Source organism: Capsicum annuum, chromosome 6 (genome assembly GCF_002878395.1).
Source record: "Capsicum annuum cultivar UCD-10X-F1 chromosome 6, UCD10Xv1.1, whole genome shotgun sequence".
Lineage (NCBI taxonomy): Eukaryota > Viridiplantae > Streptophyta > Magnoliopsida > Solanales > Solanaceae > Capsicum > Capsicum annuum.
In genome coordinates, this window is record NC_061116.1 from 73,016,240 (window position 1) to 73,088,328 (window position 72,089).

Here is a 72,089-nt window from a genome sequence, read left to right on the forward strand (position 1 = left end):
TTACAATCACCATTTTACCTAGGTTTTTAGTGTTCCAATCAACCTTAAATAAAATTGTCCTTTTCTTAAGTTATTGACTCTAAATGGATTAGCAAACAAATATTTTAGTTAAGAAATTATATTAATTGAGGGGAAGGGGTGAGGAACCCCTTTATCCCATGGTTTTAGAATGGTCTCGTTGATGATTTGTATCAACTTTAATTGAAATTATATAGAGTGGACTCAAAAATAATCAATTATGCACACAAAAAGGTTTTAAAGAGAGAATAATATCCAGTATAAATTATATAGACCAAAGGAAAAAGTAGTACAAAAAATAGACCTAAATTATTCTGTTATATCATATGCTTAACATCACTTATATCTCAGGTCTTGTCCATGAACGATTACCATGTAAAAACTACCTTAGTGAATTCCCCTATGGAATCTATAAAATTGGTTGAGGTTGTCTGTATATGATTTGTGTATGGAGAGGGGATGAGTAAATGTGTATGCAAGTTAAATTCTATATGTAAATAGAGGAGAAAAAACTACTGCGATGTGGTGTTAAAATGGAATAGGGGTATTTATACGGTGGTAGTGGTGTGATTTATTTGTTTGTGAGTAGATGTTGATGGTGGTGAATAGTGGAGGTGTCAGTGGCATAGAATAGAAGTGTGGTATATGGGTATTGCATGTAGAAATGCTTGGTGGGAAAGAAAATATAAAATTGCAATAAAAAATCATACGTTATTTTGGATAAAGAAGAATCTTTCCAAATGGAACCTTATGATTAGTCTATATTTTAGAATTTTTTTTATGTATTATTAGAAAGGTAAGTAAAACTATCAAAAAGATTTAAATACAAACTATTCACTTAGCAGTTATACAAAAGAAGAAAAATAAAATTGAATACAATCAGGCCCTAGTATTGGACATCTCATATATCTATAGTTATAAGAAAATCAAGTCAAGTATTGTTCAAGGTTTGAATGTAGATGGAATATACTTTGATGGAGAGTTGACTGAGGTTCTATCGAGGCTCTATTTCATGACTCCTGTCATTGTATCAAAAAATAAAATACACAAATACAAGATTTTATCTTTCTAGCTTCTTATGAATCATGTCTTGAATCGTCACTTGACTTTTTATCTTTTAATATCATCTTGATTTGTTGTATGATTTGGGACTTGAGCTTGAGTAATAGTTTGATAGTACTAATTGATAGCTTAGGAATATTCTTAAATTCTTAATTATTTGATAAGTAGTTGAATAGAAGCAGATGTCAGAATTCTACACCGCTATATGATAACTCTTGATGTCATTGAGATTGAATGTCCTACAAATACAGGAACGTTGTTATGATTTTATCAAACTATACTTTGTGGGTAAAGCCTACAAGAGCATAACAAACAAGGGATTGAATCAAAAAATTTTCCTTAGTTTCACTAATTTTTTTTTTTGTGTGGAATATTACCAATTATATACTTCAAATACTAACTCAGATTAGAAAGTGTTTACCTTAGGAGGAAAAATAAAGACTGCAAACTAGAAAGTGTTTATTCTAGAAAAATTAAAGAATGATCTTAGACTAGGAAAATTTATCCTATCAAAAAATTGAAAAATAATTATCTCCGAGTAGGAAATATTTATCGTAAGAGAAAAATGAAAATAACTCTCTCAAAAAAGAAAATATTTATTCCCGAAGAAATGCAAAGTAAATGTCTTAAGACTATGAAATACTGATCCTTGAATAGAATGCAAAATAAGTATCACATACTAGGAAATTTTAATCCTAGGTGATGATGTAAAATAACGGTTTTAGACTATGATTTATTTATCTTAGGAGAAAAATTAAAATAACTACCTCAAACTAAGGGATGTTTATCATTCTTGATAATGAAAAATAAATATCTCAAGATCAGAAAGTGTTTTCCCTAAGAGAAAATATAAAATAATTATCTTAGACTAGAAAATTTTGATCCTATGAGAAAATGAAGAATAATTGTCTTCGACTCAAAAATGTTAATCCTAAAAGAAAATGAAAAATATTTGTTGTCGACTAGGAAATGTTCATCCTTGGATAAAAATAATCTATAATTGTCTTAGAGTAGAAAATATATATCCTAAGAGAAAATATAAAATAACTATTTATCCTCTGAGAAAAATAAAATATAATTGTCTCCGGGTAGAAAATATTTATCCTAGGAAAAATATAAAATAACTATCTCACACTAGGAATGTTTATCCTACCAAAAAATACAAAAAAAATGTCTCACACAAGAAAATGATTATCGTAGGAGAACATGTAGAAAAACTATCCACAACTAGAAAATATTTATCGTAGGTGAAACTGTGTCAGACAAAAAAATGTGAATCTTAGGAGCAAATGAAGAATAATTTTGTTTTACTAGGTAATGCTTATCTTGGGAGACGATGATAAAAACTTTTTTTGACTAGAAAATATTTCTCGAAGTTAAAATGAAAAATAACTATCTTCGACTAGGAAATTTTTATCCTAGGTGAAAATGAGGAATAACCGTCTTCAATTAGGAAATGATTATCTTAGGAGTAAATGAAAAGAACTTTATTTGACAAGGAAATGTTTATCCTAGGAAAGAATGAAAAACAATTATCTTCGACAAGAAAATATTTATTCTAGGCGATAATGAGTTTTTTTCTTTGACTAGAAAATGTTTATCCCTGGATTAAATAAAAAATAATTATCATTGCAAAGGAAATATTTATCCTAGGAGATAATAAAAAAACACTCTTCAGCTAGGAGCTGTTTAAATTTTGTAGATAATGCAATGAAACTGTCTTTGACTAGAATGTGTTTATCTTGGGAGACAACGAAAGAAAACTCATATATCCATGAAAAGTAAAAAGAGTGAATGGTTTTACTTTAGTCAAGTTTGGAAGCTTGAACTCATAACATTTTCTTCTTGTAAGAAAAATTTCCCCAATTTTATAAAAAGAAAAATTGAGTGTTTCAAAATAGTGGTTGTTTTATGGCTTTGGATTTGAGCGTAACAACTTCTATTGACACCATGTTAAATATTGACTTAAAATTAGGTAAATTCATCATGTTTCCATGACAACAACACTGAAGAACATTGAACTAAAAATTTTAAACCCCCTATATCAATCATATTAGTTTCATTTGCCAAAGATTGAATCATATACTCATTTCGAAACCTATTCAACAAATTATGATGCGCATAATTTATTTTTGAATAACGTCATCTTTGTTGTGCTGTCCAGATCAAATGAGAAAAATATAATGTAAAAAATAAAGGATACAAATAAAAAAAATTGTATTTGACAAGAGATGTTTGATTTGGAAAAAGAATGAAAGAAAGGACCTCATTGTATGTGCTTATTCGCATTAATGATCATGATATGCCTTTTGGATTAAATGACCTGATTTGTCAAACCAATTTATGTTCAATTCTTTTAAGACATTCCAACTTTAAAGTAATCTAAGTTTCACATTTGTGTAAACTCACAACCTTCAATTAACTAGTAGTTCCTGAAAGGGTTTACAACAACAAGTCTCTCAATTTCATTTTTCATTATTTTTGCACATCACCGCCTTATGATTTTCATAAGGTCTTCACAAATAAGACTCATATTTTTCATTTTTTTCTCAACTCAGTAATGCTTTTTGTGCTTGTGTGGAGTTCTTCTCATGAGACTCTCTTATGCTAGTGACATGACACGACTCCTACATGATAAATAACACTGAAAGCATGCTTCACTTATCATTCTTAAATATTGATCAAAAGGTCTTTCTTTTGACTATAAAATGTATATTGGGTAGGGTTAAAAATAAAAGTGTGTCATGAAGGATGAATGATAGCATATATCAAGTTTAGGATTTAGTACTTTTGAAATCATCTTTCTAAGGAAAGCATTAAAATGTTCTTTGTGCTAAGGTCTTGTGACTAGGAATTTTCTAGACTTTTTTGTGGTAGGACGAAACCCCAGGATAGGACTATCCATGTATCCCATTCGAAGAGGAAAATCACGTCAAATATAGTTTAGGAATCTTTTTCTATTATTTTTGTTTTTTACTCTAACTTTGACTTTTACATTTTTGGACTTTTCAAACTGTGCATTTCTTATGCCTTTTCATTTATTTTCTTCCTTTTTGACTCTATTTGGATTCCAAAAGAGGACTATAAAAAATAATTTAAGAATCAAAAGGGATATTTTTCATAATTTGATTTCTAAGGTCATGATGACACCTGCTATAATTTACCAGTAGGTAATACAACCTAGTCTAGAAAATCTAGTAACAGTCTAATAAGAAAGGCGAAAAACAAGACTAAATAAAAAGTTAAAGACGACAACAAGACAATAAATATTCCCCAATTGGTGAGTTCAGTACAAGAGACACCATCATACCAAAATATAAGGAAACACATATAGATATACACAGAACTGTCTCTGAGATACAGGATAATGATCAGTTCAGCAAATGAGGAAGAGTAGGAACAACTTAAGCTATTAGGAGCTCACCCCAAATATCTGATCCATAGTAGCTCTACAAGATGCACACGTCAGCGATGAGAACTTGTACTATGATCTATTAGGTGTAGAAGTGAAGTATGAGTATCAAACGCAAGGTATTTAGTAGGCAGCGTCTGATTGAGCTCTAAAGAATATACAAGCATAAACAACATTTATAGAAGCAATATAAATTACATACAATTTTCTATGGATAAAAACAAAAAAATACTACGAGATAGGTAAGGATAAAGTATCATGTACTATATAAGTAATCAAAGACAAAAGTGTGGTACCATAAGTAGCTACCTATATTCAATAGTAAAGTGAAGAAAAGTATAAAAATATATGCTAGTAGGAACGAAAGAAATAATATAAAATAATAGCTAGAGAATAATTGATACATAATAGTGCCAAATATATAGCTAACTATAAGTGTACTATCCAGGGAGAGCTAATCTAGCAACCTAGATATCTTGAGGGTCACAAATAGGAATGAAGCTAGCCCTAACAGTCTGAATATATAAACCTAATAATCTATAACCATAAAGTAGTCTGACAAAAGTAAAGATTACCATAATAAGAAGTAAAGGGACTTAAGAGCATAATGATAACCTAAAGTACTAATCCATAACCAGCCTTCCTTGAACCGTACAAAAATATCTAAATAATAATATAACCATCTAGATTGAATAAACAATTATCTAAATAGTCTCCCATAAGCTTAGAGGGTATAATAAATCACTCACCAAAGAGAAATCAAAACTTATACTTACCAATCCCCCATTAAAACTAACAGATATAATTATCTAATAATTATACTTAACATAGGCGATGCATATGAATTATGGAATGCAACAAAAGGCCAATAATAAATAAATTATATCATTTCCATAATGTACCAACTATATAAAGCTCTTTCGGCACACCAGCTCGCAATGCAAGACCCTTGGTATCACTGCAACATCCTAAATTTTCAAGCTAGAAATCAATCCACTCATCAAATATGTATAGCTCTGAAGCTAATGATTATTAATTTTACTTAGGTGTTAATATCAACTCTGTAGTGCATGAAGAGCCTTAGAAATGAATTGTGGTCATGAGTAACTTCTAGATAATAGAAAAGTTAAAAGTTTTCTTATTGATTGAATCCTAATATAGAATCTATCTATAGTCAACTTCAAACTTGTATAAATCTGAAGTGCTAAAGAATTATGGAGATAAATATCCACCAAATGAGAGTTATTTTAGGTAACTTCCCATGTTTTTGGCCCTCAAAAGCTTTCCCAGTTTTGAGCTCTCTACCCTTAAAATGACAAGCATGAAGAGTCATATTGTGTCTTTATGAGTCAGATCACCCTAGTCATAAAGTGTATACAGAATGGTGATTGAGTTACTATACTAAGTATGACTTGGGGTTACAGGTCATTTGGAGTCTTAACGGGTCATATGGACCTAATCATAATCAAATATGAAATTAAGTGGCGAAGCTCTGCTCTAAGTAAAAGTATATAACTATAATTCATAAGGACTTTTTATGAGTCATTGGGGACAAATTATAGGATCTCTAGTGTTTACCCAATTAGTGTTTTTGTTGACAACGACTGGACCCTATGATTCGTAAAGTCTCATTATGAGTGGTACCAGTCCAGTCCTAAGGTAAAAAATATATAGGGGCCTACAGACTATCTTAGTTATGAATTATTGTAACGTGTCATCAATTGACCCATAGTCAATAGCGACACTTTTCCAGCTTTTAAGTTAAGGGCATTACAGACATTTCTCCTCCTACCTAAATTGAAACCCACATCTTATAAACCCTTTAGGTTTTCAATAGAACTCAAAAAATATTCTAAGTAACTTTCCAAGCACTCCAAAAGGATCTCTAAATTCCCTTAAGAAAGTCAAGATAGGGTATCATCAAGTTGGTCATCTAAGGGCTTAAGGGTTAATTTTTCTCCAAATTTTATGATGTTTAAGGTATGTTACTCTTCACTCATTTTTATTTATTAAAATCATATGTCATAAAGTATTGTTCGTGAGATATTCATGTTTTTTTTATAACACAGGTTAAGGGATTTGAATTCTTATTGCTGAATAATGTTTTTTCATGGTTTAAATATGATTTTTCATGCTTTATCTATTATTTTGAATGTGTGGGTTCATGGGTATGGTAAATGTACTAGAGAATTGAGATTTACCCAAACTTGTTACTTTTGAAGTTGTTATGGCCCCAACCCCATAATGTGAACTTTTGGTTTTCTATTATGAGATATATGGGAATTTGTAAAATTAAACCAAGGGATTGTGGATTTCCCCAAGTGATGTAATTGTTTGTGCATGTATTTTTACCTTGAAAGTATATTTGGTATGATGATACCAATAATCTATGCCTAAATTTGTATTGTGGTTCAATGAATGAGATTGTGTGGTAAATATTTTAACTAGTTCTTAGTGGGGTTTGTGTAGCTGAGTTGTGAAAGTGGATGTCTAAGTGAATGATACTGGAAACCACATTTTCCAATGTGGGGGTCAAAGTTAAAAGGGAGAAACGTGTCCACTTATTAATATTACATAATTCGGGAGTGTTGAGTCCCTCATAAATTATTACATGATCGGGTGCTTAAGTGACCTTAGTATATGATTGGGAGGTTTGAGTCCCCTTTTCATATATATAAGATTATTCTCTGGTCCATATGGCTACATGCACTAGGGCCCGACCATGCATTAAGAGTTAGGGCCCATATAGCTCATGGTTACATGTTATGAAGGTTGAGCTACATAATCAAGGCTAAAGTATTAAAGCACTTGTTTATCCTTGTTCCCTATCCTGATATGTAAAATATATGTATATTAATTTGATTATGTCCATTATTTTTGAATTATTTTGAACTATTGACCATGTCATTATGTTATGCTTATCGTTGAGTTTCATAGTAGTTCTATAATTGCTAACCATCTTCTAACATTGTATCCTCAAACGGTGCAGGAATTGGTCATACTTTTACTCATTCTACTAAGTGTTTAGGATTTTGCATTGGGTCGTGAGTTGACATTGAAGTGATGATCTTCCATTCATCAAAAGTCTATATTTCCTGTTTTGGTCTCGTATGTCTTGGAATATTTAGATTTTTTCTTTGCTATAGTTGGGGGCATATCCTAACACTTCATTGATATTTAGTTTTGGTTCTTTGTTTAGAATACTTTTTTTTGATTAAAATGGTTATTAGGCGGGTTTGGTCGGTTATAAACATGTGTCAAATTTTCTTAAGCTTATTACACGGTAACTTATGATTTGTTTAGAATTCATCCAACCTTAGGGGATGTTGCGTTTTATTTGGGTAGGTCACTTGGTGATCTTCAGTCCACCTGGGACTTGAGATACTTTTCACAGCCAGGCCTAGTTCAAGTCATGATAAAGATGGTATCAAATCCTAAGTTTTGTATCATTGGGTTTCCCATAAGCCCATATCAAGTAGAGTGTTGTTTATGGGTATGTAGTGCACCATACTTATAAAGGAGAGGCTACAAGGTATTTGGGAATGTTTCCCTTTCTTGTTGTTCTAGTCTAAGGTCTTGAATCTCCTTTAATTCTTGTATGTTTGCTTGTACGATCATGCCTCCCAGAAGATCTGAGGGTTGTTGTTTCTAATTTCCCTAAGTGAGCTCAACGGATTCCCCTATCCCTCCTAGAAGGAGTTTGTGAATGTAAAGCAAGGAAGGATTTTCATTAAGGAGTATGCCTTAAAGTTTTATCAGCTGATGTGTTACCCTCCTGAAGTAATGTCTAGCTTGAGGGATTGAAGGAGGATGTTTGCTTTGGGGTTGTCCTATGAGTTTATCATGGAGAGCAATGCTGCCTTGTTGAACAAGGATATGGACATCTCTAGAATTGGTGTATATCTAATAGGTTGAGAAAGACAAGAAAAGCAAGTGGAGATAAGTGAAAGGTAGAATAATAAGTTGTTCTATTCGTATTAGGATGGAGTTCAACAACCAAGTGGTTGAGGCGATGGGGAGTGGTCTAAGAAGAAGTGTGGAAACTTTTGTTCCTACTCTATGCTAGTGCTTCTTATCAAAAGCCATTGGGTGATCGTCTTTCTCAGTATGATAGAAGGTTTAGAGCACAAGGATCCCAGTCGCAAGCTAGTGAAGCTTAGTCAGCTCCATCGTATCCTTCTTCTATATTTTGTGGTCGGGTTCATCATGGTTTCTGTGAGGAAAAGAGGAGTAAGATTTTTAAATGTGGTAAGACTAGACATCTACATAGGTATTGTCCTTCTAAGCTTGTTTATGGGAAAAAAAGATTCCTGTTACAACTTCATCTACTCCTGCCCCAAAGGGTTCTATTTCTTCTTCTGGATCAGCAATAGTCGAAACTGTCTGTATGCTCTTGCCACTCGCTAGGATTTTAAAGCGTCCCTTGATGTTGTCACTAGTACATTTAAAATCTTTTCTCGTATTGTATATTATCTACTTGAACCCGAGTCTACTCTCTCTTTTCTGACCCCTTATATGTAAATCTATTTTTATTGATCTTGAGTGTATTTTGGACTCTTTTTTGGTATCCACCTAGGTGGGTGATTCCATTATGGCTAGAACAGTTTATAGGGGTTGTGTGATGTCAGCGGATAGTAGGGTGACCTTGGCTGATCTAATAGAGTTAGATATGTTGGACTTTGATGTGATATTTGGGATGGATTGGTTCCATTCATTTTATGCGTCTCTTGATTTTTGGACCTGAAGGGTCAGTTTACATTTCCAAAATGAGCTGGTAATCAAATAGGAACATAGTTCCCTCATACTTAAGGAAAGGTCCATCTCTTATCTTAGAGCCAGAAAATTGGTTTCTAAAGGGTGCCTTTATCACTTGGTACATGATAAAGATTCAAGTTCCGAAGGACCTTCTTTTTAGACTATCCCTATGGTCTGTGAATTCTCCTAGGTGTTCCCTGATGATCTTCCTAGTGTACCTCTTGATAGGGAAAGCAAACAAACCAATATTAGAGAAGCTTCAAGGACTTAGACTCCGAGCTTGAAAACAGAATACCAACAAAGTGAAACATTCCTAAATGACTTATAGCCTTTGCCTTATGAGTGTTGCACACTACACACCCTTAAAAAAAGACTCTACTCGACATAGCTTTATGGACTCTTAATTTACCAAAAACCTAAAGCTCTAATGCCAACTCTACACAACTCCAACTAGGGCCTTGTCATAATGGGCATCCCAAGTCCATGAATGACCAAGGAACACCCTCATTACCTAACCCGACCTCCAAATATGCATAACCTAAGTTGGATGAATTCTAAACATAAAACAAATTCCAAACATAAAACAAAATAGTGTTTATTACGATTCTAGAAACCGGGTTGTAACCGACCCAAACAAGTCCAACCATCAATTAAAAACCATCAACGATAACCAAACCAATACAAAAAGAAAGTTCCCGTCCATAATATAACATAAAGGGATGGAACAATAATAAATTTAGACCAACGGTATCATCCTCAATACGAATGTCAATACTAAAGCTAACAACACTACCCACACCACCCATTGCAACTCATAGTAGTCACACAAAGCCTCTAACTAATAGAAAATAATAATATCTGGTTGGGACATGTCCTTAATCATAGTAAAAACCGATATCCATAAAATAACCAAAGTATGTAAAGATATACATGATATGAAATAGAGAATTTCAGAATGTGGAAGCTAACTTTATCAATCAAATAGTTGATCCCAAATCGATCACTAAGTAGGAAGAATAGAACGGCCAGTTCCTGTATTGTGTGGGGATACAGTCGCCCGAAGATAGGTTAGTGGGCGAACGCTAGCATGAATTCATGATAAGGATAAAACAAGACCACCTAGTAAGACAAAGTAAGCCAACCATATGCACACAACCATACACACACACATACACATATATAGATATATATATTTACAACTATGTCAAGAAAGGGAGCCAGGTTTAGCATGTCTTTAAAAATAGTAACCTGGGTATGTGTAGCTTAATCATCATAGAATAATCCATGCGCTGCATGGGTCAATTTTAACCTCTTGAATATTCCCTGATGTGTCTAGCCGCATAAAATAGAGATACCATAAGAGTATGGGATTCTCAAGTACCCTTAGCTCTCCATGATACATATTTACTGCGTACTTAGAGGATTCCCATGTACCTTATTGATCTTGGGTGTATTTATATGACAAAGCACCATAATTTATCCATATTTTAGCTATGTTTAGATAATAAAGTGCCTAGTTTCATATATTCTTACTCTACTTTTATGTAACTGAATTAACCGATGTGATTAGCATGATTTCAAGTATTAATGAGGTAGATGAAAACATTATGGGACTATGGAATACAGATGGAATATGAAACAAGAGAGAGTGAGAGAGGTACTAATGAGGAAGATCATGGCACTTTAGGGACCTATGGATAGCAGAGGAAACTTCACATAAAAGGAAAGCAACTTTTGGATTGAATGTGATATATGGGAACTCTTTCCAGGGCAAACTCAATATTTTTTAATAGTTAAGGACTCAGTAGAAATTTATTAGAGAAGGATGTTATTAAAAGACTTATGGATAAATTTTTAGAGGATTCATTATTCTGTATTTTTTTTTGGAGAGAGCAGAGAAGGGCGGCTTAGCTTGAGAGAGAGAGAAAACCGTTTTTTGCTCTTGCTCTCAGTATTCGGACACCAAGATCGTCTTCTAGTTTTTGGTATGATGAATATTTCTAATGTGATTTTTATTTTATTCATGAGTAGCTAAGTTTATTAGTTAGGGTTATGGAAGCCTTGTACCATACAATCTATTACATTGGGTTTTAAATTCATTATGCATTGATTTGTTTACATCATACTCTCTTCGTTTATCTTGAATTCTTGTGGTTGCAAACATAAAGGATATGCCGAAAATGTAACTTATTCAAAAGAAAGGTTGTTGTTCATAAAGGAGAGTAGTGACAACAAAATAGGATTACCAACCCCTAATTCATATGTTAATGCCTTAGAAGGATTAACTACTTGGAGATTTCGTATTATTTTTGGTAAACGCTTGTGATTCAAGAGAACTAAAGTGAATTAGTCCTTGATGGTTGAGAAACACTAGGATTATGTTATTAAATACAATACATTTCTCTTTAAGCATGATGCATGTATGAACTCATAAAGCATAGAGTTAGAAAGTATTGAAAACTACAAGGTGGATATAACCCTCGCTTGCTCTTTCTCTGAATTTGAATACTGCTACAGTTATTTCATCTTGTTAAACTGAAACCATTATTTTGTGAACTGAATCAAATCCCCCCTATTTATTTTATGAAAATGAATGATTAAAAGTCCACTAATCTGCATACAACTTAAGTAGCACCATATGTACTGTGGGATTCGACCCCAACCTAGTTGGGTTATATATTTGACAACGACCACTTAATCTCTCGTAAGAGAAGTGTAATTTGGGCTTATCACTTATAGTATAATAAATGGTCTATATGACAAACCCTCGTGTCGGTAAACATGAGTTTTTAGAGTCCGTTAATTGGACTCGCACCTTTATGGTTATTTATCACAACCCACCATTAGTGCCGAATTAAACCATTACCATCCAACCAAACCATTATACAATTATTATTAACTAAGGCTATGAGTAGTGGAATTATCATAATGACTATAGCATGTAGGAAATATCCTTAGCCAACATTCTTATGTAAAGATATTCCCATGTACCCATAGATTACATTATCAAGTTAACTTGGGGGAATCCCGTGTAGCCCACCAGTGTTCCTTTATTAAGTTTGCTCTGGGGAATCCCATGTACCCCACAAGAAAGTTTAATTAACCAAACCTTAACATTTTAACCATTCCAAACTATTTATACTATTTAGGGTTCCATTACCAAATCATACCATGCAATAGTTCCATTAAAAGTCCAATAATATAGTAGAAGCATTCTCATAGGGATTTTATCAAACATATTGGGGGCATAGTATTTTCAAAACCAAATCCAATTATTAACTAACTATTCCCATGCAACCGATTGTCCAAACATCCATTAAAGTGTGTATTTACATAACTAGAACATAGGAAAACCATAGCAAAGCATTAATAAGCAAAACCCCAACATATATTTGAAAACACCAAAACCATACAGTAACCATGCCATTAAAACATTGTATAAAACATGCCTTTAGTTGGACCTAACAATGAGGGAGGAGTACATGCCTTAGATTATGAAGATAATGGAGAGAAATCACTCGTAGAAGCCCTAAATTGATGGAGAAAAATCACCCAAAAGGCTTAGAGAGAATTAGAGAGAGTTTGTACGTGGTTTAGATTAGAATAATAGGTTAAATAATGTCTCAATAGTGATATAAATCATGCGGTCTTAAGTTTTTAACTAGGGAAATATCAAAATTACCCCCAACTTAAGCTGCTTAAAATTCTCGTCGGATGGAATGACTACCCCAATACTAGTCGTACCCTTCAATACAAGTGGTACCCATGAATCGTACCCTACTCCCCTTTAAACCCAATACAATCCACCATATGAATTATCCAAACCAAGTCGTACCTAAACCATATGATCAATACCCCTGAACCTTATCCCTAGCAGAATAGAACCAAAGGATTTTTGAACATTGTCTACTATACGAGTCAATGTAAAGACTAATACCCTAACTTTTGGATCATGGTAAGCCACTTGTAATCAGATCCAAGATATGTTAATAAGTCTCAAATTAAGTGAAGGAAAAACTTAAACCATATAACCCGACACCAACCATACGAATTGAACCCACAAAGTCATACCCATTCTAAAACCAATCCAACCCACCAACAAAGATTGGTTAGCATAGGACCAAGATCACAAAAATAGTACCCCATCATAGGATTGGTACCCACAAGTCATATAATCTCCAGAATTGAAAAATCTAGTAAATTTTTCTAAGGGTCCAAACCTAAGGTGTTTCACACCTATTCGAGGCTTCGAGTACATTCTAATCCTTTATGGCCATGGATAAAAGTTCCTTTAGGAGTGGATATTATAATGACCCTCCTAGTCATATTTTACATTTTCACTCATTTTTGTCATTTAGAGATTTTCTATAGCTCATATATGACATGTTAGAACTTACAGTTTGGATACTTAGAAGTTCATTTGGTTTTTAAATCAAATTCCATATTTTGAAATTATTGCTGGTTCAAAATTAGCTATTGTGCAAAATAATCGGTAAAATGACCTTGTATGCAAATTCAAATAGTTCCAATAGCTCCGAATACTCATCTTAGGCTAGCTAGACCCTTGGTTTTATCTCGAGTCTTCAACACTCATTTTGAGCTATTGGTCAAAAGTTGAGAAAAATGGCTCATGGGAGTAGGACGAACTTTTCATCAAACCAACCTCGGATGGGAATTTCCACGGTTCCCTAGGTTGCATAATTTGTTTGCATTTATGAGATTCTTGATTAATCCAAAGGGTTTTATGTAGACTTGAGAAATTCCAAGTCTTAACTGATGTCTATGCACGCTTGAGCTCCACATGGGTTTCTTAAGATAATAACACACAAGTGGCATGCCAGTCACTTAAGAGACCTTGTTAAGCTGAGAAGGTATATTCACAAGTGATGCCTTTGGTGCTTAAGTGAAAGTTGGCATAAGTGACCAGTGTAGCTTGACAAACACTAGATTACTTAAGTGATGACCGCTTAAAAGACCTAGTGTCTGCTTAATGACATGTGTGTTCCTTAGAAGCCTATTAAAATCCCACTTAGTCTGATTTTTCCCTTTTTCATCCATTCTCTAGTATATAGAGCCCTAAAAAGTATAAAAAATTCAAAAAAAATATTGGTGGGCTAATTCTTTCACCATTTGTACTCCAAATTGACCTATTTTATATTGTTAATATTTCTTAAGCATAGAGAGACATTCTGTCACATTTAAAAGTGTGATTCCGTAAATGGGCCTCACTTTGTATTTTTAGGTAATTTTGGATCCAAATTACCATATTGCAATTTGGGTATCATTATTCTCATTATGATAAGTAAATTGTGATTTTAATAGCGTGGAATATTGAGAAAGATTCATTAAAGGGGAAATTATTGTTTAGCTGATTCTTCGGGCATTTCTTTAGCATCCAAGTAGGCTAGGTTTACCCTCTTTATAGATTGAGCTATATCATAGTATGATCATGATATAATGTTATATATAGGATGAGATTTAGGTGTTCGAGGCATGATTGTCAATATTTGTATTATTTGGACTGTTTAGGTTTTCTTGAAATTGTAATTTAGTCGTAATTTACTTTGTTACTCAGCTTTAGATAAAATTTCTAGCTTAAGGCAATTTATTTCTTATTTAACACCATTAAGTGCATTTAGATACCTCATCCTAGTATGGGGTAGAGATTTCCTAAAATTGTATTTTGGGGATTTGAAGTCGGCTCCTCTGACCCATCTCAGGATAGGCATTGTGTTAGCTTATGAAGAATTATGTATGCATGTTATACCCTTTTTAATTATTATTATGGGAATTAAAGTAGATTGAATACTTGACTATGCTAGTTTGGTATTTAGAGGTTAGTGTTAAATTTGAAAAACTGATATGGGTTATCGTTATAAGGTTCGATTCAAGTCCAACAATTTGATAATGATAATGATGATGGGAGTTTGGGTTTAAGACCTAAAATAATTTTTTGATGACGATGCTATTGACTTTTCTATTCGAGTTTGGCATTGAGAGTTACTAATGATATGATATGATACGATACGCTTGGATTCATCGTTACGCTTGTTGTAGGTTATTTATGGTTCTTTGGATATTTACGTTCCTTGATTGCACCATTAAGTTTTATAAGGACCCATGTTAGCTTATTTACATTTTTATACTTTTTGTCTTATGGAGGATAATTTAGTAGTTATAATTTTATGATCCTTACATTACAATTCAGGATTTATTTATTTATTCATGCACAATAACGTTGATGTGTATTTCCTGGTTTGCCCTTTTACCTTGACTAACCTTATTTATCTCATATTTTTTCATATTTTTATCATGATTTAGCTTAGTTGGCTTATGATGCCTATTGAGTACTAGTGTTTGGGCACTCAAACTACACTTATATTCTTTTATGGTACAAATTCGACTACTAGTAGCCATCACTGATTGACAATGATGCTGAGTTGATTTTGGTGATATGGTGAGCTCTCAGAGTAGGATTTTCCCTTTTTTTACTTCTATTATCTATTTCTTGTCACATTTTCTGAGACGGGTTGTATTTGACTATTTAAGTACATATATTCCATGTGTAGTAGCTCTTGTACCAACACTACTAGGATATAGGATAGTTGTTTATACTTTATCTATATACTTGGTCATGGGATGGTTGTTTATACTTTATCTATGTCTTAGACTTATTTATTCTCTTATTATTATTATTATAAGTATTTGATCATTGATTTTTTGGCTTTTAGTACACTTTCCATAAAGTTAACCCATAGCTTATAGCGATGATCTAATATTTAGCTTACCTACTGGTAGGATAAAGTAGGTGACATCATTACTCATACATCAGGTCATGACAGTTTACTATTATACTCGATAGATTGCGATGGTTTCTTATCTATTATATGGTTATATTGTATATATTCACGCGTGCACACACACACACACACACACACAGATATAAATATATTTTTATGTGCAAGGTTGTGATTATGATATTGGTTGGAGTAGGGGAAGTATTTTATCCTTGTAAAGGACGTGGCCACAGTTTATAGATGTTTTAAGGCTTATAGCTGTATTTTTTGAATATTGGTGATGCCATGCATAGATATGTACATTCATGCTCATTAAAAATGTAAATGGTATGATTCAAACTAAAAATATGGTTTTACTACTATTTTACCTATAAAGCAATTTATTAGTCTAACTTTTCACCTTTAAAATCGATTCTTTCATAAAAAATTATAACTTCTTAATAATAACATATGAGACTTTGAGAAAATAAATGTTGTTTTAGTAATTCGAACGGCATAGATTCCGGTTCACAATCTTATTACTATTATTTATCTTAGTCAAGAGAGATTTCAACACTTTTTATACTTTTATGATGATTTTATCCAAAAGATTACCTCGTAGAATAGATTTACAGACTAACCATAATTTCTAGTTTGTTCATTTATATATGTATCTCTTGTATTGGGTAGAGTAGTTTGATGGTCATGATGGCTATTCGAAATCTTAGTTCAGGATTAGGCTGGGTATACAGGTACTCCTAAGCCCCCTAAGGGCCCCTTGGTCATGAGTCATAGTATTGGATAAGAGAGATCACAATAGGTCCTTTCTTTATAAGTCATTGAGCTGGAAGAGGTGTATACACTAGGTTGTATTATGGTACTTGGATCAGTTATAGTAGTATGGATTATATTTTGCATTCATCCTTGTAATCGTATGCCTATCACTAGAATGTGTCTATATTTATCATCCTTAAGGATGGTACATAGGTATAGGTAAAGAGTATTTCTTGCAATGTGTTATGTGTTGATTGGTCCATCTAGGTTATAAATCACAATTTAGTTATTGTTTTTTGTGGGCTAACAATTTATAGTACTATTCAATTATTATGATTAGTTTGTTATAGGTATATTATTGGATTGGTACTGAGATTTGAGATATGGTTCTTATTTCATTCATTACAGTTGCTTTATTATGATTAATAATATGATGTTTAGACTATAGTTTAGAGACCCTGATTATGTGAGCACTTGTTCCAACTATGTGTAGGAGGCCTTAAAATGCTAGTATAACTACTGTAGGTTGTACCTTAGGGTTATCCTTGTTTATGTACATAGTTTTATATATGTAGTTATGGTATTACTATGTATCCCACCATTAATTCATCCATTCAAGTTATATATCAAATCTTTGGCCTTTTATACTATTATATTTCCTTTATTTACTATTTATTTATATGTGGGCTACATTCTAGAGCTTAGGTTCCTAAGTATTGCTAGAATTTAATAGTTTATCCTCACTGCCTCATTATATTTACTATGTTAGTTCCCTAGATATTTGAGCATAGTTTACATTGTTTCTTACACGTTATGTATATTTGCATTATCTTTGGAGCTTAGTCGGCAATTACCAATTGAGTACAATGTGTTTGGTACTCATACTACACTTCAACCTGCATATCATAGTATGGGTTCTCGCCAATATGAGATTTCCAACTTATTTATTTGATTATGTACAAAAGGACGCTAGAGTTAATTCCAAGTCTGCCCTTCTTAAACTTATGTTAACTTGTATTTTATTGATCTACATCTAAAATACACCTCCAACTGAAGGATAAAATAGTTGTTATCAAGTAAAGCAACCCAACTAGGTTAGGGTCATACCCACATGGAAGACATGGATTTGTATCTCCAGCTTGCTGAACTCAATATGTAAAACTAAAATTAAATGAGGGGTTTTTAGTAACAATCTTAAACAAGTAACAAAATTCAACTTTGATTGTAATTAGTCGGAGACAAACACTATTATTGTGTTCCCAGTGGCTTCTCAACTAAGTAGGCTTATCGTGCTATATTGGATAAACCCAATACATTGCATGAAAAATCTAATAAGTTATGTACCACCAACTTTTTTATAGACTCATTGACAGATTTCATACTTTACCTTTTGAGTCTCAGGACATCGCATCACTAATCCTTATCTTAGATCTTTGTAAATTATTGCTTTTTCACTCTCAAGTTAGTAGACAATAGATAACCGTCTTACATAGATGATACTAGTTAACCTAGATCGACAATCAATCTTAAAATTACTATTGTTATTATCTTTTCCTAGTCACTACTTTTCTTATGGAGTAAGTAACGATATTCAAGGTGGGATCTTACCATTTAGAACCGCTAAGACATCTATTAAACTAAAGATAATACAATACATGCAAGAATACTGCTTCAAAATAACTTAGCACTTCCCCTACTTTGTCAATATTCCAGGGTTCACACAACCCTAGGTAAAGGGTTAATACAAGCCTAAAGTGCTTATGGATTTCAAGGACTTCTGAAAGGACCAAGTGATGGAATTGGTTAGTATTTAGAGAATTTGAAGCCTTATTCAAGAGAATAAAGGAGGAGAACTTATACACTCAATAGGCACCTCAATTGAAGAGAAATATAGAGTTTGCACACTCTAAAGTAACACTCAAGAGGCGACTTATTTAAGCTCTCATTAAGGACATTCTAGTCTTTTGTTATGCAATAATATAAATAGAAATTTTAGCTTCTATTCTCATTAGCTTTGATGAATCTTGAAAGAAAACTCTTTAGTTTGTAACTTAGTCTTCTAGTTTTAGCTTAGAATCCAAAAATTGAGTGTTTAATGAATTTGGAAGTTTTTTCACTTGTAATGAACATTTCACAAGAAAGGTGGAATTAAGGGAGTGTGAATTCCTTTGGTTCACCTAAGAGAGTGGTTTGATCTTACATTGGTGAGGTGTTTTTGAAGTTTTGAAAAACCTTCTAGTTCTAATCAATTATCGAAGTGAGGGTCTCTCTAATATCTTTACTTTATGCATCTCTTCTTCATCCCTTTTCTTCTAGGTGTGTTGTTTTTCTTTTTTTGTGGTTGCTGAATTTTGTTTCTTGATCCTTAATTTCATTTTTAGATAGACTATAGGCTATCATTTGTTATCAAATCCTAGGTTAGGTACAAATCACATCCCAACCCTTGGGTAATGATGTTTTAGGAGCCTTGATGGCTCGGTTTTATTCACTATCCCGAGAATTGAACGGTGGTTTGGACAATGCGAAAGGAGAGTTGGGTTCTTTGAAGAGTGAGATGACTTCTATGAAGGGTGAGTTTGGTTATTTGAAGGGTGAGCTTGATTATTTGAAGGGTGAGGTGACCACCATTATTTGGAGACTTGATTGGGTTGAAAGTAGGAGGAACTCATGACCTTCTACTCCTAATCCCTACCATGCATCTTCAAGTGTTCAAGCTAAAAGCTCATCCATGATTATACTCTCGAGACCCTCCACCAAATGCTTTACCCTCTAAGAGTTCCACAAAACCAGCCATTAAACCTATACCAACCTCTCCTAACTAAATCCTACAAAGACAACTACATACCTAAATGAACCAAGTCCGACAAGAAGGACTTGGAACTCAAACTCTACCACCAAATCCGAATGTCCTAGTACCAAATCCCTTTGACCAAACACCAAATCCTCCACATAACCAAATACCTCTACCAAATACTAATTACAAAATGCCAAATCCCATAGATCAAAGACCTTACCCTCCACCATACTCAATGTCACAAGTCCAAGCTCCAAATAACCAAAGGCCTCATAACCCTCCATAAAGACACCAAAACTGAAACTATCCAATCCAAATTAAAGATTATGGTAGAGGAAAACAAGAAGTTTATGAAGTTCCTCATGAAGACTATGGTAGTTTTCGAGGTCAAGAGGAAAGGCATGGGCATGGTGATCAACAAAGAATCTAAGACATTGGCATCAATTCTATAAAAGTTGGCATTCCGATCTTCAAGGGAGAAAGTGATCCCGACGTGTACTTAGCTTGGGAATCTTCTTATGAAAATTTGTTCCAAGCGTATGACTAAACTAAGGAGAAAAAGAGTTTCTATGCCATTGCACATTTTGAAGGCTATGCAAACGCATGGTGGGATTATACTAAAAGATTTGGCAATGTGTTGATTGATGGCCAACCCACCCCTTGGGAGGAGTTGAAGAGACTTATGAGAGAGAGGTATGTTTTGGAATAATATAGACACGAGCATCTTGCCAAACTTTAAAATTTGAGGCAAGGAACCAAGAGTGTCATAGCCTATTATGACGAGTTCCAACAACTCATCTTGACACTTAATCATAAAGGTAAAGAAGTCCATCACGATATTAGTCTTTTCAAGTGAGGTTGAACAAAGACATATCTTCTCATATAAATTTTCATAAGTTTGAAATCGTGGTTGAAGTCTTCCAAGCAACTATGGGAATTGAGAAAGAGAACAAGGAAAGATACAAGCCAAAGGCTCCCTACACCTCCTCAGATTGGTCCAAAGAAAAGGGCATAATCTAAGCATCCATGGATCCTCCTCTAGTCATGACCAAGGCTTCCCAACACCATTCTACAAATCTTGAAGGTAAACCAACTTCTATTTCTCATTCTAAGGGTCTAAAATGTTTCAAGTGTCGAGGGTGGTGTCATAGGGCAAGTGAGTGTCCTAACCGATGTAATGTGATCCTAATGGATGGGAAATTGTATTATCTTGGTGAAGAAGTCAAGTTGGAAACTGAGGAGAATGATGAAAACACTCAAGATAGAAAGTACATAGAATCCAAAACTCAAGGAGAGGGAAGTGATGAAGATATGTTGCCTTGTGAAGGAGAATATGATGTGCCTAGTTAAGTGGTTAGGAGAACTTTGTTTAGTGAGGTCTTTGATGATCAATGAGAGAATGTCTTTTATACAAAGTGCCTTATTAAAGGAAGTATAGGCTTAATGATCATATATAGTAGAAGTTGTGTGAATATTGTTAGTGTCACCTTGGTTGACCACTTGAAACTATCCACTATCTCTTACCCGAATCAAGACAAGCTTCAATGGCTAAACAAATGTGGTGAATTGAAGGTCAAATGACAATGTGTGAATACTTTAAAATTACGGAATTATCATGATAAAATTTCGTGTTATGTAATTCCCTTGAAAGCATGTCACATATTATTGGGATGACCTTGACAATTTAATAAGCACACTATACATGATAGAAGGTCTAATAGGTACACCTTTGAGCATGGTGGCCGAAAGTTCACTCTTCTCCATCCTCCACTATCTAGTGTGAGTTAAATCCAATATAAAACCAATAAGTTTTATACGAAAAGAAAGATGGAAAGGGGAGGGGAGTCCTCAGATTATGAGCTTTGAGAGGGAAAAACAATTTAGATTGTGGGACTTTCCCACAAATGTACCTTGTTACTTCCTAACCCAAAACCTAGAATTTTGTATATCTTTGATTCTTCTTATGTGTATGTACAATATGAAATGATAACCAAGAAGGATACAAAAAGAGTTCCACATGAAAGCATGATAAAGGAACTAGAGACTCTCTTAACCGAAAGCTCCAAAAAAGTGGACTGCCCAAGCCTTACCTGAGGTGACTTTGCTACTCTCAACACTTTCTTGAACTTAAAATGTTGTGATATAGTGTCTTGTGATGTGGTTTGGTGTTTTCAAGTGCATAACTCTTTCCTTAGTAACTCTTTTGTTGTTAATAATGATCAACTTGCTATTAAAACTAGTTCGCTACTTGAACATGAGAATGGTGTGTTTGATAATTTCCAAGTTAGTGATGATGCTTGTAATAATGATCTTGATATTTAACATGGTACTTTGAACTTGTGTAATGAAATTCATGATGTTAGTTTTTCTCATAGTGGCCTTGTGTATGTCAAAGTTGTGGTAATAATGCTAACCCTCCTCCCTAGAGGAATGTATTCTTATTTTCCCTCTTTTCAATTTTTCAAGGTGAAAATTTGAGGACAAATTTCTTTCAAGATGGAGAGGAAGATACAAGCCTAAAGTGCTTATGGATTTCAAGAACTTCTCAAAGGACCAAGCTATGGAATTAGTGAGTGTTTGGAGAATTTTGAAGCCTTATCCAGGAGAAGAAAGGAGAAGAACTTATACAATCAAGAGTCGCCTTAATTGAAGGGAAAGAAGGACTTTTTTACACTCCAAATTAATACTCAAGAGGCGTCTCCTTTAAGCTCTTATTAAGGGCATTCTACTCTTTTGTTATGTAATAATATAAATAGACATTTATAAAACAATCAACAAAATTCATAGCAAAAAGTATTAAACAATATCAATATGATCAACAAGTAAAACCCAAAGTTAGCAAATAAATTATCAACTAAAATAAGGAACTAAGTAATTCCAAGATCAAAATCAGATACTGGAATCAAATATATTTTTTAAGTGGCAAGAATACATAAACTAACTACAAAGATCAAAAGGGAATTCTAGGATACAAGGAAACCCTAATAATCCAAACCCGAATGAAAAAGAAAATTTGAGGTCGATGGCCTCTTAATTAGGCCACCTATGTACCTTAGGTGGTCCTTAGTAAGTGATATTGTTGAAGCTCTCTGTACTTGGCCATCTAGCACTTACTAAGGTTACCTACGAACCATTGGTGCATTTGGTAAGTGACAGAGTCCTCTTTTTCCTGCTTCTGAGCCTCTGGATTTAAGTTCTCACACCTACTTTGGTCACCTAGGCCCGATAAATGGCACTTACGCACAAAAATACCTCAATAGGTAGCCCAAAACATCAATTTTCCTATTTTTTTCAGTTTTAGCTTCTAAACCTGGTTTTCTACAAAACATACCAAAAATACATCATATCTCACAAAACAACCAATGAAACTTGCATATTTTCATTATTTTAAGTGTCAAAAGTGCTATAAATCCATAGCACAACAACATTGTCAATATAGAATATTTGTATGTCCTCTGGAATCACAACAAAACAAAAAAACACAACGGTTAAGTAAGATAATCTAGGTTATCCAAGGTAGTCCGTCATCATTTTAAGCTCAAACACAAAACACCCTAATATATAAAAAATTTAAAACTAACTGTGTATAAACATAAATCACAACAATATGACACAAGGGAATAAAGGAATAATGATTAAATTAGCAACAGACAAACATACATATATACAAGTTACAGTACCCAGACAAAAAAGTAGATAGCAATACAAGTCGTGTGCCCTCAAAACAAAGATGCCCCACTAACTCATCTGGATGTATTTCAGTGCTGGGACGTGTAAGAAATACTCATTCTCAAAGAGAAGTTCCACCAATGCACATCAAATTTCATAGTCTTTCCCTTATTTTCTTACCTCAGTTCTTAGACAGTAAAGATAGGATCACTATAGGACTTTATTTGGCTTGTAATATAAGCTTGGGGGTGGTATGACACATATGGATATATCAACTAACTAAACATCCTAGGCACTACAATAACTTTGGGGTCCATACCGTAACTAATTTTCTTTTATTCAACCCTTATTTTTCCTATTTATTCTTTAATGCACATTCAGGTTGGGTGTGCTTTCTTTTATACTTATTTTTCTCTTTTTTTTTAATTTTTTTTCCTTTTTCATATCATTATTTTTTTATTTTCTTTTTCTTCCACACCCAGCATTACTATCTTTTATCTTATTTAACCCTTCTTCATACCTAGTTTACATTATGCACCCCTATGATAGCCACCCTTAACTTAAGTAATTTGCTTGAGTTTAGGGGCACAATGTCCAAGGAGGACTAAGTCCAAAATAGTTTCACTGTAACACAAATAGAAGGTGAAAAATTATATAAGAAAAATAGGATATAAGGCTAAAAAATCTGGATCAAGGGATACTTATTCACACATGGAGGGTTATTTAGGTGAAAAGTAGGATAATATCAAAAATAGCTTATGATCCTTTCACAAGTGCCTATTTAACATAGACTTCATCATGCCTTAGAATACCCCTACATCAACTGTGGTATGGTATGAGGCATAGAATTCCCACACTAATGTCGGGTTGTATGAACTTAGGGGTCAAGCTATCCACCCAAATTGATACTTATCTAATGAAACAATGGTTCTCTATCTAATCTAGATGAGTTAATTTATCTCTCCTTATAATTTTCCCTCTTCGGTTGTCCCATCCCAATCATAAAACTTTCTCGCTCATAGAGCAGCCAAAGTTTCTCTATATACCATCGTAGGTTCACCTCACTAATAAGTTTTGTTGAGACATATGTGGGGTCGACCATCTATTAATATTAAGTTAGTGCCTGTAAATATGGAGCCATCACCAGGTGTAAAGACTGGTTTGTACCTTCCTCTAACTATGATACAACTGATGGCTCTACCTGAACTGGGGTACGATCCTCAGACTGGGATACTGCTAATAACTCCTTCAAAACTACAACCTCAGACTCATTATAATCCTATGACCCCTTCTCTAATTAGGGCCCTGTGAATCTATCTTTGATATAAGATATTACTCTTCCTCTTCTTTGTCATCATCATCACCATCCTCAATAAGATTAGGAGAGAGTGCTAGTGATCTCATGTCTGACTAGATCCCAATCCTAGATAGAAACTGGATAGTCTCAATCTGGGTCTTAGGCCAAGTAAAAGTAGGTTGTCTGCTTCTAGTCACTAGTCATGTCTTGTGGTCGGGTCTGCTCTAGTTTGGGAAAGTGACCATTTCTCCTTTAGGCTACTTCTCGCAAAAGAGTCATCCTATCACCTCAAAGGTACAACCTTATTCTTTGAAACCTTTAGGTCTATTTATACATGAAAAATCAATTGTTCATGTCAGAAAGATAGTGAGGGACTATAAAATATAAAGAAAAACTCAAAATTAAAAACATAGAATTTTCATCAATTTTTGCATCACTATAACTTAGGCTAAGTCCCAACAAGTCTAATATTAACACATTCAACTAGATTCAACTTTTCAACACATACTAACATTCAAATCTTTTGGTATTCCTTTATCTTTTAAAATTAAATTTCCATTCAAGGATGATCTTAAGGATTAATTATAGAACAATGACCCATCTAAAGATTTTAGGCTAATTCACGGTTCCTATATACCAGCATGATGATTTCTATATATTTTGCATGAGAATAGACATACCAACTTACTTATTTTATGTTTAGCACAAGATACTACTAGAAGGAGCTAAGAATATTATTTTTTCATTTGAAGAACCAGAAGTCAATGATGACAAAGTAAAGTAAAATACAAGATTCAACACAAATTTAGTGCTTTTGGACAAGTTGTTACCAAGAACAAGTAATGTTTTATCCTTTTCTCATGTTTGGGGAAGTGGGCTAGCTTTAATTTTTAGAGGGAAGAGGGAATTTTTGGGATTTATTATTTAAAATATGGTAAAGGTTCTTAAATACCCATAGTGGTTAGTTTAGGGTTAATGTAAACACTCTAAAATTTGGAGTATTTTATTTTTGTGCCTCCAATATTCAAAATGTCGATGTTTGACTTAAATTTAGTTTAGGCATGTGAATGGGGTGTCCTAAGAGAGTTTTGGATTTGGAATGGGGGTTGGGTTGATTTTAGAAACCAGAGGTAGTGAGCCTTTGGTATCACCATACCACCGATGCTACAGTCCATGATAGCCAGTGTGTCATGGAGGTTATCTACATGATAGTCAGCATTGAATGGAGGTTAGCCTCTACATAGGATCTGTGCCACACCATTATGTAAAATCCATACAATTTTTTATAAGGGGTATTAGGTACTTTTCACCTATGTACGACCCATAAGAATAATATATCATATTATTATCAGCTTTAAGATCTGATATCCCTAATTTCACTCTCAAATTCAAAAATCCCAAGAGAGCCTAAGGATTTCATCATACGTTAATCTTTTGGGTTTAGAGCTTTGAATTGATTTCCAATTCTTGTGTGTCTAAGGCATGAACCTCTTTCCCTATACATGTATTTCATTGACGACATAAAAATTGGTTTATTTTTCATGGCTTGGATATTGGATTTTGAACTATGGTTTGAGGATTTTGAATATAAATTGTCAGACTTAATACATATACAGGCCCCTCAACTATTAAAATTTTTCCGTATAGGTACCTTAATTAGGCAAAGTTTCTATTGAACCTTTTACTCCTTCACAAAATATTTCAATTAAGCACAATCTACTAATATGGAAAATATTGTAAAATGCATGTAATACACACACTAATAATGTGGCGAAGTGACAAATTAAATATCGACATGTGGCATTTTAACTTAAAATAATCATAAAAAATATTTTCTAATATAATTAAATCTAATTTTAAAAAATCATTAATATCACCCCCTCCTCTTCCCTTCCAAACACTTCTTTTTCTTCTGTAAATGAAGCATTCCCATGGCTGCTACTCCTAATTTTCTCCCATTTCTCTCCACCTTACTTCACATTCATCATCATTATCAACAACAACAACAACAATCACTGTTACCTTCTTTCTTAGTTTTCTTCTTCGCGTTTTCTTTTTGTTCTCTCACCATTCTCATTTTATCCCTTTACTCTAAACTACCTAAGGACAAAAAAATTAATCACAATAACACCCATCAATAGTTAATTAAATTTAATGAGCATAAGGAACAATTGGACCAAAAATATGAGCCAACCCTTTTAACCCATTTAACCCAGTTAACCCATTCTGTTCTTCTTGAGATCTTACCTTCTAATTCACTTAAATGAGTGAAATTGTTTGTTAATGAATTGGGTGATGACCCGAGTAAGATTTAATCAAATTGGGATATGGGTGATAAGGATAAATAGAAGACTATGAAGAAGAAATGGGTCAGGAAGGTTGAAATTCAATCGATGTTAAATGTTTTTTTTCAAATTCATACTTCACCCCTTTTTTGCTATTCATGCTGGTTTCCTCCAATTTGTGTGCATGATATCGTTCACTATCAATCCATGAAAATTAGGGGAGTATGTGTAATTTTCTATGTATGTATTTTTTGTATCTAAAAATGGAAAATGGTGAGTTATGGAGAAGAAAAAGATGACTATTCTTTCTCTTTTTATTTCTTTAATATATTTTTTTATTGGTTGGGTTTTTTAAGTTTAATTTTTTAATTAATTATGGTATCTCACTCTCCTAATGGAGAGTGTATTACACACTCCATGCCATGTCAATGCCACGTCAGCAATTATGCTCCATTAAAATATTTTGTGAATGGGTAAAGGGTTCAATAGGTAAATGACCTAATTGAGGTGCCTATATGGAAAAAGTCAAATAGTTGAGGGGCCTTTATATATATTCTGCCTAAATTATAGAAATGTTTTTCCATGATTTTTATTGATTTATTATGCATGAATTATTGGTTTGTACACTCATTGGGGTGCATAGGATTGGTGAATGAATTTAGGAGTACAATGGATTACCCTAATAATTGGTTTTGGTATGGAAATTTTTAAATAATGTTAACCAACAAACGTAATTGGTATTGGGTTATGAATAAACATTTGGTTTTGCTATTCTCTTTGAATCAAATACATTTCATAAATGGCAAAATGGCTAAGGATGGTTTTGAAAATCTTGTGGGTTACAATGGATTCCCTCAAGTTTATTTTAATAATATTGTCTAGGCTACAAGGATTCTCCAAGGTAATGGATTAATGACATTTGCTTACAAGTTATAGTTTATATGGCGATACCACATAATGATGCCTTAATGATTGACTCCTTAATGTAATGGTTAGGTTATTTGTTAAATATTTTAATATAGCCATAAAGGGGGTTAGTTAGCTAAGCCATGATGATGGATGTCCCAGGACTGATATTGGAAACCTACATTTTCCAATGTGATGATTGGTCTAGATGATTGTGTGCATATATCACACTATGTATATTTGTATCATTATTGGTTAAGGTTACGTTGAAATCCCTGGCCTTCTATGATACCTTCGGTTCATAAGGCTAACATGCACTGGGGCCCTTTATGTAGGGAGAGCTAAACCCATATAACCTACGGGTGTGATTTTCAGACAATCCAGCAACATAATTCACGTTAAGGTTTTAAAGTTCAACCTAAGCCCTGTACCCTTTCCCAAAAAATTATATACTCCCTTTATTTCAAAAAGAATGACGTACTTTGACTTGGCACAAATTTTAAGAAAATAAAAAAGACTTTTGAATGTTATGGCATTAAATTAAAGTAGTGTCAAATGTACCAAAATATCCTTTAATCTTGTGGTCATAAACATGTCATGTGGATAGTTGAAATGAAATTATTTCCAAAAAAGAAAAGAGGACATTCTTTTTTAAATGGACTAAAATGGAAAGTAGGTCATTCTTTTTTAAAGAGAGGGAGTATATATATATTTATGTATTTGCATATGATGATGTGAAATATTTTTAATGGTTTTTGTGGTATGGATCATGGAATTATTTTATCCTTTATCCCTGAGTTACATGCTATCTCTCCAACCACTAACCGTCTTCAGACAAACTGCCCATACTTTTCCTTTTCCTGCACATTGAATAGGTGATCGTGGGATAGCTTCTGAGTCAGATTAAAGTGGTGATTTTCCATACTTTGGAAGATCTTATTTAATATTTTGTGTTTCTCTATGTTATTGACTCTTTCCTTTGAGATTATTATTCGCTATTGTCGGGGGCATGTCTCAAAAAATATTGGTATTTTGTTATCTAGAGCCTTTGTGGATATTAATATGGCCATGGGTTTGGTTGTTGAATTCTAGATTTATTTTGAGTCATACTTATCTATCTTGTTTTATGTTTTGAATTCCGTTGTTATATTATATTTTATTTTTGTTAAATAGGCGAAGGGGGTGGTATCTGGTCCTCGGGTGACTTGAGATACGCGTCAGGGCCAAGACCTATTGTGGGTCATTAAAACATTTGTATCAGAACCTACATTCATGGTAAATTTGGTGTCTACAAATTCATGTCAAGTAGAGTCTTTTTTATGGGTATGTAGTGCACCATACTTAAAAGGGAGAGGCTACAAGGCATTTAGGACTATTTCCCTTTGTTGTTGTCTTATTTTTTGGAACAACATCTAAGGTCTTGGATTCCTCTAACTCCCATTTATTAGACTTTTAAATCATGCCTTCTAGAAGATCTAAAGCTTATGGAAACTCATTTGTCCCACCTGAGGGCAATGTGGGTGGTTCTCATCCAACTTTTAGGGTACAGACCCGGTCAAGCGTCATTGTTTCTGATTACCTTAATAGAGTTGCACCTATCTCCAAATATCCATCTCAAGCTGGTGGCACTCCAAATAAATCTTAGTTATGCCATTCCATTCATATTTTGACCCAATTGGTGACATCTCAATCACGTCAGACGGGTTCTGTTGGCATTACTCAGAATTCATATGAGGCCACTAGAGTTGGCCAGTTTATGATGTTGAGCCGTCCAACTTTCACTGGTATTAGTTTGGGGATGATCCTCAAGGTTTGATAGATGATACAGAGAAGATCTTTCTATTTATACATGCTACTAATATAGAGAGTGTGGAATTCGTTGCTTATCAGATGAAGGATATAGCTTACTAATGGCATAAAAAGTGGGAGCAACTTAGGGATGATAATATCGAATCTTCTTGTGGGGTGATTTCCCTACTGCTTTTCTTGATTTCTTCTTTCCTTAGGAGTTAAGGGAGGCAAAAATAGAAGGGTTTGTGAACTTGAAGAAAGGTAGGATGATAATTAAATCCAAGTTAAGCTTTATTGATTCTTATGTTTTATCGATAAGATCCTCAGAATGCCAAGTTAAATCTAGGATTAGAGAGTTTTTTTGATACTATAAATAAATGAAAAGTAATGGAAAAAATGTTTTGGATCTTACCCAAGCTCAAATAGTGATGAAACCTTAAAAATTGCGCAAACCCCAAGCTCAAAGGTACAAAATGGTGAAATATTATGATAGAGGGGGTTTATATACAATGGCTACCACTTAAGTGGCTAAATGGCTACTTAAGTAGCTATCTCTAAGGTGATTCCACGCCGTTAAAGTGACTACCGCTTAAGTATTGATTGGTCCCTTAAGCGACTATTGCTTAAGAGGTTATGGGTTACTAAAGTGTTTGCTTCTTATGTGGACCTTGGCCTCTTAATAGGATGCACCGTAATCAATAAATATCCCCGGGATTTGATTGGAACCCCATAGAGACAGACCATAATACTATAAGGATAATTTTGATATTTTAGATACAATGACAATGGTAGATTTTTGAAGAAGGACTATTTTCAACAAGTTAACTATGAGAACACTATTACACATATTTCACTAGTTTTTTACACGGAGGGTACAAAAACAAACCATACTGTCCAAACCTAAACCAACCTTGCTACTAACCTAAATCTGACATTCCAGACCTAATAGAACTATCCAAATTATCATCTAGATCTTAGAACACTAAATATTTTCTAAAGTAAACTATAGAACTTTTAATGTCTCATAAAATCACAAACTCCCCCAAGTCACTAAATCACATGAGGAACTATGCCAACTATCCCCATACTCCAAAATTAACATGTAGAAACTACTAGGAAGGGCAGAAGGGTTAAGAGGCATAGAAACTAAGATTTGACAGTTTAGGTCATTATAATACCCACCACTAGAACTCTAGTTCATGCTTCAACTAAAGGGCAAGGAAATACCAGAATCGATAAAGAGTTGAGGGTAACTACTATTCATATAGAACTAAACGTCCTACGCAACCTCCAAAATAGGATGGTGTCTCCACTAAACCATAACCATAGGAATATCCCTAGAATACAACTATCTAACAATCCTAAATAAAATAGACACTGACTCCTCTATAAAGGTCAACTTCTCATCTAATTGAATTGAGTCCCGAGGAAGCATATGAGACTAATTCAAAATAGCACTAAAGACTAGACACATGAAAAATGTATAAACAGGTGAAAACTCTAGATTAAGGCCAACTGTTTGCAGCCTCTCTAACTATCTAAAGAATCTCAAATGGCATGATATACCTAAGGCTAAGATTTCCCCTCAATCTAAGCCACATAACACCCTTCATGGGCAACACAAGAAGACTCAATCACCAATCCCAAACATTAACGCACAAAACCTATAGTTTGTATAACTCTTTTGCCTACACTAGGATACTAAAACTTATTTTGAATCATCTGGACCCTTTTCAAATTCATGTTAAGCAATTTTGAAACATGTGCTACGGAAGTATCAAACCAACCAATCTGAGATCGACAATCCCTACCATATCATCCCTCAAAATATGTCATCTAAAATCTTAAATCATAACTATTGTTATAAGCCAACTCATCTAAGATAAATACTGCTCCTATTTACCTCCAAAGGCCATCACATAGGCATAAAGTATATTCTCCAAAACATAAATAGTTATCTTTGACAAATAATTATCTATTGTGGAAAGTTATGGTAAGGTCAACCTAATTACTCACCTCCTCCTTAAAATTTCTCTAAAAGCTGAAAATAAACACTAATCCTCAATTTGAAATAATAGACATGGGTAACCGATGAAGACTAACTATTTATCAAACATATTTATCCGCCAACCTTCACCATTAAAGGAATCTACATAGGTAAGAATGTAAGGACCCTTCAAGTCATTTTTTGTACATTTACTTCTTTCACTATTAGAGCTTTCCTATAGCTGCCCAAAGTTATTTATGACTTTTTGGGATAATAAGTTTGGTTATCGGTTAGTTCATTTGGATTTTAGAAATAATTTTCTATTTTTAAGTCTTAATTGATTCAAATTACCTACCGACCAAAAATTTCAATCAAAGAACCTTGTATGCCAATTTTGACTATTCCAACAGCTTTGCAATGTTTCATTTTATGCTAGGTGGACTCTTGATTTTGGTTCCCAAGGTACGTAAACTCATTTCGACCCAATAGTCAAAATATTAAGAGAATGATCTTTTACAGATGAAGGAGTACAAAAAGTCTATGATGCAAACCAATCCTATGCCTTGCTTTGATCAGCTTATCTAGGTGGTGATTTACTGGTCCCTTCACCATCAGTCACATCTACTTTCTTGCTTTTATTCTTACTTCTCCTTGTAATCAGCATTTTTTCTATATTTAGAAAAAAAATATTCAAGGTTAAATACAAAGCAAACTACATCATTGGCTCTATGTTACGATCTAAGAAATAAGGAAAAAAACACTCCAAAATGTCCCGCAACCTCCTACTTAGAGATGTGGTCCATAACACACCTATAAGTAAGAATCTACATTGATAAAACTTTGTGAACCCCTAGGATGACCTTCTCTGATACCACTTTTTTCACACCTTAATTCTAATTAGGGCAGAAGGCACCCACAACCTTAAAGGGTCATGAGCACCAACCTATAATATGTACTTCTCATGCATGTAACTGTGATATTCAGAGGTTCCACCAAGTATGGACACAACGCATCAATGAAAATAACCTACTTAATCAAACTTGAACCTACATATTCTTGACTTAATCGTTGGGGCCATAACTTCAAATCAACAAAATGATACCATCCTTAACTTTACATACCAAAATATATAAGACTGACTCGAAAAGATCTAAACATACTTGGATATCACCAATAGCCATAGGATGTCCTATACACATACTAGGGAATTCTATATGAAAGGAATAGAGTGACTATAGTAAGACAAGTCGTTAATGAAATAAGATATTAATATGAAGGAGGAGCTTCTCTACTGGATTTTTCTAAGGCTTTTAGGTTGTGGATAGAGAATTCGAGCTTTCTAGAAAAGGAGGATCCCCTTATCACGTTTCATAGTTTAGTGGCCAAAACTCAAATAGACTTTTTTCTCCTTCGGAAGGGTAATAAAGTTCTATGTAAAGGCTATAAAGTGATACCTAGTGAAAATCTTTTGACTCAGTATAGGTTGATAGTGATGGACTTGGTTATTAATAGTGGAAAGAAGAAGTGAAATATGGAGGCTCAGCCCAAGATTAAGTATGGTCGCTTGACGTTGCCTAGGGCTTCGAAAATGAGAGAGAACTTGAGGAGGGGGCTTAGGAGGGTAAAGGGGATGTGAATAGTGTGTGGGAGCTGACTTCTAGTTGTATTATAGATACCACTAAAGAGGTGCTAGGAGTCTCGAGAGGTCGATCGAACAAGCATCGAGGAGACTGGCAATCGAATAAAGAGGTTAAGAGAAAGATAAATTCTAAGAAAGCGGCTTATAATAAGTTGGTAGATATCAAGGATGATGAGGAAAAATAGATGAATAAGGTGGAGTATAAGGTTGCTATAAGAGAGGATGAAGTGGCGGTTACGATGGCTAAGATAGTAGCTTTTGAGAGCTTATATGTGATATTAGAGGAGAAAAAAGAGGATAAGAAGTTGCATAGGCTTGCCAAGGCCAGGGAGCAGAGGGCTCATGACCTTGACCAACTGAAGTGTACCAAGGGATAGGGATAGGATGGTACAGTGTTGATTAAGGATGCCCTTACTAAGTAGAGGTGTAAGTCCTACTTTCATAAACTTTTAAATGATAAGGGGACAAAGGTTTAGTGTTGGGGGACTTAGATAAATCTAAAGAGTGTTGTGATTATGGTTATTGTAGGGATATCAAGGTTGATAAGTTCATGGGGGTTATTCACAAGATGCGGCAAGGTATGGCGACGGGGCTAGACGAGATTCCGGTGGATTTTTGAAAGAGCACTAGCGAGGAAAGTCTGGAGCAGTTAATAAGATTGTTTAATATAATTTTTATGCTGGTAAAGATGTTGAAAGGGTGGAGGAGGAGTACGATCATTCCCTTATAGAAGATCAAGGGAGACATTCAGAGTTGCAACAACTATAGAGGCATTAAGTTATCGAGTTATACTATGAAGGTTTGGGAGAGGGTGGTAGAGTTGAGGTTAAGAAGGATCATGAATATCTCAGAGAATTAGTTTGATTCCATGCCTGATCTGTTGACCACTGAGGCCATTCACCTCATGAGGAGATTAGTAGAGCAGTTTTGGGAGAGGAACAATGACTTGCAGATGGTGTTTTTTTTATCTAGAGAAGACTTATGATAGAGTTCTGAGGGAGATTATGTGGAGGTGATTGGAGGTGCCCATGGTGTACACTAGGTTGATCTATGACATGTATGATGTAAAGAAGACTCGTATGAGGAAGGTAGGTAGGGATTCGGAGCACTTTCTAGTTTTGGTAGGGTTGCACCAAAGATCAACTTTTAGCCTATTTTTCTTTGCATTGGTTATGGATGTTTTGATATAATATATTCAAAGGCAGGTGCCTGGGTGTATGTTATTTATGGATAATATGGTACTGATTGATGAGAATCGGGGTAGAGTTCATGATAAGTTAGAAATTTAAAGATAGATACTTGAGTCTAAAGGATTTTGGTTGAGTAGAACCAAGATGGAGTACTTGGAGTGTAAGTTTAGTGAGGTGTCATAGGAGGATGGAGTGGTGGTGAAGCTGAACTCGCTGGTCATTCAGAAGAGGGAGAGTTTCAAGTAAATAGGGTTTATGATTTAGGGAAATAGCGAGATTGACGAGGATATCACTCATTGTATTGGGGTAGGGTGGCAAAAATGGTGGCTCACTTCGGGAGTATTATGTTATAAGAAGGTTCCCCCAAAGCTTAAAGGTAAGTTCTATAGAGTGGCATCGGCTATGTTTTATGGAGTAGAATATTGGCCAGTTAAGAACTCCCACAACCAAAAGTTGAAGGTAGCAGAGATGCAAATATGGCGATGGATGTGTGGACTTACCTGGAAATATAAAGTGAGGAATGAGATTATTTAGAGAAGGTGGGAGTTTCTTCGTTGGAGGATAAGATACGAGAAGTGAGGTTACATTTGTTCGAGCACGTGATGAAGAGGGGCTTGGATACTCCAGTGCAGAGGTGTGAGACACTAGCTATAGATGGTTTTTGGCGGGGTAAAGGTAGACCAAAGAAATATTGGATGGACGTGATTATGCATGATATTGATGTTGGGCGTATTTATACATCTAAGCACCATAACTTACCTATGTTTTAGCTAAGTTTTGAGGATAAAATACATAATTCTTGCACTTTTAGTCTATTTTTAGTTAAGGGAGCTAACCTATGTTATTAACATGCTTTTCAGGTAATAATGAGTAATATTATGGAACTTTGAGGACCTGTGGATAGTAGAGAAAACTTCACATAAAAGGAAAGAAGCTTTTCGACTGAATGTGATATATGAGAACTTTCTCCCGAGATAATTTGCCATTTATAATAAGTTGAGGACTTAGAAGGAAATTATGAGAGAAAAGACTATTAAAAGACTTGTTGCTGAATTCTTATTCATTATACTGTTTTTAGGTTTTTGAACACAAGAAAGAGCGACTTAGTTTGAAGAGAGAGAGAAAAATGTTTCTCCTTGATTTCACTATTTTTCGGATACCAAAATCGACTTCAAGTTTTTGGTATGATGAATATTCTTATGTTGATTTTCATTTTATTCATGAGTAGCTAAGTTTAATTGTTAGGGTTATGGAAACCTTTTAGTATACTATTTATTTCTATGGGTTTTTAATTCATTATGTATAGATGGACTGATATTATATTCTCTTCGTTATGATTGAATTCTCATGGTTGCAAACATAGGGAATGTTCCATTAAAACATAACTTGTTTAATAGAAAAGTTTTTGTTTGGAAAAGAGAGTAGTGACAAGAGAATAAGGTTTCTAACCTCTATTTTATCCGTTAATGCCTTAATAGGATTAACAACATAGAGATTTTACATAAGTATAAACAATACTTTTGATTTGAGAGAATGAGAGTGGATTAATCCTTGTTGGTTGAGAAACACTTGGATTATGAATTTAAATGTGTTTGTCTATAAGTGCATGTATGTATGAGTTCTAAATACCCATAGTTAGAAAATATTGAAAAGTACAAGGTGGAAATAACCCTAACATGTCTTTCTCTGTAATAAAATACTATTACACATATCATCTTACTGTTACACTGATAGTATTACTGCGTACTTAAACCAAACCCCCCCCTTTACTTTGGAACCTTCGATCAACAGTCTAATAATAATCACAACACTTAGTGATCATAGTATTCCCTGTGGGATTCTGGGTTCTATATTTGACAGCGACCGCTTACACTTTCTAAAGAGATTTTAATTTGGGTGTATCAAATTTTGGCGCCGTTGTTGGGGAATATAGTTGTCAACTAAGGTTGTGTTTGTTAATAACATTTTGGTCAAAGGTTCCCAAAATTTTACTTTTTGTTTGTTGTTTTTGTTTTGTTCAGGTTAAGTGGATTGCACGCCAAATATGTGGAAATTGGGTCAACCATTATTACCAATAAATCGTGAACCACATCTCATTGGCAGAATAGATACACAACAAGATCCAGAAAGGATAGCTACTCAACTGGAGCAGGCTAGATTAGCTATTTTGGCAGCTGCGCAAGTAAATCAGTAGAATGATGATTACCTAGGTCGGGTACCCAATCCAGATGATGAAGACCTGGGTGATCATGAGATATTAAATCCAAGGCGTGCAGAGGATTTGGCTGCACCTATGAACAGGAATGTCAATAGAGATCGCCATGCTAGAATGAGACCCGAACGCAGAGCTGTGCAGTTTGCTTTTAATGATGATGATGACAACTTGGATGGGGCTAGTTCCATGGGGGATATTATTCCTCTACCTTTAACACCCGGAGCCAAGTTCAATATCACTAGCACTATGATCCAGTTATTGCAACTCAAAGGGCTATTTGGTGGACTTGCAGGCGACAATCTGAATATGCATCTGATTAATTTTATCTCAACATACAAATTGTTTAACAATCCAGGGGTTGGACAGAATGCGATCCAACTGGGATTATTTCCATTATCTCTATCTAGAGAGGTAACTCTGTGGTTAAATAGGCTAACTCCCAACTCTATTACCAATTGGAGGAAACTGCAAAACTCTTTCCTAGAAAGATTCTTTCCGTTGTCTATGAGGGAACAATTGAGAGATGAGATAAGCATTTTCAGACAGCTTCCAACTGAAGCTCTCCACAAGACTTGGGAGAGGATCAAGAAGAACCTTATACGGTAACCAAATCATCAGGTGACCAATGTCCAATTGATGGAGATATTATATAAGGTTTTGAACTTGGTGACTAAGCCAGTGGTGGATAATGTTGCGGGTGGGTCATTCATTGACCTTACTTTTCTTGAGGCATTTGACATGCTGGATCGTATGACACAGAAGAGTAGAGCTTGGCATACCAGAGATTCTAAGGTAGCAAACTCTACTATAACTATTGGCATGACGACAGAACAGAGGCGAAAGAAAGAGGAACATGACCAGGATATGGCTCAAATAAAAATACAGATGGACCTTCTTACTAAGTATTTATTATTGGGAAAGATAGAAAAGGTCAAAGCTATTGTATCACAGGGAAGAGCTGACTCCGACTCTGAGAAGGAAGCAAATTACTTGAATAATCAGGGGGGTTTTCGAGGCAGTGGCCAAGGAAACCAAGGTCTGAACTATTATGAAAAATCTGGATACAAGGACCGAGACCAAGGGAATTGAAAGAATAAGAATGACAGGAGCAGTTTGTATGTCCCTTTTAGAAATCTTGAATCTGTTGCATCTAGATCTGGGAAGATGTCCATGGAGGACATAATGGCCAAGCTGTTGAAAGGAGTGGAGGCAACCAACACAGGAGTAGCTGAGGTAAAAAATAATTTGTCTTGAATGAATCAATTGGTCAACTCGCATTCTACTTCAATAAAATAGTTGAAACAGCAAATGAGTCAACTATCAGCGGCATTCAATCAAAGGAAAGCTGGAACTTTACCAAGTGACACTGTGAAAAATCCAAGAAAAGATGGACCCTGTTTGGCCATTACTACCAAGAGTGGTAAGGTGTTGGAAAATCCGTCCAAGGGTAAGTTTGTGTTTTATAGTATGGAGGAGAATATTTTTGAAGCAGATTGTGATAATCCTGTAGAAGTTAAAAATCAGGATCGGGTCATTCATGATACTACACCTAGCTGTCAGCAGTCAGAAAAGATTGATAATGGGAAGCACAATGAAAAGAAAGTGGTGGAGAAAAATCTTCCAAGACCATCACCCTATTTTCCTCAGAGACTGAAGAAGAAGGCCGATGATACTAAGTTCAGTAAATTCATGACCATGCTGAAGCAGCTGACTAGAAATGTGCCTTTGGTGGAGGCACTGGAGCAGATGCTAGGGTATACAAAATTTATGAAGGACCTTTTGATAAAGAAAATGGCAGCAATCTATAAACCGATAGATAATTTCCATTATTGCAGTGCAATTGCCACAAGGTCCTTAGTATAGAAGAATGCAGATCCGGGTGCTTTTACTATTCCTTGCACGGTTGGATCTTTAGATTTTACTAAGGCTTTGTGTGATTTAGGGGCTAGAATTAATTTGATGCCGCTAGCCATTTACGAATAGTTGGGGTTGGGAGATCCTACACCAACTATAATGTAGCTTATAATGGCAGATTGGTCGGTAAAATGGCCTGTTAGGATTCTGTACGATGTATTAGTGAAGGTGGATACAGTTATTTTTCCTACAGATATTGTTTTTTTTGGATTGCGAGGTGGATTTCAAGGTTCCCATAATCTTGGGTCGACCTTTCCTCACAACTGGAATTGTGCTTATTAATTTGCAAGCAAATAAGCTTTTATTTTGGATGAATGACGAAGTGGTACATTTTGATGTATGCAAATCACTGAAGCAATCCAAGGATATGAATGTGCTCTCTATAGTTGATGTTTATTATGAGGATGAGCAGGAATTATCTTTGGAGGAGCAGCTTACTATTTTTCCATTGGCTATTGTGCTTATGAACTTTGATCGTGAGGATATTAATGAGTTCGAAGAAACTAGTTGTGCTTTGACAGAAATGGGGTCATATTCTTATGCCCCTAAGAAGCTAGATCTTGACCTTAAGAATCGACTTTCAGCACTGGCAAAGCCATCCATTGAAAAGCCATCGGTGTTAGACTTGAAAGAGCTACCCAGTCATTTGTGGTATGTGTCCTTGGGTAGTGGAAATACACTACCGGTTATTATTGCTACTGATTTAGGTGAATAACAGGTAAGGGCTCTCATCTCTGTTCTTAAGAGATACAAGACAGCTATTGGTTGGACTATTGCAGATATAATTGGTAGCCCTCCTAGCATATGTATGCATAAGATTCAGCTAGTGGAAGATTATGTACCAACTATTGAGCATCAGCATTGTCTGAATCCACCTATGCAAGAGGTGGTAAAGAAAGAAATCATCAAGTGGCTAGATGCAGGGGTGGTGCACCCAATCTCAAACAGTAAATAGGTGAATTCTATACAATGTGTGCCCAAGAAAGGGGGCATGACAGTCGTGGAGAACAAGAAGAATAAGCTAATTCAACTCAGGCCTTTCATAGGGTGGAGGGTGTGTATGGATTATTGGAAGCTAAAATCGTGTATGCTAAAGGACCATTTCTCAATGCCATTCATGGATCAAATTCTTGATCGACTGGCAAGAAAGGGATGGTACTATTTCTTGGATGGTTATTTCAGATATAACCAGATTTGCATTGCTCCTAAAGATTTGGAGAAGACCACTTTTACATGCCCATATGGTACTTTTGCATTCAAACGGATGCCATTTGGGCTGTGTAATGCATCAACAACTTTTAAACAGTGCATGATGTCCATTTTCTCAGATATGGTTGAAGACACCTTCGAGGTGTTTATGGATGAGTTTTCGGTTGTAGGTGAGTCATTTGAGTTATTCTTGGCAAATCTGAGATGGCTTTGCAGCAATTTGTGGAATTCAATCTTGTGCTAAATTGGGAGAAGTGCCATTTTATGGTTAAGGAAGGCATTGTTCTCGGGCATAAAATTTCTAAAAAATGAATTGAAGTTGATCGAGCCAAGATTGAAGTTATCGAGAGACTACCACCTACAATTTTTGTGAAGGGGTTTTGTAGCTTTCTCAGTCATGGTGGTTTTTATCGGAGGTTTACTAAAGACTTCTCTAAGATTGCAAACCCATTATGCAATGTTTTAGTGAAGGATGCAAAGTTTTACTTTGGTGAGTATTGTTTGAAGGAATTTGAATGTCTTAAAGGAAAGCTAGTTGAAGCCCCTATTATTGTAGCACCCAATTGGTCTCTACCATTTGAAATTATGTGTGATGCAAATGGTGTAGCCTTGGGTGCTGTACTTGTTCAGAAAAGAGAAAAGATCTTTCATCTAATCTACTATGTGAGCAAGTCCATGAATGGAGCACAGAAGAACTATAGTGTCACTGAACAGGAGCTTCTCGTAGTTGTTTATGCTTTTTAGAAGTTCTATGCTTATTTATTGGGAACCAAGGTAGTGGTTCATACAGATCATTTTGATCTGAGATATCTAATGGAAAAGAAGGATGCCAAGCCAAGGCTAATCAGGTGGGTGCTACTACTTTAAGAATTCAATTTCGAGGTAATGCATAGAAAAGGTTGTGAAAACCAAGTAGCTAATCATCTATCTAGACTTGAGAGTGAGCAAACACTGCAGAACGACCTAGAGATCGATGATGCATTCCCCAACTAAGAGATTCTAGTAACTGTTGTGGAAAAAATACTGTGGTATGCAGATTTTGCTAACTACTTGGTAAGCGAAGTGATTCCTGAGAAACTCTCCTTTCATCAAAGGAAAAAGTTCATGCATGATGTGAAGCATTACTTCTGGGATGAGTCGTATCTTTTCCGACGATGTGCAGATGGTATTATTTGGTGGTGCATCCCAGAAGTAGAGGTGTCTAGCATACTAAAAGCAAGCCATGCTTCCCAAGTTAGAGGTCACCATGTAGGTGATCGGACGACCAAGAAAGTATAGCAAAGTGGCTACTATTGGCCTTCATTATTCAATGATGCCTATGATTTCATAAGAAGATGTGATCAGTGCCAGCGACAATGTTCTATCTCAAAGCACCATGAGATGCCCATGCCCAAAATGCTTGAAGTAGATTATTAAATGTCTGGGGTATTGACTTCATGGGCTCGTTTGTGAGCTCATTTAGGATAAAATATATCTTAGTTGCTATGGATTATGTACCTAAATGTGTTGAAACAGTCTCTCTAGCTGATAATAAAGGTAAGAGTGTTGTGGTATTCTTAAAGAGAAATATCTTCTCTCATTTTGGGGTACCCCATACCATCATAAGCGATGGAGGATAACATTTCTACAACAAGCTATTCAGTGTCGTATTGGTAAACTATGGGGTTAAACAACATAAGGTAGCTACACCGTACCACCCACAAACTAGTGGGAAGGTGGAGGTCTCAAACTAGGAAATCATGTTGGTCTTTGCTAAGACAGTGAATGCCAGCAGGAAAGATTGGTCCAGGAAGCTGGATGATGCTTTATAGGCATACAGGACCGCGTTCAAGACACCAATTGGCATGTCACCATACCAACTAGTTTATATCAAAGCTCATCACTTTCCAAGTGAGATAGAACATAAAGCAATGTGGGAACTAAAGCAGCTTAGCCTGAACAGGGATGATGCAATAAATATGAGATTGGGATAGCTGAACGAGATGGATGAATTCCATCTCAATACATATAAAAGAGAAAATCTTTACAAGGAAAGGATTGAAAAGTACCATGATAGGAGGATTATTCAACGAAACTTTTAGAAAGGTGATTTGGTACTCCTTTTCAACTCCAGAATGAAGCTGTTTCCAGGTAAGTTGAAGTCTAAATGGTCTGGTCCATTCAAAATCAGCAAAGTCTATTCATCTGGAGTAGTAGAGTTAGAAAATGATGATGGTAGTGTCTTTAAGGTGAATGGACGAAGAGTGAAGCTATATATTGGTCCAACCCACTCGATAAAATGTATAGCCACCATATATCTTGATGAAGTATGAGTAATCGAGATAACTGTGTCATGCTGCGATAGTAAATCAAGTGCTACATGGGAGTCAACCCATGGTTTTAGTAGGATTTTGTTTTTCGTAATTGAAAATTCAAAAAGAAGAGTTGAGCCACGACCGAAACAAAGGCACTTGATTGGAGGCAACCCATCCCTCTAATCATCTAGTTTGTTTGTTCTGAATAAGTGTAGGTACTGCAGGCATTAAGGAGATAATTGGTTTTAAACATGGGGAGAAAATCAACTATATCAAAAGTGGTAAGTTTATTGATGACGTACATATTTCTGAGTGTAGCATTCGATTTCACTTAGAAATTGGGAAAGAAGGCATATAGAAACTGGTATGGGTGCATTGCAACTTCAAGGCATCACATAAGTGCATATAGGCGCCGCCTATACAATCATCTATGCTCACTGCCTCACTTAGGCAATAAGTTAGGTGCCGCCTATGTCAACATAGGCGATAGCTTAGGTGCCACCTATGTAAACATAGGCGATATGTTAGGCGCCGCCTATACCATTGCCTATGCTCACTACCTTACTTAGGCGATAAGTTAGGCATCGCCTATGTCAACATAGGCGATAGCTTATGCACCGCCAATGTAAACATAGGCGATAGGTTAGGTGCCGCCTATACCATTGCCTATGCTCACTGACTTACTTAGGCGATATGTTAGGCGCCGTCTACTTATGCTTAGGTGATTTCATTGGCACCACCTATCAGTGTAAGTTTTACGTAATAATCCATTGTTGAATGGATCAAACCGACCCATGTCACACCTTTTAAACACATTCTCTACTCTTAAATCCCACTCTATTTTTTCTTTGACCTAAGCACCACCCAAACACCTTTTCCCTCTCCAAGCCATTCTCTTGTCTCATCTAATCTTGTAGGCCCTCACAGTTCATCACGCATTTATCATCAAGTAACATGGCTCCAAAAAGACAACAAGGAAAAGAGAAAGCATCCACATCACAAAAAGGTCAAAAAAGGACAAGAAAGGACCCGGTTGATTCCTCCTCTCTTTATGTGCCTCGACGTATTTTTGGGATCAAATGGGTTCTAGAGGAGGAAGGGAATGAATGTTATAGAGGTAATAAAGTGAAAAAATATGTACATGTGGAAGTGATGCAGAGGAAAGTTTAGCAAAGAAATGCCCTTGCGTTCTTGCAAAGATTATGGCACTAAAGCTTGACTTCATCTTCCGAGACATGGGCGAGTGTAATCTTGATTTGACTTGAGATTTTTATTCCAACTGGTCCCCAAGGACTACGAGAAATAAAGTAAAGATTCAAGGGTAGGTCTTCCAATTGAATGTTGATTTCCTCAACTCTTTCCTAGGTACTCTAAGTGTGGATCACTCACCACTTAAGGAGCTCTATAGCAAACCTCCCTATAGAACCATCAGACATACGTTGTATGGATCAAGGTCTATGACCTGGTGGACTCATCATAAGGATAATGGTCATCAAAATACCTACCTATATTCTTTTTTGAATAGAGAAGCTCCTATATGGTTAAGAATAGTCAATTCTTGCTTGATTCCTGGGACACAATACACTAAGGTCATGTGTGACCGAGTCTTCTTGGTATATTCTCTAATGACAAATGTTCCCATCAATATTAGTGCAGTTATACGTGCGTCGATACATAAAGCAAGGGTCCACAACAATTCCTACTTCAGTTTTAGCAACTTGTTGACTGTAATTTTAAGGAAAGAGCATATTGAGGAGGATCCAACAGACCATAAGTTGCCACAAAACCCAAAGAAGTTGGATCTCACAAAAATCAAAGATCCAAAAACTAGAAAAGCATCAACCTTACCACTGCTGAAAGACATGCTCAATATGAGAGTTTTTTCTGCCATCTGTATGGCATGACTAGGTTACTATGATGAATGAAGGTCGTGTGCCTACTGATACAGAGCTTCGATAGCTTGACTATGACTACCCTCTTATTGATCATGCTCTGGCCATGTGTGGAGTGAGGGTAAATTTTGAAGAGCCTCTACATGATGATGTGCTGACAGACAATGATCACGGACTGCTAAACACTAATATGGAGGACAACTCTGGTGATGAAGACTCCGATGATGATACTGATATCGGGGGTATGAACCCTGATGTAGAGGAAGAGTCCAACTACCCAGGTTTTTCCTCATTTATTTACACTTAGGGCAGTGTGTTCCTTCTTTGTGTTGGGTGAGGGTACAAGTATGCCTTGATTGCCTTGTCTGCTATATTGCCTACTACTGGCACGCATTGTTTGTCAGCTACAGTTCTTTTAGTCGTAGTTAGTTAGTCATGATTAGTCACTTTTATCAATGATGGATGGATGACGACCAGCTTAAGAGAGAATTAGTCAGATTGTTGCATGAAATAGTTTTTATAGACGACATGGCATTATAACATTAGTTTATGCTGAGTCGCTACTATTGAAATATTTAGGCTCTAAGTTGTGATTCATGCTGTGATAATTTATTATGGTTTAATTTATTTATTTGTTGGGTCAAGAATCTATAATGCTCCTAATTAAGCTGACCATGTCCCATGTGTGTGTAAGGTTATGGTATATTCTTTGTTGCGACTATTGCTAGAACTTGCCTAGCATGTGTGTGAAGCGAAATAAAGATTGTGGGCTTAGGAGATGATTTAGGCATTTCTTTGGCAGCCCTTATTTTTTCTTTTTTTTTTACCTACCTTTGTACATTGTCCCAGTTCAACACCCATTGAGCCTTTAGCTATTTTCTTTGGCAACCTCATATGTAGCCTAATCAATTTTTTTAAAGACCATAATTTGATCCAAAAGCTCCTAAGCGCTTTAAATTGTAGAATCAAGTTGTGTTAAGAGTTTGGCAAAATAAGTAAAAATAGTAAAAGTGATGCCCCAAAGTTTAGTTATTGGTACATGAAAATATTGTGATTGGGAGTAGCAAGGTGCTACACTAAAAGTGATGAATTTATAGCTAAACATGTTACAATGAACCTATTTTGGCCCTGATCCTTTCTTGGATACTGTGCATCTCAACTAAGGCAAATAGCATAAGCTGAGGGTGGCTATCATAGGGGTGCGTAACAAGAAATTGATGCAAAATAAAAAGAGTTGTATACTCCCATCATAGTCTTTTTGACTGAGTAATAAAATGAGGTGAAAATAAAAGAGGTTGGTAGGTGAAAAGAAGGTAGATTGTTTGTTAAAAGTTGGTCTAAATGGCATAATGTAGTGTATTAAAGCACTTAGGGAACATAGTCACTATTTTTGGCCAAAATAGTCCTATCCATCCCTTTAGCCTATATTACAACCCGTAAAAGACCTATTTGATCCTAACTTTAGCATTCTAATATTAGTCGAGCATTACACTAAGGGTAAGCATATGGTCATCAATTGTAATCTAAGAATTCTTTGTGAGAGTGAAAGAAAGCAAGTTGATTCTTATACCCATATTTTTAAAGAATGCAAAACTATGAGTGATTATGGGTAACTTTCTTGTGTGAGCTCACATAGTTGATGATTGTTGGGTAGTTTATATGATTTCTTTTCTTAACTTGTGTAGATGAATTAACCAAATTAATGAGTCTATGTTGGAGGGTGAGTTAATTCTAGTAATGATCCCGAAATCTTCTCTTTGTTAATATTTGTTGTGTATGTCTTGTTGAGTATTTTGTGTTGCCCTTGTGACGTTTAGCTAAGCATTTGCCTGGATGTATGAATTTGTTCGAGGACAACCAAAGCTTTAAGTTTGGAATGGTGATGTTGGGCATATTTATACGTCTAAGCACCATAACTTACCTATGTTTTAGCTAAGTTTTGAGGATAAAATACATAATTCTTGCACTTTTAGTCTATTTTTAGTTAAGGGAGCTGACCTATGTGATTAGCATGCTTTTTAGGTACTAATGAGGAAGATTACAACACTTTGGGGACCTGTGGATAGCAGAGGAAACTTCACATAAAAGGAAAGCAGCTTTTGGACTGAATGTGATATATGGGAACTTTCTCCTGGGCCGATTTGCCATTTTTATTAAGTTGAGGACTTAGAAGAAAATTATGAGAGAGAAGTCTATTAAAAGACTTGTTGCTGAATTTTTATTCATTATACTGTTTTTGGGTTTTTGAACGCAAGAAAGAGTCGCTTAGTGTGAAGAGAGAGAGAAAAACGTTTCTCCTTAATTTCACTATTTTTCAGATACGAAAAGTGACTTCCAGTTTTTGGTATGATGAATATTCTTATGGTGATTTTCATTTTATTCATGAGTATCTAAGTTTAATTGTTAGGGTTATGGAAACCTTGTAGTATACTATTTATTTCTATGGGTTTTGAATTCATTATGTGTAGATGCACTTATATTATACTCTCTTCGTTATGATTGAATTCTCATGGTTGCAAACATAGAGAATGTGCCATTAAAATATAACTTGTTCGATAGAAAATTTTATGTTGGGAAAAGAGAGTAGTGACAAGAGAATAGGGTTTCTAAACTCTATTTTATCCGTCAATGCCTTAATAGGATTAACAACTTGGAGATTTCACAAAAGTATAAACAACACTTTTGATTTGAGAGAACGAAAGTGGATTAATCCTTGTTGGTTGAGAAACACTTGCATTATGAATTTAAATGTGTTTCTCTATATGTGCATGCATGTATGAGTTCTAAATACCCATATTTTGAAAATATTGAAAACTACAAAGTGGAAATAACCCTAACTTGCCTTTCTCTGTAATCAAATACTATTACACATATCATCTTACTATTACACTGATAGTATTACTCCGTACTTAAACCTAAAACCCTCCTTTACGTTGGAACCTTCGATCAACAATCTAATAATAATCGCAACACTTTGTGATCAAAGTATTCCCTGTGGGATTCGACACCCAACCCAGTTGGGTTCTATATTTGACAGCGACTGCTTACACTTTCTAATAAGAGTTGTAATTTGGGTGTAACAGATATGGAGCAGTTACAACTTACGTAAGATGTGACCCTTGATAGAAAGGTGTGGAAGATGTGGATTAGGGTAGAGGGTTAGAGGGTAGGGTGGTTCGGTAATAGTTTTTTTGTGTATGTAGTTTTTATTTGTGGTGTTGTATGATGTCTATGATTTTTGTTAGATAGTTCTTATTTTTGTCTTGTGGTTGTAGTATTATCTTGTTGCTAGCGGTGTTAGTTTATTTTGCACTTAGTTTTTGTGTTTGTTATACTGGTATTGGTTCTAAGTTGGTAATCTATCTGAAACAGCCTCTCTGTTTCACCTGAGATAGTTGTATGGTCTGCGTACACTCTACCCTACCCAGACCCCACTATGTGAGAATAAACTGGGTATGTTGTTTTTGTTGTTGTTGATAGATCAGTATAAAAAACCATCTTTTCTTGTATTTGCTTAATCATGTACATTATATACTTTACTTTACTTTACTTTTGTTTACTTTGTAAATTGTATGGTATGATACAAATGACTAGTTGATCAGTGATAAAGAGGATGACACATTCTTGGCACTTTAACCCCTAGGTTATGGTCCTTATAAATACATAATTCGAGATCGACCCATGCACGACTTTCCTTTCCCCCTTGGGATACCTCTCATAATATTGGGATTGACCAATGCTAGGTGTTCCCTCCACCCCTGGGATACCACCCAAGAACATATATATTTACTTTTAGTCATTCTTTTTATCTTTAAAGTTGTTATTTGGTTGTCATGACATTATTGGATTTGGATCTTTGGACTAGTAGTAAAATATATATAAATATGTAGTTGATGAAATAAATATGAGGTAGGAAGCACCAATAATGGAAATTTAACACTTAGAAGCCTAAATAACAGAATGAACCATGTTTGGCTAAGAGAAAAACTCATATGGCTTGTTGTTGACAATACCTTTATCATACTAGCACTTACAAGAGTAAATGTGCAGATTTAGTCACAAATAAATTTTGAGGTACTTTAGCACCCTAAGGAGTTGGGATAAGGTTGTTATTCAAATTGGAGGTTGTGTGTTGACATTATGTATCAACTTAAAGGAATAGAACTTAGGAAGCTACTTTGTAACACAATAGTTAGATTCATGCCAAAGAGTATAGGATCAAGAAACCTTATGTAACTTGCTACACAACTCTTATAGAACCTTAAATTAATGTCCTTACATTAAGATTATTAATCTACAATAGAGTGAATAGTAAACTAGTGTTCATAGCTAATTGACACATTCCATTCATTTAATAAACCAATATTAGTAGCTAATTAATGCATTCACACCATTTAATCTTACCAAAATAGTAGCCGAGTAGTAACCCATAAATTTATTAATCAAGGGTCTTCTTTCAACCCAGTTATCCTCCAATTACATTCACATAAATAAAAATTCTTAGAAGCCCCCCTTAACATTTTTTTCTTTATTTTACTCTGAAAACAGTATATCAAGTAGAGTATCCAGTTAGCTTATACGACGTACAATTTGGTGGTATATCACTATACCCTCTGTCTACCTTTCAATAAAAACTATTCATACCTTTCCCCAACATCAACCAAGAAGCCCCAAGCATATAAACATAAAAAAATTCTAAAATAGCCCCAAATATCTTTTAATATAATGACCAAATATTAAACGCACCATCTCTTGAGTTCCTAACAACAATATATACGCAATCATCTACCAACACATGTATATAGGAAAAGTCTAAAAATGGGAAGTAGCCATACCTTAAGTTGCGTAGTAGCTTATCATCTTAATGTGTATCTCTTAAATATCTTGTTCTCTTCACTCACAAACCCAAAGAGAAGAGAAAAATCTCTTAATAAACAAGAACAATGGGACTGTCAAACTTAAAAAGGGTTGTCTTATAAATTAATAATGGATAACATAATTCTCATAGTATTCTTAAATTAAAGTCATTATTTATTCACTTACCTTTAGCTTGTAAGGAATGTCAATCCCATTAACCCTAGTGGAATTATGCGGTTGCTAATAGATAAGAGAGAGCAAGATAGATAACCTAAGAAAGCTGATTTTTGTCTAAGTTAAAATGGGGTAATTAAGTTGGTTTCAATCGCCTTAAATGTAGTTGGTTTTGGAAGACATTCCTGGCCATTTTTTGGCCATAATTTGTCAAGTAGGTGACATACCTACTCGTAAATTATACTTGGATTTTTTTGGATAAAAAATTATTGGACCCTGGCTTCCATTCTTTTCCTTTCCTCTCTTTTAATTTGGGCAAAAATTAATTCAATTACGTGGTAGTGTACTAGGCCTAATAAGCTGGACAAGGGATCCTTAGTAGGTGATGCACTTACTTAGTTCATAGGTTTGTCAAAAGTTCAAAGTAGGTGATTCACCAACTTGCTTTATTCAAGTTTAAAATAGGTCTTTAACTTATTGGGGTTTTGGGAAAAATTTGGTTTTAGACTGCCCATTCTCTTCAACATTTATTTTACTTACTTTGGGCCTTAAATTATCCCATTAGTATAGGCCCTAAACCTTGACCATTGGTCTTGGCCCTATTAACTTTTTCCATATAGCTCAAGTAGGTGACTTACCAACTAGCTTAAATAAGTCAAGCAAGTACCTTAATATTTTATTCTATTTTTAGATTAAAGTACCTTAGTTAAACATAAAACATAGGTACACTTGGTCACTTTAACCTTTAGAATCAAATACCTACTTATGGTACAATATTAGAATACTCTCATCGATGGTAACTTGATCGTACAACTTTTAAATGTATGAGAAATTCCTTCATACCTTGCTTACCATTACTAATCACATGGATACCAAGTTCATTACCTATCCTAAAAGATTGTATCAAGTGCCATACAAGTAGAACTAGTACAACATTATATTAGGTGTTACATACTATAAATGATTTGTTGAATGATTTTTATCTAATGCTTCTCCCATATCTAGATTGTCTCAAAAGAAAGACAAATTTGTATAGTTTGATTATTACTAGAGGAGCTTTCAAAAATTGAACACTCGACTCATTTTTACTCTAGATTTTACTCTACTAGAGGCTTCAAATGAGTTTGTTGTTTACTATGATACATAAAAAGTTTGTCTGGGTTGTGTCTTGAAGTAGAATTTTAAGGTAAAATCCTATGCCTCTACGTAGCTCAAAGTATATGAGCATAATAACCTGACTCATGATCTTAAGTAGGCAGTTATTGTTTTTCCCTTACAAAATTAGAGAAAATATTTTTATGATGTTTATATGGATGTATTCATTGATCATCAAACCCTTTACCAAGAGTTTAGTCAGAAGGACCTAAAATTTGTCATAGGATATGGCTAGAATTTCTAATAGATTATGACATGAGTGTTTTATACTATTTGGGTAAAGCCAATGTAGAAGGTAATTCTTGTAGTAGACTTTTGATAGTTAGTGTTGCTCATGTAGGGAATAAAAAGAATGAATTAGTTTGTGATGGCCCTAGGACTTTCAAGATTAGGATTTTGGTTTGTTCATTTAACTGAAAGTGGAGTTATGGTCTAGAATTTTTTTAGTGGCATAGGTAAAGGCAAAACAAGATTGTGATCCTATTTTTCTTAAGTTAAAGAAAGCAGTTCAAAGTCAAAAGATTAAAGTTTTCTCTAGGTGGGGAGATGGTGTCATTCATTTTTAGGGTCGTTTATATGTTCCAACTGTAGATGATTTAATACAACATATGTTGATAGAATCCCACAGTTTTTAGTATTCCATCCACCCAGGTGCCACCAAGATATTCTATGATTTATGAAAAGTCTATTTGTAGAATGACATAAAGAAGGCTATCACAGAATTCATGACTAAATGTCAAAATTTCTAGCTTGTTGAGGTTGAGTACTAGAGACCAGCAAGTATTACTAGAAATATCAGTATTTATTTTTAGAAGTAGGAACCGGTGAACGTAGACTATATTACATAGTTACCTCAAAAGTACCGACAACATAGTTCTATATGGGTTATTGGTGACTGGATGACTAAGTCGGCACATTTACTACCACTTAATACTATAGATTTAGCCAAGGATAATGTCATACTCTACCTAAGAGAATTAGACAAGTTTCATAGAGTTACCTTGACTATTATTTTTATAAGGGTACTCAGATTGCTTCATAATTTTGAGATTCTTTTAGAAAGATCTTGATACCCAAGTTCATCTTTGCACAACTATCCACTTAAATATAGGTGGTAAGGAAGAGAGGACCATTTAGACCTTATAGTGTATGTTGGGAGTTTGCATGATTGACTTTAAGGGAGGTTTGGATTATTATATGTCTCTCATTAAGTTTGTTAAAAATAATAGTTACCACTCTAGTATTCAGATGGCTTTGTTTGAGGCATTTTATGGAAGGATCTATAGATCTTTTATTTGTTCATTTAAGGTTGGTGAAGCTACTTTGATAGAACTTAATTCAATCTATGAAGCTATGGAGAAATTTCAGCTTAGTAGAGAAAGGATGAAAATAGCTCACGCTCATCAGAAATCCTATGCTGATATTAAGAGAAGAGAGCTTGAGTTTGTAGTTGATGATTAGACGTACATGAAAATTTCACCCACCAAATGGGGCGATGAGGTTAACAATAAAGGGAATATTTTTCCTTAATATGTTGGCTCTTTTAGGATTTTAACACTTATTTAATTGTAATGACCCTTTAGGTCATTTTTTATATTTATGTTTATCTTTACCGTTTGAGTGTCTCCATAGCTGCCCCAAATCATCTATGACTTACTGGGATTGATAGTTCGGTTATCGGGCAGTTTGTTTGGTTTTTAGAGGCAATTTCCTATTTTGAAGTCTTCGTTATTTCCATATGGCCACCGATCGAAAACTTAAGTAAAATGATCTCGAATGCAAATTTCTACTGTGTCAACCGATTCAAAATAGTAAATTTAATCTAGATAGTCCTTTTGTTTGGGTTCCAATGCACTCGAGCTCCTTTCGACCTATTGGTCACAAAGTTGAAAAATCAAAATATGGGTGTGGGGACCTACATTCGAAACATCAATTTTAGGATATAGGACCCTTGGTTCAGATCCCAAGGCTTCAAAACTTATTTTGGGCTATTGAGCGGATTTTTTGAAAAATTAAACTATAGGTGTGGGCCCCACTTTTTGCCTAAATGATCTCAGATAAAAGTTTTGACTATTCCGATGAATTTAATATGTATTTTACGCTGAAATCTAACTATTGGATCATATATTTTTGGATTCCGAATGATTTTTAAGGGTCAAAAATAAGTTTTTGACTTTTCATGGTAGCGCATACATTGACTGTGGCATCACCAAACCTAGTAGTGGTATTTAAGCACCCTATAGGCCGTGTTTATCACTATTTTAATGCATTTTTGAGAGCATAAAACCCTAAATGGGTATGAAATCTAAAAATTGAGTCTTCTGGGTGTTTACGGAGCTTGGTAATTATTTTTTATCATGATTATCATCCGGATTAAGGTAAGATTTTATCATTTTATTAGTAAATTTCTTAGTTATTGACCCAAAACCCAGGGTTATGATTCCTTGGTGATGTATGAGCATTGGGTTGACCTTGAGAATGCGATTTCGTACGTGGGACTCACTTGGGGTTTTTAGTGACATTTTTGGACCCAAAGAAAAGTAGAACAATATGGGTATTGTTAGACTCATATTGATGAGTAGATTATATTTTTGATAGTGTGATGACATTTTGGGGATAGTGAAGTAAAGACGAGCATGTGGTGCTTGAAGTATGATTTTGTAGTTTAGCCTTGAGGTAGGCTCCTTTCCACTTACCTTTATAGAAGGTGTATGCTATATACTACTTGTGGATATGAATGTTAGTATTGATTATGATTAAGATATCTTAGCCTTAATTATTGATGTTTGGGGAAATTAGATGATGGTCTTGGGCCTCTAAGATAGTATGTCTATAACCTTATAGCCTTCTATTGCCTTCTTCTATTGTAGTATTGTTTTAGTGTTGAATGCATGATTAATATATTTGATCTTATTGATCTAGTATGCTATTTTGGAATTGTAATTTGGATAAAATTGACTTAAGTTCCCTTATTTTTGGTTGAAGTTCCTCTTTTAGGCTTGTATGTCGCTTACTTGACGTCTATAAATTAAATTAGATATTGTAGCCTAGTTTGGGGCATAGTGTACCTAATTAAGGAAATTGAGGTTCAGAAGAGGGATTGTCCGACCCACTTAGGCTTATACTTGTGTTAGACATTATGGAATCAACCACAGATGTTAGACATAGTTGAGACTACTAAACTTAGTATAATGTTACTTTGTGACTCGGTATATTGTAATGATATTCCTCGGATTTTGATTCATGAGTTATAGATATATTGTTTCTTATAGAAATGATGTGATAAAATAAGACCATAGAGATGGTATTTACTCTTAGACTTGATACTTGGCTCGTAGAGATGTTATTTCCACTTTGACTTGAAACTTGGCCCATAGAGATGTTATTTCCTCTTAGACTTGATATTTTATCCATAGAGATGTTGTTTTCTCTTAGACATGATCTTGGTTCCGTAGAGATAATTTCCCTCTTAGATGCGATGTTGGGACTATAGAGATGCCACCTCTATTGATATGATCGTGTCATGCTTATTGATATTATGCATCTTATGTGAGAGATTATTATATGCTTATTGATATTATACCTTCTTGGACTTTAAGCTTATATACTGACCGTTCTTTGTTCTCCTTTTCAATCTCCATGGCCTCTTGGAAGATTTCAACCACGGTTCCAAACTTTTGAAGGGTCAAATGGGAGGATATGTCCTTGTTCAACCCAATCTTGAAGCGGATAACATCATGTTGCACTTGTTCACCTCTATGGTAAAGTTTCAAGACAAGTTGCTGAAATTCATCATAATAGGCCATGACACTCTTACTTCCTTGCCTAAGATTGTAAAGCTTGGCAAGAAGCTCATGCCTATAATGCTTTGGTACGTATCTTTCTCTCATAACTCTCTTCAACATATTCCAAGGAGGTGGTTGTCCATCAATCAACAAATCATTAAATCTTTTAGTGTAATCCCACCAAGTGTTTGCATATCCTTCAATGTGAGCAATAGCATAGCAACTCTCATTTTCTTCGGAAAGGTCATCCACTTGAAAATCTTTTCACAAGTGGATTCCAAAGCAAAGTACATTTTCGGATCACTCTCACCTTTGAAAATTGGAATGCCAACCTTGATTGAGTTTATGCTAATATCTCGGATTATTTGATGTTCCACATCGCTTTATCTTACCTCATGCCCTCAGAATCTTCCATAATGCCCTCTTTGATAATGTCTTTCCCTCATTTCTTCTTCAAACCAATAGTCATCATTAGGTACATCATAACCTTCTTTCTCCCCTCTACTATAGTCTTCAATTTGGAATGGGTAGTTTCGATTTTAGGATCTTTGTGGAGGGTTATCAGGCCTTTGGTTATTTGGAGCTTGGACTTGTGGTCTTGGATGTGGTGGAGGGTAAGGTCTTTGGTTCATTAGATTTGGTATTGGGTAGTTAAAATTTTGTAAAGGTGTTTGGTTATGTGGGGTAATTTGTCTTTAGTCCAAGGGATTTGCCAATTTTAGGTTTGGATTTGGTGGTACAGTTTGAATTCCAAGTCCCTCTTGTTGTACTTGGTCCATTTGGTGATGTAATGGCCTTCGTAGGTTTCGGTTAGGAGAGGCTTGGGAATGGATTAGTGGCTGCTTTTGCGGATCTCTTGTAGGGTGAAGCATTTGATGTAGAGTCTCGGGGGTAATAGTCATGGATGAGTTGTTAGATTGAACACTAGAAGACACATGGTAGGGATTAGGAGTATAAGGTCTTGATTTCCTCCTACTTTCAGCACATTCAAGCCTTCCATGAAAGGTAGAAATTCCACCCTTCATAGTCACCACTTCACTCCGTACTTCATCCAAGTTACGTTTCATGGAATCATTATTATCATCTATGTTTCGGCCCAAGGCCTCAAGCCGAGCCATAAAGGCTCCAATGGCATCATTTCCAAAGAGTTGGGAAGAAGTACCTTCGGTTTCCATGAAAAATGTACCTAAAATGAGCAAAAAACAGCAAACAAAACAACCAAATAAAGTGATGGACGAACTAGAACCAATAAAATACAACGACTTTAAAAGAGAAAGGGACACAAAAAATTCAAAGACACGAAATAAATGAACTGTAGACTAATTACCAAACCTAGTAGGTACTTACTAGTTTGATAATTAGGGATAGATTAGCATAAAAGAAACTACAATCAAAAATTAGAAACAAGGAAAATCTAATTTTATAGATGAGTTTTTGTTGATCACAAGTGATGATGTGGAACTACGTGGTTGGTTGTCACTTTTTGAATTTTTCAATTTTCTAAAACCTTCTCTCGGTCAAACACTACCCTTTAGGAAGGAGAATTATGGATTTGAGGGTGTAAGGATGCAATTTAGAGATCTTTCAAGCCTTTAATTGAAATGGAAAATAATTGGTCCCCCCTTTGTACTTGCAAGTGTACTTTGTTGTCCCCTTGTCCCCTCATTCTTTTGGAAGAATTGAATATTCTTTGAATATGCTTTTGGACTAACAACTTTCTTACTCTCTTTCTTACCTATTTTGGATCAAAAAACACATTTGAATATTCTTCTTCACTAAGATTTGAAGATGATGGATGAACAAGATGAATATTAAAGTGTTGACCAAGTTTGACCAACAAGCAAATGAACTCCAAATCAGTTTTTTTTTGTAGATCTAGGTTCCTTAGGCTAAAACAGAATCAACCAACCAAAAATCAGCCACACAACACGCCTAAATCGCTATGCCAAATTCGGATCTAGCTCAAAAAACTTCAAAACTCCAAGGCCATGGTGGATCTTACTTGAAACTCAACCAACCTTCACTCTAAAACTAGATATAGACTCACAGGGCACTAGGGAGCAAGGGTCTAGTGCAAGAAACTTCATAAACAAAGTAAAAATGTGTAGATCTAGGATGCTAAGCTCGGATCTATAACAACACAAGACTAGACATCATTTTTTTTTCTATTTTCAGATTTTTTTGACTCTTTTTGTGGAGATTTTCTTAATAAGAACACTAAAACCAAGATTTAGGGATGTTGGAACAACCTTAAACAAGGCTTTCCTACCAAATGATAGCCTATGGACTACCAAACACACGAAATTGACACTAGAATGCAAAAATCAGCAAGTAAACAAAGGGAAAATCAACACACTAGAAGGAGATGAAGAAGAAGAATAGCATAAACATAAAGATAGTAGATAGACCCTTACTTCCACTATGTAACTAATAAAAGAAGATGTATCAAATCTTCAATCACACCTCACTAATGGAAGCTCAAACCACTTTCTTAGGTGAACCAAATGACACACTTCCTCAAGCACCACTTTCTTGCAGAATAACCCAATACAAAGGAAAAAATAACTTCAAATGTATAAGGTCCAAATTTCGGATTCAAGCTACCAACTAGAGACCAAAATCTACAAGTTAAGGGTAAGGTTCAATATTATCAAAAGTCTAATGAAAAGAGAAGTAAAATGGTCTATTTATACTATTACATTCAATGGATAAAAATGCCCTTAATGAGAGAGGGAATTGTGGTGCCTCTTGAGTGTTACTTTGGTGTGCAAAATGTCTCCAATGCCCTTCACTTGAGGCACCTCTTGAGTGTATAAGTTTCCCTCCTTCCTTCTCTTGATCAAGGCTTCAAAATACTCCAAAAGTTCTTTAATTGCTTGCTAATTCCGAAGCCTTCACCCTTAGATAATACCTTGTACTCTTGGTGCTCTTGTGTTTATATCATAAGTTAAGGGTGTTGATTTTACTGATGTTATGACACTTTTGATGCCTAATGAATTTTGTACATTCATAAGTATTTTGTGGTAGATTCAATATGGGTTTGAGAGTTTGTGCATGAAAATACTCTCTGAATGAACAATGAGAAATGGCGAATAAGTTGTAAGTATTACATATTAGAGTCAACGTACAACTCATACAACATGGAACAAGTAATACAAAGGCCCGTTTTGGTGATAAAAGTTGAGATCCAGAAGACATGAAATCTAAGTCAAAAAGTGATGAGTCTCCAAATTTGGTCAGGAGTCCCTTTAATCTATTCTGAAAAACATGAAGTCAAACATTAGAGGAAATTTAATGATTGAGTTATTATTCACTATTTGAAATCATAACTTATATTTCCTGCATATGGATCATACTTAAACATTCTGGTGGATCATAGAAAGGAATAAGAAAGGTTTGAAAAGTAGATTCAGTCAGCATAAAAGGAGTCATGAGTCGTATGATGAAGGTATAAGTTTAGTTGTCTAATTTTTAGTAGTCGTAGGAAGTAATTACTAAAAAGCTACAAAAACAAAACCTATTGGCATGAGTCATGATGGGACTTGGTGATCTTCTATCGATTCATTTGTAAAAAGAAACCCCCAAGGTAACAAATAATAAAAAAGAGCCGTGACCTAGACCTATAAGTAGTGAGAAGATCATATGACTTGTCTACACAGCCAAACCTTCAATCCAATTATGTTGAGGATACATTTTATTTTTATAACATACATTACTTTTCTAGATTTTGTTTTGTAGTTTTTTCTCTACTTACTCTTAAATCTTAGAAACACACAACATTATTTTCTTCTTAGGTTTAAGAGATTATTGATACATTGTTTCTTGATTATTGACCTTCCTTTGATAATTCAAGATGTTGGGTTTATTTTATTCATCATGTAAGTTTTAGATCATAAATTCATCAATGTTTTCTAGTTTTTTTGTTATGAACATTAGTAGTTAAGCACATAAGTAGGGTTCTGAGAACAATGATGAATTAATAAAGTAGGTTAAAATACTTACTGGTTCTTGAATGTTGTTTATGAATATATTGTTCTTCCTTTTGTATTGATTGCTTTTTAAAGGTTACAAATTTTAGAACACACCTTAATTCTTTACTTGCTGGACTAAAGTGGTCGAAAATAGGAAAAAGGATTAACATCGGAGATCTGAGGCTACCAACACTTATCTAATATCTTTAACCTTATCCGAGAATGGCTAATTTTGATAAAGAATAAAGGTTAGCAAAGCAAAAAATTGTATAAACACCCTGTTTCTAAATAATATTTATCTAGACATGGGATCAACCAATTAGGTGACTTAACTTAAAAAAAAATCGTGATATCCACCGAGATAGACCACTAGTAGATGCACTTACAAATTTATAAAAGTAAGGGTAACATAATCCTAGTCCATCACTAGTACGAAGTTCTTACTAAGTTATGAAATCAAGGGTAAAACAATCCTAGTCCATCATTCTAATTGATTACACACAACATCAACTTATTGCTTGGTACGTATTAACTATTTCTAAATGTGATTAACAATTACATGTTACTTGATATCTCTCTATTGGAAATAAATGATTAATAGACTGAATAACTAAATTGACCCAGGTCCTAACCATAGTCCTCGTAGGATCAAATACAACCTCCGTTGGGTTCTACATTTGAACAGTAACTGCTGTATACTCCACTTTAGATGTGTAATTTAGGCGACATCAAATAATATGAAACTCATTTTGAATATATCTCCATATCATCAATAGGTGATAAACACGATAACTAAAAAAATTGGAGGCAATATTTGAGCCTTTAAATTAAGGTTTGCCGCTGTGTTCTTTGTACCATTGTATAGGATAGTTTTTTTGTTAGAAAGGTATAAGTAAAAATCATGGGACCTCACCTTAGTTTTTGTCATCTTACAACACATGTCACGAATCCCAATTTCATAAACCAACCCCTTTATGATAAACTCTATAACCAAAGCTCTATAACTCTATTCTTGGTGCTGAAAGTTGTTACAGTTTCCTAAACTCATTGTTAATCCAAATATCTCTTCAAAAATCACTATCAGCTATTACATTAATACCAAATTTCATTTTATTCACATACCTATAAAATTATCCAATCTTAGATCAACCTCAAATTTCACAAAATACAGTTAAGGGAAGATGAGGCGTGAATTTTATCCTTTCCTGTAGCATAAAAACAATCTTGGTCATTACATTACCCAAATTTTAGTTTAGAGTATGATAAAGGAGTTAGAACTTAGTATTTATGATATTAAACATCAATAAAAGGGTCTAGGACAAACCCTATATCCAAGAAAGTTTGTAACTACCTCAGATTTTTTTGATATTTTGTTAGGGATTTTGATTCATTTTATGGATACTTCACACCCATAGGTGGTGTTTGGTATATTATTTTCTGTTTAGGATAGAGTTTGTTTTTTGTGTTTTAGAGTATTAGATGGGGTTTCTCAAGTTGTCCGTGAATACTTCTATGTTATATCCTACTATGATGACACGAACTAAGGCCTAGCCGTGACGGGTATCTCAAGTCCATCGAGGACTAGAGACCACCCCTATTTCCTAACAAAACAAAACATAACACATATAGCAGTGGCTGAATTTTAAACATATAATCAAGATAGAAAAGTAATAAACTTAAAGACATCTAAGAGTGTCAACATCAATGCCTAATCCATAGTAATATGTACAAAGCCTTTACTTATGCAAAAACAAACAATGTCCAGATATGCCCCCATCTCTAACAAAGACAATGATAATGATAATGATAATGATAATGATAATGTTAATGTGAAATCTTTAATTCTAAGTCATCGAAGGAAAATAATGAAATGATCAAGTTTTCCATAGAATGAAAGCTCACCACTTCACTAGTAATGTTCAACGAACCGAGCTATCCACGTAACACTACACAGGAAAAGTAGAATTATATTCGTACCCTCCATTTCCTAGGGATACAACATCCAAAGATAGTTAGTAGATTGAGCACAAGAATGTAACTCAGGGACAAAGGATAAAATAATTCAAAGTCAAATCTAATGCAAAATCATGTTCACATTATTTTATCAGCTCAACCATCAAAAGGTATCCATGTGATATACAGTTTAGCTCCCGTTACTAAAGGGCCCTAGTGCATGTTAGACAAAAAATTGGATGCATCAAGGAAGACCAAGGAATGCCCTGACCCCACATAAATTAAAGATGCAAATATATATATATATATATATCAATTATGTAAACTGTTCAGACGGTTATTAATACCAACTCTCACATTGGCAAACAAGAGTTTCAAGGACAAGTTACTCAAGACACACACCTTCATGGCTTAGCTACATAACCCCCATAAAGTCAAATTAAAACAAGTTTCACAAAATCCATTCATTAACCGTAGAATTATATATTAAGGCACACCACAGGTATCTTCATACCATACATTTACAATTTTATAATTATTTCATTATAATTACATTAATTTAGGGGAATTCCTTAACCCCGTTTGCTTATTAAATAAAATTGGAGGAATGGCTCGACCTACTTTAGTTTATCAAATCAAATTGGGAGATTGCCTGAACCCCATTTGTTCATTAAATCAAAACATTGCCAACAAGGCTTTCAAAATCCGTGCTCATGGTTTAACTATTTATGTAATGCAATAGTATAAGTGAGTAAGTAAAAGCAAGTTACAAACTATAATTCAAAGCCATTTACATAAGTGGGTTGAGGGAACACATTTATTTAAAACCAATTCCTACTTCAAACCATCAATTTAGGGGGATACCTTAACCCTCATTCAAATTCCCACACCCATACACCCTATTAGTTTAAAACATTATTTTCAACGCATCATTACTCATAAAAACCATGGGAAGATAATTCAAGGATCCAACATTCTAAAATCCCAAACCCATTTCAAAACACACATTTAAACCAATACCATTAAACCATTTTAAAGCATATTTTTTTCACAAAATAAGTTTGAGGAAGAGTAACATGCTTGAAAGTGTAACAATTATGAAGAGAAATTATCCTTGAGAGCTTGTATTGATTAACTTCTTAAAAACCCTAACTATTCTGGACTTTGGGAATTTGATAGTGTTTTAGAAGTTATTTGATCTATTCCAGAGAGATAATGATACTCGAAATAGGTTTAAAGTGTTGGGTGATGATTGGCGAATAAGGGAAATATCCAAAGTTCACTTAATTAAACGCTAAAAAATCTATCACCAGTGACTTTTAGTCACCCAACAACTCATAAAGACACAGTAAGACTCATCACAATGAGTCTTATTCAAGAAATTTGTTATATCAAGGGTTTTGGCCTTAGAAATTTTTTCTTACCCAATACGACTCATAGATACGAGCCGTATGTCGGGGTAAGAGTAGTATGGTCCTTTTATAAGCTAACCAATGTTAGTTGGTGGGATTGTTTTGATAAATAGAATGGGCATGACTTAAGGGTATAAGTCCTAAGGCCTTGATACGAGTCGTATTAGGGACTCGTATGTCGGGCAGTGTTTGATCCTCTTGGTATTCATTTTTCCAGAGATATAGATCATGGCTATGGATCGTATACTAAGGATACGACTTGGTTCGATGAGTTGTATACTAGACAGTGATTGGTCCGAGGTTAAGGCCTTTGTAGGACTGGTGGAACCAATCATAAAGAAGGGTATGACTCGTCAGAAGGTTAGTCGTATCCCTATGATAGATTCTTATGGGACTTAAATGGGGGTATTATTGACATTTCCCTACATACCCTAATTATGAACCACGACTTCCAATATACTTAGGAGGTTATTTACCCTATTATTATATTTACTAACACACAAAAAACTATTCTTAAGTATTAAACCATTCTCTCAAGAGCTTTTGGGGCAAGAGAGCCAGGGTTTTAACTTAGGGATTGCTTTGGTGATTTTCATCAGCCATCTTTGTCAGGTTAAGGCATGTGTCTCTTCCCTACTTACTACTTATAAAAAGTCATGGATTTTATGGTTTTGAACTATTAATCGAGATTTTCATTTATAATGGCTTGGTTATGGTTTGCTATAGTTTAATTATTCTTTTATATGCATTAATGGTGGTTTTAGAAAATTGGATTGCATGGTAATGGTTGAATGGCCTTTGGAATTTGTTTGGTTATATGATACCCCCAAGGTTTTTGATAAAATGCTTATATAGATGTATTTATTACATTGACTTCTTTAAATGGAACTCTTGCTTATTTTCAGTTTATGCATGAAACTATAAATAATTTAAATAGCTTACAAAGGTAAAGGCTTATTAGTTTTTTTGTAGAGTACATAGAAGTCTCCCAAGAGGTTTAATATGGTAGATGAAAAGGGCACTTAATAGTCCCTTTAACCTAAATAGTTTGGCTATGGATAAATCTTGCAAGTAAGGTTGGTATGACGATACCACTAATAAATGACCTTGGTTAATAAATGGTAATTGGAACTTTTTGGATATGGTTTTTATTTCGGCATTAATGGTAAAATGTGTAACTAATCCATGGAAGTGGAGGTTTTGAGGGAACAAAACTAAAAACTCATTTTTGTTGATATAAGAGTTCTTTGATGGCCATGTTCGAGTGTCACATTTTATATTAGAGGGATGTACTAGTCCTCCCATAGGATATTTCCTGGTCGTGTGGCTACATGTAATGGGACTCTTTTAGTAGGGGAGCTAAACCCATATACCCTTGGGTGTGGTAAACAGCAAGGTTACACAGCCTAGGTAATGATTTTAAATGCATGGTAAATAAAGAATCCATTTCCCAACACTTATGTGAATGCATGGTTGTATTCATAATGGATGGTTTTACTTGGTTGTTTAAATGACATTACTTTATCCTTATCCTAAGATACATGCTACCGGTCACTCTCTAACCTATCTACTGGCGGCTATATACCTATGCTAGCAGGTTTTAGTCATTAGACTCCTCCAATATACTGATTGACTCAGGGATAATAGTTGGATTAAAGTGGTGAGCTTTCCTCTTTTCGGAAGGCTTCATTTTATGATATGGATATTTTTAGATATTTTGCTTTTATTTTGGATATTGGTTTTGGCTATTGTTGGGGGCATATCAAAATCAGATATTTGTATTCTTCTGGATAGAGGCTTTATAGTACTTTTAGAGGTTGGTATGGGTGGGATCTGTATTGGTGTCGGCCTTAGCAATTGCATTGGTGTTGTGGATGACATCATTGGACGATATTATTGGTTGTTCCGTTATATTATATTTTAGGATTGATTATTATATTATGTTTTGATATTCTCTTTGTTTTGGGATTATATGGATGGTTCGGTTTGGTACGGTTAGACTCGGTTTGGTTGGTCACATCGTGAACCTATCCTAGAGTTTTGATGTGAACAATAATGCTATCTTGTTATATGTTTAAAATCAGCTCATCTGAGGCTGTAATCGATGGTTGGGTTGCATTATGGGGCATTTTGGGGTCCTAGTTGGACTTGGGATGCCCATTACGTCTAGGATCTGGTTTAGGTCATGATAAGTTGGTATCAGAGCATTAGGTTCATGATCAAATATGAAGTCTACAAAGCGGTGTCGAGTAGAATCTCTTTTAGGGGTTTGTATCATGCTACACTCATAAAAGAGAGGCTGTAAGAAATTTAGGAATGTTTCACTTTCTTGAAATTCTTATTCCTAGAATCCTCTCTAATCCTTGTTTATTTGTCCTTTAGATTATGCCTCCTAGGTCTGGAATATAAAGGAATCTTTCTCTTTTATATATGGAAAATGCCAAAGGTGTACCTCCTACATTTGGAGTATATCTTAAATCACATGGTCCTATTCCTTATTGTTCTGGAGTTTCTCCTATTCCTCCTACTGCTTCTCATGTCCCTTAGGGTAACGTAACGAATGTGGTATTTTGTCAGTATATCCATATTATTGCTCTAATGGTTGCTGCTTAGGATTAACGGGGTGTATCTAGTTCTTTGTCTACTAAGGCCACAAGGGTTATTTAGTTTATGAATATGGGCCCTCCTACTTTTATGGGAGTAAAGGTGGAAGAAGACCCACAGGTCTTCTTGGATAAACTAGATAGGATATTTTGAGTTGTCCAGTCTTTTGATATGGAGGGAGATAGCTTTGTAGTTTATCATCTCAAAGATGTTTCTTATTAGTGGTATGAGGAATGGGATAGAGCTAAGGGCGATATACAAGAGGAAGGGTTGTAGGAGGCCTTTTCTAATCATTCATGGATAATTTCTTCCTTCAAGAGTTGATAGAATTTAAGATGGGGGAGTTTGTAAACCTCAGCCAATGAAGGATGTCTATAAGAGAATTTGTCATGAAGTTTTACCAGTTATCAAGGTATGCTCCTTATTTGGTAAATGATACAAGTTCAAAAATTAAGAAGTTTGCCACTGGGGTAAATAGAGATCTAAATTCGGAGAGCAAGACTGCTTTGGTCATTAAGGATATGGACATCTCTAGGTTGGGTGTTCATAAATAGCAAGTTGAGGATGAGAATAGAAAGCAGGTAAAATTTTGGGATAGGAAGGAAAAGCAGGGTAGATTTTCTGATCATGAAAGTGTGCAGTCTCAGGGTGTTAGAGATATTGACAAGTGGTAGAAAAAGAAGTAGGGGAGTTTTGGTTCCTTCTCTACTACTAATTATCCTTACCCATAATAGTCGGGTGACGGGCATCAATAAAGTGGTGATAATTCTCGAGCTCAAGTTTCCCAATTCAGGTGAGCGGAGGTCAGTCTATTTCATCATTAACTGTTTTTTAGTTCTGTTTTCGTCCTCATTGGGGATTCTGTAAGGAAGGTAGGGATAAATAATTTAAGTGTGGTCAGGTAGTCCATCATCTCTAGAATTGCCGAGCTAATAAGGTTGCTACAGGGGTGAATAAGATTCCAGTGGCTTCATCTCTTACTCCTACACCTGGTGGTATGACATCTTTTTCTGTTACTGCTTCTGGTTTTAGTGTTGGTCGGAATGGTTGTATTCTTTGGTATCGTAATAGAATTCTAAGGCATCACCTAATATTGTTACTGATATGTGACAATGATGTGTGAGCTGATGCTAACATATTTGAGGCTGTTAACTGAGAATAATTGGAAAGTCTTAAGGAACTTTTGTCATTTTTAAGTGTTTTATCTTTGATTTTGCAGTAGAAGCTAAGATGCTAGAGAACCAACAATGTGGAAGCAAAAGAGTTGAAATTTGAAGAAAAAAGAAGTGAAGTGCAGTTGAAGACATTCTTGATAAGTCATCAGCCCTGTGAAAAGTTATCAGCTTCATCGTCAGCCTTAGAGAGAGAATGGACCTCAGCTGAGAGTTGTAACAACATTTTGTGATAAGTTGTCAAGGAGTTGATTGGTCATCAAAATTGTGGTCAGTCCAAGGCAGAACATGGGAGTTAAGGTAGATAAGTGACGACATTCATGATAAGTTGTCAAAGATATGATAAGTCATCATAGTTCCACGCCAGCCTAAGGTAGCGAATGACAAAATCAAAGAGGAGCTGACGACATTTGTGATAAGTCGGCAGCCTCCTGATATGGCGTCATGAATAGCATCACCTGTCCAAGAAATTGCTGCACTTTATGATTTTGTTTCCATAATTATGGTGAACTATTTAAAGCATTGTTTAGGGTTTTCTAAGAGAGTTCTAAACATCATTTGGAGACACATATTTTGTTACTTTTCTCTCTAGTTTCTTGGCTTGAAAAATAATTAACTTAGAAGAGATTTTCATCAATACTTTGGGGATTCCTATGGTGATCAAATCTGAGAATAACTAATTATTATTAATCTTCTAGGAAGTTTATCTTTCAAATTATGAATTCATCTAGTTGAGAGACATTTTGGCATAACTTCGATAAAGATAATCTGTTGTCCTATATACTATGAGAATCTTGAATCACTATTAGCATTTGTCAAGTACCAAAACCCACAGTGAACATAATTCTGGTTTTCCATAACTTCTTCATTACAAACATTGAAGCTAAAGTGACCAACGATTATTTGTTAAACTCAAAACACCACATTTTAGGAAACATCCAACTATCAGTTGATTAACTCGCAAATGACTTAAGTTCTCACCATATTCCCTGTAGGATTCGGCCCCAACCTAGTTGGGTAACATATTGACAATGATTGCTTACATTGTAATTAGAGAGGTGTAGTTTGAGCATTATCAAAAATGGCATCGTTGCCGGGGAATACGGTTGTAAATTGAAGTTTGTGTGCCTAATTGGCTGTTAATCAAGTTTCCCAGTTTTATGTTTATTTGTTGTTTTTTTTATTATAGGATCTTTGAAGTGCATTCAAAGAACTAGAAGTTTCAGAGAACAATTAGTACCACTTAATTCAAAACCACAACGAATTGAAAGAATGGAAGACCAGCATGAGACTAACAAACTAGCATCCTTAGATAGAGCACAGGTGAATGTGCAGAATCTTAGGCAACAAGAACGATATCCAAATTCTGAGGATGAAGATTTGGGAGACGAGGAGTTATTGAATCCTGGTAACCCAAAGAGTGCAGAGCAAGTAGCTGCACCAGTACAACATAATGCTAACAGGAACCATCCATTTTGAGGAAGGAAAAATTACCAGCCGGTCTAGTATGACTTCCATGATGATGATGATGGAATGGATGGAGCAGGTGAAATGGGTGCAATTATTCCTCCACCATTGGCAGTTGGGGCAAAGTTCAGCATTCGAGTACTATGATTCAATTCCTCGATCTAAAGGGGTTGTTTTGCGGCCTTCCTAGGGATAACCCAAACTTTTATTTGGTAAACTTTTTCACCATCTGTAAATCTTTTGATAACCCAATAGTGGGTTAGAATACTATCCGATTGAGGTTGTTTCTGTTGTCTCTGTCTGGGGAGGCAATATTATGGCTTAATGAGCTGACACCTAATTCTATAACCAATTGGAAGCAGTTGAAAAGACCTTTCATACAAAGGTTCTTTCCACCTTCCAAGAGGGTACAATTGAGGGATGAGATCAGTAACTTTAGGCAGCTCCCGACTGAAGCCTTACATAAAACCTGGGGGAGATTCAAGAAGAAGCTGACACATTGTCCAAACCACAACATGACAGACATACTTGATAGAAACTTTGTACAGGGATCTTAAATCTTTCTAAAAAGCAATTGATGATAATGCTGGTGGTAGTTAATTTGTTGATCATACATTCCTAGAGGCTTTAGAGATACTAGAGAGAATGACCAAATAAAGTCGAGCATGGAATACCAAAGACGCTGTGGTAGCCAGGCCCACTGTTTCCATGGGCGTAACTACAGAACAACACAAAAGAGATGAGGAGTGTGACCAAGACATGGCTCACCTAAAAAAGCAGATGGATCTACTAACCAAGCACTTGCTATCAGGCAAAGCTGAGAAGGTAAAAGCTGTGGGATCTCAAGATAGAGTTGATGTTGATGTAGAAGAAGAGGAAAACTATGTTAATAATCAGGGGGTTTTTAGGGCAATGACCAAGGGAATCAAGGTTGTAATTATTATGATAAGCCTAGTTATAAAAATAGAGAGAAGGGAAATAAGTGAAACAATAATGATAGGAGCGGGCTCTATGTCCCTCCTAGAAATTGTGAGGTTTCTATAACAAGTCTAAAAAGAACTCAATGGAGGACATGATGGCTATGTTTTTGAAGGGAGTTAAGGCTACCAACTCTGGTGTGAATACCATGAAGACCAATCTATCATCTATTAGTTAGTTGGTAAACTCATACTCTACCGTAATCAAATAGTTGGAGCAGTAGTTGAGCTAACTCTCTACAATATTTAATAAGAGGAAGAGTGGAACGTTACTGAGCGATACGGTCCAAAATCCATGAATTTATGGATAATGTATTCGCATTACTACTAGGAGTGGCAAGAGGTTATTTGGCCCTTCTGAGGGCAAAAGTTTGGTTAAAGATGTGACTGAGACACAGGATAAACTCAAAGAAGAATGTCCAATGGAGTCTGAGAAGCTGGATGGTTCTGATGGTCCTCTAGAAAAATAAAAATAGAAGGAGAAGAATGTAGTGTCAAAAACTTTCCCAAGACCACCACCTCTCTTTCCTCATTAATTAAAGAAAAAAGCTAATGATGTAAGATTTAGTAAGTTCATGGCAATGCTCAAATAATTGACAGTGAATGTGCCATTAGTTGAGGCACTCGAGCAAATGCCACGACATGCAAAGTTCATGACGGACCTTGTGACTAAGAAAAGAGTGGTGAGCTATGATTTGGAGGATGTTCTCCTCCATTATAGCGCTATCTCTATGCGGAATTTGGTGTAGAAGATGTTAGATCTAAGAGAATTCATTATTCCTTGTACGATTAGGTCTATGGAATTCGATAAGGGATTATGAGATCTGGGAACAAGCATTAATTTGATGCCACTGGCTGTATATAGAAAGCTGGGACTGGGAAATCCCACACTCACCAACATGCGACTCATGACGGCGAACTGGTCGGTAAAATGACCTTTTGGTATTTTGTATGATGTGCCGGTAAAGGTAGCTAGCTTTATATTCCCTGCAGATTTTATGATTCTAGATTGCGAGGTGTTCTTTGAGGTGGCCATAATCTTGGGTCGACCTTTCCTCACAACAAGAAGTGTGTTGATTGATTTGAGAGTGAATGAGCTCTTATTCAGGATGAATAATGAGGTGGTACGATTTGATGTGTTCAAGTCAATGAAGAAGCATGAAGAAATGAGTGTGTTCTCAGTGGTTTATGTGTATTATGAGGACGAACAGGAGATGACAATAGAGGAGCAACTTGTTGTTGAGGCTTTAGCTGCAGTTCTGATAATTCTGATCGTGAAGGCATGGAGGAATACAAAGAGACTATTTGTGATTTGTCAGGAATGGGCTCATACCCTTATTCTCCTAAGAAGATAGACCTTGATCTTACGACACCACCGGCTAAGCGATCCATTAAATAGCCACCAACGTTGGAATTGAAAGAACTGCCTAGGAATTTAAGGTACATGTTTTTGGGCCATGGAAACACGCTACCTATGATTATTGGCTGATTTAGGTAAGCAACAGGTAGAAGCACTTATTTCTATACTTCAGAGGTACAATAGAGCAATCGGATGGACTATTACAGATATTATTAGCATTTCTTGTGACATCTGCATGCATAAAATACAACTTGAAGAAGATTGTATTTCGACTATCGAGCACTAGTGCCATCTTAACCGACAATGCAAGAGGTGGTTAAGAAGGAAATTATTAAGTGGTTGGATGCAGGAGTGGTTTACCCTATTTGAGACAGCAAATAGGTGAGCCCAGTTCAATGCGTGCCCAAGAAAGAGGGCATGACTATGACTACAAATCACAAGAATGAGCTAATTCCAATTAGGCCTATGACTGGGTAGAGAGTTTGCATGGACTACTGCAAACTAAATTCATGGACTTTGAAAGATAACCTCTCGATGCCCTATATGGACCGAATGCTTGATCGATTAGTTGGAAGGGATGGTACTGCTTCTTAGATGGCTATTCAAGATATAATCAAAACTGTATTGCTCCTGAATATCAGTATAAGACGATATTCATGTGCCCATTTGGCACCTTTATATTTAAGAGGACGCCGTTTGGGTTGTGCAATGCACCCGCTACTTTTCAATGGTGCATGATGTCTATATTCTCGGATATGGTAAAGAACAACATAGAGGTATTCATGGATAATTTCTCTATAGTAGGAAACTCGTTTGAGTTGTGTTTTGCAAACTTGAGTATGGCCTTAGAATGATGTGTCAAATTTAATTTGGTGCTTAAATGGGAGAAATGCCACTTTATGGTAAAGAAGGGTATCGTTCTCAGCACAAAATTTCAGCAAAAGTAATAGGAGTTGATTGATCCAAGGTTAAAGTTATCGAGAAACTACCACCTCCCATATCATTGAAAGGAGTATGTAGTTTCCTTGGGCATGCTGGTTTTTATCGAAGGTTTATAAAAGATTTCTCAAAATTTGCAAATCCACTTTGCAAACTTTTGAAGAAAGTAGTGAAGTTTTCCTTCGATGATGAGTGCTTGAAGGCATTTGAATGCCTGAAAAAGAAGCTAGTTGAGGCCCCTATCACTGTTGCACTGGACTGGTCAAAACCGTTTGAGATCATGTGTGATGCAAGCGGTGTTTCCCTTGGAGCTGTATTGGGAAAAAAGAGAGACAAACTATTTCATCCAATATATTATGCTACCAAAGCACTGAATGTAGCGCAAAAGAACTACACCATTAATGAGCAGGACCTTCTGGTTGTAGTATATGCTTTTGAGAATTTCAGGGCTTATCTGCTTGGGACTAAGGTGGTGGTTCACACTGACCATGCAGCTCTGAGGCATTTTATGGCTAAGAAGGATGCAAAACCAAGGCTGATTAGATGGGTATTGCTTCTAAAAGAATTTGACTTTTAAGTCAAAGATAGAAAAGGGTGTGAAAACCATATTGTGGATCACATCTATCTAGAATGGAAGGTGAGCAGGAAATTAGTGATGAAATGGAGATACATGATGCATTTCCTGATTAGGAGATCTTGGTTGCTGCTGTGGAGAAGTTGCCCTGGTATGCTGATTTTGCAAATTATATTATGAGTGAGGTATTTCAAATAATCTTTGTTTCCATCAAAGAAAGAAATTCCTGCATGGTGTGAGACATTACTTCTGGGATGAGCCGTATCTTTTTCAGTGATTTACTAACAATATTATAAGGAGATGTGTGCTAGAAGTGGATGTATTATGCATATTGGAAGCATTTCATGCTTCCCCAGTTGGAGGTCACCGTGCAAGTGACCAAATGGATAGGAAGATATTGCAGAGTGGTTATTATTGGCCAACATCATTCAAGGATGCCCATGAGTTTTCGCTGAAATGCGACCAATGTCAGAGGCAGAGGTAAATCTCTAAAATGCATGAGATGCTTTGACTAAGATGCTTGAAGTTGAATTATTTAATGTTTGGGACATCGATTTCATGGGTTCTTTTGTAAGTTTGTATGGGATGAAATATATTTTAGTTATTGTTGGATATGTCTCGAAATGGGTTGAAGCTACTGCCTTGTCTGTTAATGAAGGAAATAAAGTTATTGCTTTTCTCAAGAAGAGCATCTTCCCTCGCTTTGGAGTACCATTCACTATTATAAGCGATGGAGGATCTTACTTTTGTAGCAAAGTATTTCGAGTGACTTTAGCAAAATATTGGGTGAAACAGCATAGAGTAGCCACTCCATATCACCCACAAACTAGTGGGTAAGTGGAGGTGTCAAATTGAGAGATTAAAACCATCCTAGCTAAAATGGTGAATGCTAGTCAGAAAGAATGGTCTAGAATGATCGATGATGCCTTATAGGCATACCGGACTTCTTTCAAGACGCCTATCGGCATGTCACCATTTTAGCTGGTCTATGGAAAATCATGCCACCTACAAATAGAGCTGGAGCACAAAGCCTTATGGGCACTCAAAAGGTTAAATTTGGTTGGAAAGACGCAGTAGAGCTATGGTCGGGACAACTGAATGAAATGGATGAATTTCATCTTTGGCAATATGCACGAGCAGACCTATATAAAGAAAATATGAAAAAGTATCATGATTGAAGGATAGAGAAATGAGACTTTTGAAAGGGTGACTTGGTGCTTCTGTTCAATTCCGGACTCAAACTGTTCCTAGGTAAACTTAAATCCAAGTTATTGGGCCCATTTAGAGTTAGTCAAGTATACTCATCTCGAGTAATAGAACATGAAAATGAAGACAGCAGTGCCTTCAAGGTTAATGGGCAATGAGTCAAACTTTACATCGGTCCAAAAGAATCTATGAAAAGTAGTTCTACTCTCTATCTTGATGAAGTCTGAAGTAATCGAGATACCTGAGTCATGCCATGATGTTAAATCAGGTGTTACATGAGAGGAAACCCATGATCTTCATGATTGATCTACTCTAGGTATACCTTAATTTTTTGTTCAATTTTTCTTTCATTTTAAGCTGAGGGTGTAGGGTAAATTGTTGTTGTAAAATTTTGTGGTCAACTAGGAAATATACGAGTACTTGAGGCAGTTTACTTTTTTTTTTGTAGTTTTTGAGCACCTTTCTAATGGACTGAGTAGTTACTTATATGAATTGCATTTAAGTGTGACCACTCTGCACCTTTGTATACCATTAGTTCTAGTGATGAAATAATCATTGCTAAATAGCGGCCTGAACTAAATGAGTAGTAGATTGTGATATACTT